Consider the following 70,569-nt stretch of genomic DNA (forward strand, 5'->3'; position numbering starts at 1 on the left):
GGGGGCTGGAAGGATTTGGGGATGGAGTCAACCACAACTAAGTGGGAGCAGGGGGATGTGTAGAGTCCCAGGGTGAATATGAGGTGATCCAGTGGGTGGATCCCACTGATGGGGGATTGGGCTCAGATGCCATAAAGGACCTGGCCAAGGCTTTGGAGATGCTGGACATGAGCCCAGGTGTGCCCATGCGGGCAAGAGGCCAGTGGGTCTAGCAGGACCAGGCCAGTGACAATCACTGGGCACTGTGAGGCCCCTCAGGTGCTCTGTCCAGTTCTGGCTCTCACGACAAGAAGGACATTGAGGGGCTGGAGCGTGTCCAGGGAAGGAAACGGAGATGGGGAAGGGGCTGGAGAACTAGGAGAGGCTGAGGGAGCTGGAAAGTGGCTCAGCCTAGAGAAAAGGAGGCTCAGGGGGGACCTTCTGGCTCTGCACAACTCCTGACAGGAGGGGACAGCTGGGGGTGGTCAGGCTCTGCTCACAGGGAACAAGGGCAGGATGACAAGTATTGTATTTGTGGGGTGCCCCGATGAAGGAAGGAATGATGAATCTCACTCCATGTTCTCAGAAGGCTAATTTATTATTTTATGATACTATATTAAAGAATACTATACTAAACTATACTAAAGAATACAGAAAGGATACTTACACAATGCTAAAAAGATAATAATGAAAACTCATGACTCTGGTTTCCAGAGCCCCGACAGTTTGGCCCTGATTGGTCAAAGAGTGAAAACAACTCACACCATAATCCAACAAAACAATCACCTGTGGATAAACAATCTCGAAACACATTCCAAAGGGGCAAAACAGAGGAGAAGCAAATGAGATAAAAATCGTTTTCCTTTTCTCTGAGGATTCTCAGCTTCCCAGGCGAAAAATCCTGGGTGAAGGGATTTTTCCAGACAATGAGAATGCCACAGGGAAGGAACGGCCTCAAGCTGTGCCAGGGCAGGTTCATATTGGGCATCATGGAAAGGGTGGCCACCACTGGAAGGGGCTGCTAAGGAGGTTTGGAGTCCGCATCCCTGGAGGTGTCCAAGGAAGGCCTGGACGTGGCACTCAGTGCTCTGGGCAGGGTGACACGGTGGGGACCGGTCACAGCTTGGACTCGACGGTCTTCGAAGTGTTTCGGACCTCAGTGATTTTGTCATTCCGTGACGGGCACTTCGCAGAGAGCGGGGATGCTGGGCATCCCTCCTCCCCTTCCTCCCGGCGCCGGGCGGGATGCGGGAAGAGGCGGGAAGAGCCGTGAGGGGGATCCCGCCCCTCCCGCCCGCGCTCAGGGGCCGCCCGCGGCGGCGGGAGCGGCGCGTGCGCGGGGCGGGGCCTGGCGGCGGCCGCGCCGTGCGAGGGTCCGGCGGGGCGGGGGGGTCCCGCCCGCTTCCCCCCGGCCCTGCGTCCGTCCCTCCGTCCCCGCGGAGCGATGGTGCCGCGGCACCGGGAGCCCGGCGGGGGGCGGCGGGGCCGGCCCCGTGAGGCGGCGGCGGCGGGGGAGGCGGGCGCGGGGCCGCGGCGGGGCCGGCGGGTGCGGGGCCCGCGCCGCCATCTCCTCCGCCTCCTGCCGCCGCCGCTGCTGCTCCTGCTGGTGCTGCCCGCCGGCGTGCAGGGCCAGCCCGGCCTCGGCCCGCATGCCCCGGACTGGCCCCCCAGCGGCCCCGGGCCCAGCCTCAGCATCTACCTGAGCGAGGAGGAGGTGCGGCAGCTGATCGGTGAGTGCGCCCCGGGGCCGGGGCCGGGGCGGGGGAGCCCGGCCGCTCAGGAGGGGCTCAGGGGAGTTCTGCGCGCCGGGGTGGAAGTTTGGGGGGGCTGGAAAAGGATGGGGAGCTGTGAGGCCGGACTGGGAATGATGGGCGTTAGCAGGACCGGAGGTGGCTGTGGGGTCCAGCAGGGAATTGGGGGTTTGTATGGGAATGCTGGGAGGGAAACAGATCTCGGATGCTGGGGACGGTGGAGAGGCTATGAGTGGGGATGAAGGATCTCCAGCTCATGAGAGGATGGGGGTCTGTGGGTCTGGGATGGGAATGGGTGAATCCAGAGATTGGTGTGGGTTCTGTGGGAGTGGCTGTGAGCGGGGATGAAGGAGCTGGGGCTCAGGCACTGGGGTGGGGATGGTGGGTGTCAGCACGACAGGGCTTTGCTGGGGGTTCAGGGCACGGGGGATGTCTGTGGGACAACGATTTGGGGGTGCCGAGGAGGATGGAAAGGGTTGTGAGTGTGGATGAAGGACTTGGAGCTCAGGAGGGGATGGAGAACTATGGGATGGGTGATCCCAGGGATCTGTGGGTTCTCTAGGACTGGGGTCATGGTGAGAATAGACGAGTCAAAGGGGTCTCTGTGCTGCTTTGTGCGTGTGTGGTTAGGGGAAGCAAAGGCTTCACCCTTATGGTGAGGGGCTCCCCAGATTGGAGAAACCAGGGATGGTGTCCTGTGGGAGCAGGGTAAGCCCTGGGAGAGGTGAGTTCAAGCCTATGATTTAATTAGCCAGGCAAGCGACATGCAGAGGGCAGAGAGGAGACCTGGCAATAATTGGGTGTGTGTGTGTGTGAAAGGAATCTTAATTTCTAGGCAGGCTGACAATTGCTGCGCAAGGACTTGGAGGCAGTTCCTGAAGTCCCCCATCTGGCCCGCTGTGGAAGGCTTTCACAGGAGTCCTGTGCTTGGAGAGGCTGACTTAAACAAAGATTTGTTTTCTGTAGGCTTTGCCTTCCATAGGCTCTTGTTTAGAGTTGGTGGCTGGAGTCTCAAAACAAATCTGTTGGTGTCCCCAGTGATTTGTTTTTCCCAAGTGCCCTGTATCTCTGCAAGCTGGAAAACAGGCAGTGCAAGACTTTATTTACGTCAAATGGACAAAATAGAAATATCTCCAGTTAATTTGCACTCTGTGAGCATGCAGCTGAGCCAAGTCAGGGGATCTGGGGACTGAAGGACACTGTAAACATTTTTCCCTCATGGTTTGCCCTGGTGATCAGTGTCCTGCTGTTGTCATTTGTGCGTGGCACGTGCTTGCTGCCGGATGCTCTGGTACAGATAGAGGGTGAAAATGTCTGGCTTGGTGCTGAGCTGAGATTCTGAATAAGTAGGTAATCTTGGAGTACTGAATGCTAAGGTTTGAGCTCTCCCCTGTCTAGTGTCTGAAATGTCTGTTACTTGGATTTGTTCAGGCTTCCGTGGCACACTGACATAATTATTCATCATGAAGTAGCAACTGAGGAGGCAAGATGTGCTGTTACTATTTTTTAAGCTAAATTTCTTCGTCTAGCCTCAGTTATGGGTGTCTGTTACTACATGGCTGAAATCACTTACTACTTTGTGACTGGTTTATATCACATTTAGTATCTGACATGAATGATCTGTTCTGCCTCTGTGACCCCAGAGACTTAGATAAATTGGAATCTAACGTGGAGGTAAACTGGGACTTCCTTCAGTCAGTGGGGTTCAAATCACTGGGAATCTGTTGCAAACTAAACTTCCACGATATAAATTGTGTTGTTGGCATGAGCAGATTTAATTTTAGGGGCATCTCTGCACGTGCTGTTGGCTGTAGGTGAGATGTAGTTTAAAGAGGCATTTAGACATAGGCAGAAGAAAATCCAGAGGGACAAACAGTTTCGTTCCAGGTGTTCACGATTCTGAAAACAAAGCCAGCTTTTCACACGTTCCATTTTGTAGAATCTGATTGGGATTTACATACAATCAAGTTCATGGTTTAAGGTCTCATACTGATGTGTGAAGTTGCAAAGGGCAGTGAGGGGGTTCAGCTTCTGGAACTTCCCTGAGAAAAGCTGAGGGTCAGCAGACGCTGGGACAGTCAGTCACGGGGGATAGGAAAATGAGGTTGCTTGTGAAGTGAAGTGTTAAGTTCAGTGAAGCTGCTAATAGAAGCTGGATTCTTTCACCTTTTGTCTCTAAACGATCTCGTGTCTGCTACTGTCTTGCTGTGGCTGAGCAGAAACTCTCAGATTTTCTGCTCATAAATGCAAATGTTACATGGAATTACTGCAGTTACTGCAGTCATCACCCCTGTACATCTTTAGGTGACAAATTTGATTAGGAATAAATGTAAGCAACATGTGGCTGCTGAATCATAGACAGTGATGCAGAGCTGGAGCATCCATCCCCATGGAGTTTCCATCCCAGGGTCTGGTGGAAACTCTGTGGGGCCATATCCCCATGTGGTCTCTCCCTCAGCCAGGCTGACATGGTTCAGTGCAGTGTCTGGTGCTGCTGCTTTCCCCAGACCCAGAGTTCAGTGTCTTGTAGAACCATGGGTTGTGTTTTCATCAGGCTGTGGCTCTTGGAAGTGAAATGGGAACTTGCTGCAGATTATTTGTGGCTGCTGTTCTTTGTGGCACGGAGGAAGGACAGAAATGGTGATTTACAGTGAAAACTGCCTGCTCCTTTCCTGTGTGCTCACGCCAGATTTCCACCGTCGGGCCATGTGTCTGCCTTAGGAGGAATTGTTTTGTCGTCTTCAGGACTTGATGTAGAAGAAAACTAGAGGAAACTGGCTCATCTTGTTGTGTGAGGTGGATTTTTATTTCGAAACGCTGTGGATTCTCAGGGTCTGAAAGCAGGACTTGCTATATGGCAGGCATATGGTGTGTCTGTCAGAAATATCTCTTGCCATTCCCATGGAAAATATCCCCAGCCATCCAGACTACAAGCCTTTGGGAAAAATAATCTGTGGTTTTCACATAGTTGAATGTGTCAGATTCCAGTTACACCAGGCAGGATTCAGCCCTGGAGGGGATGGAGCAGGAAGGAATTGGCTGAGGGGACTTGGCCGAGGTGACTGCAGCAATGGCAGCAGGAGGCAGAGGTGTCAGGGTGAGAGCAGCGATGAGCTACAGGGTGAGGGGGAGCTGGGGAGGAGGAAGGGAGGTGCTGCTTTTTGGGGAGAGACATCCAGAGCACCACCACCACTTTAGGGGTGTCTCTGAACTCTCTTAGCACCATCACCTGTAGCTTTTTAGAGAACCTTTTTGGGCCTGTGCTTAGACCTGAAGAAAGCTTTGTTAGTCCTGCATAGTGACTGAACAGGTGTGAGAGCACCACCTGATCCTATCCCTTTTTCCAGTGCCCACCCTGTGGTGCTGAACATGCAGGTGGTGTGGAGTTAGTGATGAGTTACTCAGTAGGAGGTCTCTGCTTGATTTAGTGACTTTCACTGCAGTTTTCCCATGAAGTCAGATTGTGGTGTTTGCCTCGTGTTGAAATGCTCCATTGTTCTGCTTGTGACAGGATCCTGGGATGTGAAGGCTGGTGTATCCCTGTTTTGCAGGTGCCAATCTAAGGTTTAGAGAATAAGGTAGAAAATACTCATTATTGTTAGATAGCTCACTTTAATAATTAAGGATTGGATCTAGTCTGTTTCAGAACACTGTTACTATTTGGCACTTTGTGCATTCCTGGTGTATCTCTTAGACCTTGATTGTGAGTTCCCAGCAGTTCAGCCTCACAGGTTGTACCCTCTGATTCTGAGGAGCAGAATCAATAGCTGCCTGTGAAAACTTGGCTTAAGCAGCTCTCCTGGCATTGCATGCTGTTCTTTTGCAGCATTCATGGCAGCAGTCAGGTGCTTAAGCAGTGAGGACAACCCTTTCTGTCCCTGCAGGGGTTTTTTTGGAGGCTACGTGCCTTTCAGCTGTGAAATTGGTCTGTGGACAGCCCTCCTGTCACATGGCTCTGGATCTTTTTAGGAGTCTGGTCTGGATGTTAACTGAGACTTTAGTCCCATGGGGGGAAACTACCAGCACATTATTGTGTAACTAAGGGCTATCAGAATGCATGTATATGGGGGGCTAAATTAGAATTGCAGGGGAATTTTCAAGTCAGAAGTCCTACAGTGTTTACATTGAGTTTCCAAATTTAGTGTTCTCTGGTCTAGTTTCTTCTGAGCAATCACTGAATGCTGTCTGTTGTTAGTTTTATATTTGCACTCGCTCAATTACAGAGTTAAATTAATTTCACTTATGTGACTTGTACTTACGTGTTCTAGAATTTCATTAAAAGCCATTGTGCAGTTTACTGAAATGAGTTGTCTGGCTGCAAGAAGCAACATCGGTGCAAAATCTCTTTCAGCAGAGGGTTGTTTGTTTGGTTTGTGAATTGAGGTGGTGACTCACAGGGCGGTTGAGGTTGGCAGGGACCTCTGGAGGTCATCTGGTCCCACCCCTGGCCCAGACTGGGCCACCCAGAGCTGCTTGTCCAGCACCACATCCAGGAGCTTTTGAATATCTTAGGGGATGGAGATTTCACCTCCTCTGTGGGCAGCCTGTGCCAGTGCTCAGTCACCCTCTCTGTATGAGTTTTTATTGCTGCTCAGGCTGACCCTCCTGTGTTTGTGCCTGATTTTTGGATCAGGTGGGAAGAACCTGCTTCCTTCTCTCTGCACACACCTTTGAATATTTATATACATTGATGAGATGCCCCTGAGCCAGCTCTCCACAGCTTTCTCAGTGTCTTCTCATGGTAGAGGTGTTGCAGTTCCTTTAATCCTCTTGGTGGTCCTTCACTGAATCCTCTCTTGTAGCTCTGTGGCTCTTTTCTTGGGAAGCTCCAGGTGTGCCTTCACCAGAGCTGAGCAGAATCCTGGGAAATTACAGGCCAAGTGCAATTTTGTATGTTAGAAATGGAGTCCAAGCATCATCTTATTGCAGCAGATGATGTTAATTGTCTTCATTTCATGCTGTGAAACATCTTTGTTGATGTCATTGTTTTGGGGAGTTGGCCACAGACAGGAGCTCCCATCAAAAGTGCTTTTTGGTACTTGCACAGCATCTATAGTGGCTGGAAATCCTCTTGTTCCTTTGTTGCTTGATTGTTATGAAAGGGAGCTGAAAGTGTGTATTCTTTGTGTTTCTTGAAAAGCTTCAGGGCCTTGTGAAAGTCCCACTCAGCCTGCTTGGGCAGAATCACAGCCTGGAGCACCACCAGCCAGTCAGTGCTGTGCTCTCAGTGAGGGTTGTTAGCAGCACCCAAGATCATTTTCCATGGGAGTTGGGGAACCCACAGGTACTGGAAAAATGCAGCAAAGTTTTTCCAGAACTCACAGGTACTGGAAAAAATGCAGCAAAGAGCCTCTGAGGTTGCAGGAGGATGAAGATGTCCCCCAAGGAGCAGATGTTTGGGTACCCCAAGGTACAGAAGCAGATGTGTGTGTGGTACAGGAGTTACAGTTCAGGGTCAGGTTCTCTTGATATGTGTTCTGAAATCTTCATTTCATAGCTTTTAAGTGCTTGGCTTTGAAGAAGAGAAGCTTTTTGCAGGCTGTACTTTTCCAGTGTTCCACATACCTGTCTTTGCAGGAGTACAAAATCCCAGTTCCTGGCACCAGTGGAAAGGGAAGATTTACATAGGTGCACACCTGGATGGAAAGTGCACTTCTAATCCTGGCAGACACCACACACTGAAACAAAACTGAACTGCTGAAAATGTTCTGATCTATCCAGTGAAGTGCAGGTGCTGATTTTAGGATAATCATTCTGTTACTTTGCTCTGTAAAGTCCTTTAGCCCACTGGCAGTTTTTGAGGGATGTGCAGCACGGTGGGTTTGGGATTGTGGGTGGGTTGTACCCAGCCTGAACTGGAGCTGTGGGGCTGGGGACAGGCAGATGTTCAGGGCTGTGCAGCAGCAGCAGGTTGGGACAAGTTCCCTGCAGCAGCTTGTGTTCTTCTGGAGCCTCCCATTGTGCCTGGGTGTCTGTCTGTCTGTCTGATTTACCTGTGTTCTTTCTGGAGCCTCCCATTGTGCCTGGGTGTCTGTCTGTCTGATTTCCCTGTGTTCCTTCTGGAGCCTCCCATTGTGTCTGTCTGATTTACCTGTGTTCCTTCTGGAGCCTCCCATGGTGCCTGGGTGTCTGTCTGTCTGTCTGATTTACCTGTGTTCTTTCTGGAGCCTCCCATTGTGTCTGTCTGTCTGTCTGTCTGATTTACCTGTGTTCTTCTGGAGCCTCCCATTGTGCCTGTGTGTCTGTCTGTCTGTCTGATTTACCTGTGTTCTTCTGGAGCCTCCCATGGTGCCTGTTGGTCGGATTGACCCAGTGCCATGGTTCACATCCATATTGAAGTTTTTGAGACGAGCTGCAGTTGGGGCTCCTCTGTCCCCTTCCATTCTGTTATCTCCCCTTTAGCTTGCACACTTCTGATAACAGTGCACCACCATTTCTTTGGGGATGTGTGAAATTGTATAATCCACTGCAATATTGGTAATATTTGCAAACTTGCAGAAAAAGAAGCTTCTAGAAGCTTGAAATAGCCCATGGAAGGAAGGCTTTCCTCCTAGTGGAGGCATCCTCTGGGCTGGGTTAGGATTGCTTTAAAACCATATTCTGTGATGCCACTAAGGCAGAAGTCTGAAATAAACTTCAGGCCTTGTGTGTGTTGATCTGCTCAGCATTGCTGAGATGGGTGGTTGATTTCTGAATGCTGCTTTACCACATCAGCTGTTTTGTTGGGATTTACAGCGCTGGGGGCTCTGTCTGAATCCTGCCTGGAGAAGGCTCTTTCCTTCTGGAAATCGGTGTTCAGGGGGGACTGCAGGGGTGGAGTGCAGCTGGGCTGCCTGGTGCAGCTCTGTCTGTGCTCAGGCCTGGGAGGAAACAGCCATTTCAGCTCCCCAGAGGCCAAGGTCTGTCTAGTGATAAATGTTTGTGGCTCTTGTAACGTTTGTGTGTCAGGGACTTGGAAGAAACCTGACCTCTGAAGGCTGTCCTGGTGGTGATGAGGGGAAAAATTCCCGAAGCTGCATTCCTCACTCCTGTGACTTTACACCTGCATTCTGTTTGGCAGCATCCTATTTATCACTGCTGATTGTTTGGTCTCTTTCTCCCTCCAGTGCACAGACAGAATGGAAACGAAAGAGAGGAAATGGAGGCACAGCTCCCTGCATGCAGGAGAAAAGCCAGCAAGAAAGGCTCAGGATACTGAGAGGAAGGCAGGGACCGAAACTGCTCCTAAACACCACCTGCGCAGAGGGAAATAAAGGAGATAGGGATCATGTTCACAGGCACACAAAATCCCAGGGGGGTGTTTTCCTGGGAGTGGGAGCTGTGCAGGCAGCTGTACTGTACACTCTGGGTATTTTAAACCATGAAGCCTCGTGTTTTTCTCCTCCCCTTCTGCTATTCACGGTTGTGTTTGGATACTGGAAAAGCTGAATTAATGAGACAAATTCCAAATGTGTTGATTCATGGTTGTGCTGAGCTCTAGTGAAATGACTTGATGACTAATTCCTACCTGAAACTCTCCAGACTGGAATATCGTGGAGGCTCCTACTTGGAGTCCGAGTTCCTCCTCTGTACTTTAGTGTGCAGGATTGAATCCTACTCGAGGTCTCAGCCATGAGAGCAGGGAGTACAGGCTGAAGTGCATTTAATGAGTTGTGCCTGTTGAATTGAGCTCTTTTCCCTTTTTCCCCGAGAATGGCAGCAGCACCAGCAGCTCCCATGTCGGGATGAATGCTAACACTCTCTGCAAATGCCTTGTGGTGGCACAAAGGGCTCGATGGCAGAGGCTTCAAAGGCATTATTGCTCTTCCATCGCTGCCTTTGTCCTTCTCTCAAGCGGATAACTCACATATTTGCACTGACTGCTCCAGAGAGCTGGGAGCAGAAGCAACAGCATGAAACTAATGTGATGCTTTAGAATTTCCCTGCCACTTACTGGGTGTTGAATGGCTGTAATTAAATTAACCAGTATATTGATTTCAGCACGCTGCTTGGGAAAGAGCAGAGCAGGAGCACAGGCATGGGAGCTGCAGCTTGGAATGCTAGAGCAGACTAATAAACTAATGATAGTTATCCTCTCCAATCTGGTTGGGCCTTCATGAAATAAGTTGATGGCCTTGCAGAGTAATTCCTAATAAAAGAAAAAAAAATACTAAGCTCTCTAGGTTTAGAGAGTGAGCAGACCTGGCTTGGTTTGTTTAGAGTTGGTTTTGTGTTAAGCAATCCGTGTCACTCTGATGAAAGTGCTCAAAGCATCTCAGAAGATGTGGACAGTCCATCATCCCTTCAGCAGTCCTGTCAAGCACAGAACCAGGAGTACAGACTTCAAAGCTGAGGGATCTGAAGTGGGGTTTTTTTTGGTGTTTGAAAAACTTTTATTTCATTTTCAGTCTCATATTAAAAATAAAACAATACAAATGTTACAATTCACACCATTACAATCAAAACCCAACTATTTCTTAATTACAATACACTATAAACATTTCTTAACCTATCAGCTGTTACACTATACTATAAATACCTTAAAATCAATTATCTAAAATTAGCTCTCATAAATCCTACTACAATATCTTTCATAGTTCTATTTCTCTAAAATACCTAATCTTTTTTACAAAACCACATTTTAAAACTTATTTCTAATTCTATTTCTCTCTCAACAATATTTATCCTATTCCACAACATTTCTAAATCAACATTTCTTATATCTAAATTTACATACAAATACACACGATATAAATCTTCTCTCAAACTTTAAATATTTTCTATAAATCCATTTCCCACATGAAGCACATGAAGGAAGGGGTCCATTCTTCCTAATTAATAATAAATTTATTTGTACTCTGTCAGGTACTTATTACTGGAATAGCCATGGCACTGGCCCATATGCTGTTCTGGAGGTGACTTTGGGTCTTGTCTGCAGGGATGACTAATCAACATGTGGGTGCATTGCCATAACTAAATGAAATAAAAAGAAAAAGGCACAATTTCTCTGGGTAGGTGACACTGAAACTCCACAAACACACGTTATTCACAAGCCCAAATGACCCCTGACATACCTCTGTGGTGGTGTTTTAGCTGGGAAGGTGACAGCAGCTCCCTTCCAAAGCTTTGGGGCACTACTGAGCATTTGATCAGAAGTTTTATTTTGAGGGCCATGCTCTTGGCAGCTGCAGTTCATGAGGTGTGAGGGAACCTTTTTTGTATTCTCAGTGTTCGCTTCAAACTTCATATTACAGTAATTATGAGATCTGCCATAGCTGCTAAGTTAAATTTTTATTTCATAAGTACACCTAAGAATAAAGTTCTTTTATATTGTTCCATAGTTAGATCTATTTTTTTTGTATTACTGAGTTTCCTTTCAGTTGCTTCCAACCCTGTATCTGTGCCATTCCTATTCCCACTTGTCTCATTTCCCCTTGCCCTGTGTGTAAATCCTTGCCACTAATATTCCTCTGCCTTCAAGTATCCATTTTGTGCATCTCTGCTGCATTTTTCCTTTGGGATTGGTGCTTCAGGTAACTCCTGTGCACCATCCTGCCCTATTAACAGCAACGTGGCTGCTGTTCTGGTGAGTTTTCTAGGTTTTCTTTTTTTTCTTGCAATGGCCAAATTTCATTTAGAAATGTGTTCTCAGGAGCAGAGTCCACTTGCATTTTGCTCTGAGGTGAGATATATGGTTTTGGTTTAGGTTTTTCCCATGTCCCCATTAAGAAGGGTCATTTAACTATTTCTACAGAGATCTTTATATCCTAACTGTTTCTACAGAGATTTGTATATCCTACCTAGCAGAAAAGTGGAGATTTTTCTTTTTTAGGTGAAGGTGAGAAGAACAAGCAGGTGGTTGAAATGTAGTTATTGCTGTTCAGAGACAAATAAAGGGTAAGCAGGTGGGTCCTAGGAACAATAAATATCTTCTGTTTAGTATGGATGGAGTTAAATATTGATTGTGCTTCAGCAGGTGGCATCTCCTAGGGGAGCTTCTTCCTGTGGAAGTGAAGTCCTCCCTCTGACTTTCCAAAAGACCTTTCAGTGGAAAAAATCCCATTTGCTTGAGGTGTTGAATTTGCAAATTGTATTTAACAGCATCAGTGAGGTGAATTGGGGGTGAACTGCCTGCGAAGATTCACAAGGACTTAATGAGAGCTCTCAGGGAAGAGTTTTTCTCCCATTTGCTGGATGTTGGGAAGCTTCCTGCTAAGATTTCCTGCTGGGGAGTCTTGGTTGGTTTTCAAGGGTGCATTAATCGCCTTGAAGTTATGTTGGGTGTTTCCTCGAATGCCTTGCACGTTGTATTCCCCCTGCAGCTCATGAGAAGTTAACTCTGCCCAGGTAACAAATAACCACAGCCCGTGTTCCCTCTGCTGCTGCTCCTTGGATGAGCTTGCAGAGGTGTGAGTATTGCTGGGTTTGTGCTGCAGCTTTGTCTTTTGGCTTGACCTGATCACCGTCCTTTGACAGTCCCTGGTGCCTGTGTTAGGAGACTGAAAAGCTGCTTCTTCATCATCTCCATGTTGCTGAAGCTTTAACTTGTTTTTGCCCTGTTTTATTTTTCATCAGTCATCTTTTCCACGGACTCCCAACGTGTAAGGTGTTTAAAAACAAGTATTTCAGCCCAAAATCCTGCCCAACAGCTCTAATGGACAGACTGTAGCTTTGTGGAAAGCTTAAGTAAAAATGCAGGTGGAAGGCTGTGGTCAGTTACTTGTTTTATTAAAACAAAATTCACTTTATTATTGTATACACTGGATATGCACAAATGCAGGTATTTTTTTGTGTGTTAATATTTTCAGAGGCTTAATATTGCATTCCCAGTAGTTTGCTGTTTTCTAAACTAAATCGATTCATGTGGATCAGTTTGCATTTTTTCCTTCTGTCTTTGAACTCCCAGCTGTAGTTTCAGCCCTGGGCAAAGCTGATTGTTGAATTAATTAAGTACATTCAAACTAATAAGGTTTGTTCTGGGAATGTGTTCTTTCTACCCTATTAAAAAAAAAAAGGAATTTTCAGTAGTCAAGAGCTGACTTTTAGTTCTGCAGTCACATTTCCTTGTGTTTGGGCTGTATTTTCCAGTGGACATTAGCAGAACCTGCTGCAACACCAGCAAAGTTTAGCATTTCAAGTCAGTGTTTCAGACTTAGGGTGCATTTTAAATTAAAGGAAAAGTGAAGTAAAAAGAAGCTGTGTTTTTCAGCAAGGTAGGTTATCCAGTGCTGGGAGAATGCAGTGTGTTTGTGGAATGGGATGAGCAGGCTTGGGAGGGAGGTGGAATCTTGGGGTTTGTACTCTCTCACATGAGTGTTCATCCTGGCATGGAAACTTCTGCTGTGGCCAGGGGACTGACCCAGAAGAGCAGCTCAGGAGCAGAGGCCTCATTCTCTGGAGTACATAATAGAACAAATAAAATATTTATATAGAGGTCATAACTCACTGAACTGGGTAAATCTTGCCTTTAATTGGTCTCAGTGGCTGTGAGTCAGGATCAGGAGTGGCTCTGCTCTGGGTGGGCTGTGGTGGTTTGATGTCACACTGCAGAGATTTCTCAGCTGCTGGTGAAGAAACTCTTTTAAATTACAGACTAAAACATTAAGAAAACAACCCCCAATTTCAGTCATTTCTCTGCTGAGGAGCCACTGGACAGAAAATTGTCAGCTATTGTTACCAGACTGCTTTTCACTGTTACCAGACAGTGAAATGCTGCTTTTTGCAAAGCAGCAAAAATAATAAGAAACTCTTGCATTGTACACTCAGGAAACTCTTGCATTGCACACTCATTTTGTATCTCCCCATTTAAGACAAATCTGCCAGAATTATTTTGGGGAGATTTCAAGTGATTTAGTAAGAAAGTGCAACCTCAGGTAAGAGATTCCTAAACACTGCTATCATCTTTAAGAACATGTAAGTACTGATGCATATTGCAGGATATATTTTCTTCATGAAAATAAAACCCAATTTTCCCATGATGGCAGAGGCAAGTTTCTTTTGTATATTGTGCTTAAAATGAAAAAAAAAAATAGTTGAAGCTAGACTGCATTTGCACAGGGGCATTTGAAAGGAAGTGTTTTGTTAGGCTGCTAGACTGACATGATTCAATTTTGTCATGAACACAAGGGGTGCCCAGCATCTTTGGCATCTAGGAATGAAAGTTGGCCTCTCCCCTTCCTTTCTGAGCTTCTTCAGATGCTTTGTTATGTTAAACAGTGCAAAGAATGACAGACTTTCTCTGTGCTGCTGCTTAAATTTACCTTTTTGTTTGCCTTCAACTTCAATTTATTCTTTCGAGTCTGTGCCCAAGGTACAAAGATGGGGAAGTTACTAATGAGATTTAGAGGTTGCCTGGGTGAAAGGTTGGTGGTTTTGCCTCGAAATCCAGCAGAGCATTGCTCTGAACTGATTTCATGTGTGTTGGTGTAGGTTAGTCAAGTCCAAGTAAGGAGAAACCAGATCCTTCTGTGCTGTGCCTTGTCTGCATATGGACTTGTTTAGGGAGCTTTGCCAAAGCAAAGCTGCAGCCCAGCTTTTAAACTGGTCAGAATTGATCACCAATATTCTGCTTAAGCCAACAGAAGCTGCTTTTCCTCCTCTGCGTTTTGTGATTTTTCTTTATGTTTTGCCACTTTGCCTAGAAAATTATTGAGGAGCTGCCAATTTCCTGTAGCTGTTTGTGTTGCATCTGTGTTTTCCTCCTAGAGCCACCTGTTTGCTCCTTTTATTATTCCGTTTAGGACACGAAACATTAAATCATCTTGGATTTGCCTTATATAGTGTAAGAATTGAGCACCTTCAGAGGAACCCAGCATCTTGCAGAATGACATTTTCTCATTTCTCATTTCCCTCCCCTCACCCATCAGTAAGGAGGGTTAGGTTTAGTAGTTTACTGAGCATTCTTGAAATCTGAAACAACTGAGAAACTAGAATTTGTTTCTCTTTTCCTCTGCAGCCTGCTACCTCAGCTGGTGCACCTTATGCTGCTGCTGAGTTTGGAAGAGATTTGCACTAAAAAACTGAAACATAGAGATTTCTGTTTGAGGCTGTGTATTGGCAGTGACCTGCTTCATTTGATGCCATTTTTCTAAGTTACCTAAGTCTAAAGTATGCTTTGGAAAAACCTTACAGCATCCGATGAAGTCACAGGACTGTTTCATTGTAAGCTCCATCTAAGTGCTGCTGCAGTCTCACCCTCAGTGTGGGGTGCTCCTGGGCATCCTCACTAATCCAAGGAGTTTTAACTCACTGAGGAGTGTTCCCCCCCTTGTTTTCTCTCCCTGCATAGTGTCAGCTTGACTCCTTGCACTTGGCTTGCTGAAGGCTTAAATAAGGAATGTTGCCAGGCTTGTGTAAGTTTGCAAGTCTGAAGGAAAAGGGGGAAATGCAGAATTAAAGCAGTTCTGGGTTCAGCTGTCACAGTGAGTCTCAGCTCCCACACCCTATCAGTGAACCAGGGCTCTGGCTCTCACCGCTGTTCTGTGCAGTGCCCTGTGTGATTCCTGACCTGGCTGTGCCTTCCCCTGGGGCTGGAATGTGCTGCAGCTCCCAGGATCAGCCCTGGGCTCCCCTGTGCCTGCAGAACACACTCGCCTGCCTGGCTGCCTGCCTGCAGCACAGGCTGGGGCTTTGTCTCACTGGCAGGTTCAGCTGCAAAGTTCTGTGTGTTTTACTGGCCTGATTGAGATAAATTATACAGACAGAGTGCTTGGGGAATTCAGGATTGAGGTGGGGAGGTAGTGAGGGGATGAAAAATTAGAAATGGAAGGATGATCTGGAAGCAGATCTGTCCTGATGTGGATTGGAGGTGGGGAGATGGGAGCTTGCTTGTCTGGGGAGGACCCTGGCTCTTAGCTGTGCATGGGAAAAGGAATTTTGTCTGATTTCACTGGTGGGAAAAGATGTGCTAGAGGGGAAATGTTTTAATCATTGATAAGCTTAAAAGGGGAAATTACTGTACTGTATTGAAACACTGACATTTCCCAAGGGTGTATCCATCTGTTTCCAGCTTGGAGAAAACATTGACCCAGATTCCTAGGAGAAAAGCTATCTAGTGAGAAGAGATTGGGAGATACTGCCAATCTCTTGAGTTTAATCACAGAATCATGGAAAGGTTTGGGTTGGAAGGGACCTTAAAGCACATCCAGTCCCACCCCCTGCCATGGGCAGAGACACCATTGCACTAACCCAGGGTGCTCCAAGCCTCATCCAGCCGGGCTTTGGACACTTCCAGGGATGGGACAGCCACAGCTTCTCTGGGCAACCTGTGCCAGGGCCTCACCTCCCTCTAAGGGAACAATTCCTTCCCCATATCCCATCTAACCCTGCCCTCTGGCAGTGGGGAGCCGTTCCCCCTCATCCTGGCACTCCAGACCCTTCTAAAAGGTCTCTCTCCAGCCTTTTTGAGGAACTTCCTGAAGTTTGTGACCACGAACACTGGAAGCACAGAGGATCTGCTGGTAAAGTGTCACTGTGTCCTTGGGTTTGAGTCCTTCCCTAGGCTGTTTCTGTAACTCCCTGATGGGGACAGGACTCTGAGCCAGACAATCTTCTGTCTTGTAGAAATCCAGAGCTATAGTACAAAACCTCTGGAAATATTTTTCTATGCCAGCCTTGAAGCATAATATTTTAAATACAACACAGCATTGATGCTCATGAAGCTCTTATATTTTGCTTGTGAAATTCATATAATTATTGTCTCCTGTTAGTGTGGAGCTTTTTCTGACATTACAGGCACAAAACATTGGTGTCCTATAAAATGAAATTACTCAGTGTTGTACCACTATTAAAGCTTAGAGGTTTAATTTTCTGTAGGGTAAATTGGTTTTGTATACCTTTGAATGATACTGCACATCAAGATGCTTCTGACAGCCTCAGTTAGGATTGCATTTTATATTACTCTTATGAAGCTGGGCTTTGCAATAGGCAATTTTATTGCTGTGCACCCATTTGATTACAGTGACCATGACCAGTTTCTCTACAAAGTTTCTATTAAACCAAGAATTATCACCCTGAAATTCTGAAATGCTTCTGGGAACCTCTGGTTGCTGGGACCATTTATCTACAGGAGAAGCTTTTCTTTATTCCAGAGGCAGCTTCCTTTTCCCAACTGCATTGTTTCACATTGTTTCCCTAATTTTAAAAATTATTTGTACTTAATGGCATTCATTTGAATGAAAATTCTACCTTTAAACCTTCCCATCTTGGTTGGATCTAATGCCAAATGTCTGATAGTTGTGGGCTCTTCTCCACACTCCTTCTGTGTTTACTTACTCTGAGTTGGGTTTCATGTGTAAACATGTAGACATGTAAGAATGATCCAGGCAGGGATTTTTGAAGTTTGCTGTTGCTTTTATGTGTTACCAAAATTCAGTTTTGTTTCTGGGGCTGTGTGGGCTTCCCCCTCCTCCCTCTTTTGCTGGTGGATACGTTTTTGCATTTCCCATTTATTTTTAAGTGGAAATATGGACTGTGTGTACAAGAACTGTCTCAGGCTGTTTACATTAAACACTTAGAGCAGCACCTGCATCTTTTTCTGCCCAACATCTCATGTGAGATCATTTCTCCCTGGGATTACTCCATTATCTTGATTCCTTTCTTGCATCCAGTCTTTGGGGTTCTCCCCCTCGCCACCCCCAGTACCTGTGATTAAACTGTGGGGGTTTGGTCAAGTTTTGGGACCCTGATGAGCCAGCAGGGAATAAAAGTGGTTGACAGCAACAAGAATGATAAGGAACATCTTGTCTACTTTTTTGTACTTGTGGAAACAAGGTGGATTAAATCAAATTATTAAATAAGAGAAAATGTTACTTTGTACTGATCTGTACCCAGTTTTTGCACTAAACAGGAAGAATTACTTCTTTTGAGCTGATGCTTCCTTTTATCAAATGCAGCTTATCTACACAGTTCAATGATTGGCTTGGATTTATTTTTCCCCAATTTCTTAAGAAATACCTTTCATGACTCTCTGGATTCTTGAAATGATTTCAAGATGCCTTAAATGCTGTCATCTTGAAGTCACAGCCTCTCCAATATTCTTGACTTTCTAGCCATAAAAATAATAATTAATGGAATCACAAAATGGTTTAGGTTGGAAAAAGCTCATCAGTTCCACCCCCTGCCATGGGCAGGGACACCTTCCACTATCCCAGGGTGCTCCAAGCCCTGTCCAACCTGGCCTGGAACACTTCCAGAGTTAGGACAGCCACAGCTTCTCTGGGCACCCTGTGCCAGGGCCTCACCACCCTCACAGGGAAGAATTTCTTCCTAATATCCCTCTAAACCTCTCCTCTCTTAGTTTAAAACCATTCCCTCTTATCCTGTCACTGTCTCACTTTGAAAATGTCTGTGTTTTTTAAAAGCCCCCTTTAGGTGCTGGCAGGCCATGAGGAGGCATCCCAGAATCTGCTATCTCCATCCATCCATCCATCCATCCATCCATCCATCCATCCATCCATCCATCCATCCATCCATCCATCCATCCATCCATCCATCCATCCATCCATCCCCATTTGTACTGTGACTGAGCTCTGTTCTCTCAGTGTGGAATATTCAATGTCTGATTTACCCCATTGTTCTCCTGGCATGTCCAAGAGCCTTGATAGCATTTAACTGGGAGCACTGGAGGATGAGACAAGGCCGAGTGGTGCTGGCTGCAAATCCACTGTGGTTTTGTCCTGAGGATGTGGAGCTGGGATTAATTTTACTCCTGCAGGGAAGCAGTGTTACCCTAGCACTAATTGCTATTGACACCCAGGGCAAGCTGCAGGCTCCTGCCCTGTGTTCAGTGTGACCTTGGGTCGTGTGCCACAAAAAGTAACAGCAGCTGCAGTGTTTGTAATATCACAGGCTGTGTCTTATAGAGGGAAATACACCTTAGTGCCCTGACATGAGTAGTTTGTGGGGCTTTCAGGTCTCTAGGTGAACTAAAATGTTCAGGGAGCAAAGGGTTGGTAGAAAATGTTGGTATTACTGGGTGTACAAATGCCACCTCTCACTCTGTATGAGGAGGACTCACCTTTTACACAAGCAGACAGTGATAGGACAAGGGGGAATAGTTTTAGACTATAAAAGATTTAGATTAGATATTAGGGAGAAAGTGTTCCCTGTGAGGGTGGTGAGGCCCTGGCACAGGGTGCCCAGAGAAGCTGTGGCTGCCCCTGGATCCCTGGAAGTGTCCAAGGCCAGGTTGGACAGGGCTTGGAGCAACCTGGGATAGTGGAAGGTGTCCCTGCCCATGGCAGGGGCTTTAAATCCAAACCATTCTGTGATTCTGTGACTTAATTTCCTTGAAGCTAATTCCACACTGCCTAGGTGTTGGGCTCAAGAAATGAGCTATTCCAGAAGGAATTACGTGTGATTAACCAATTGATAATCTGGAGCAGTTTGGTTTGAGTGAGCACAGTTGTAAATAAAACGAGCTGTGATTCCCAGAAGCAGAACAGGGGATGTTCAGGAGAGCCTGTAATGACTCTCCTGGATGTTTGTGTGGAAAGTTGAGTTTCCTTCCATTGCATTCCAGCTTTTACCTGTTCCTTAGGCTGTGGCACCTCTCTCAAGTGATTGCTCTGTAAGGCTTTGGAGCTCTGTGAGAGCTGCTGGCTGTGAGCCTTGGTCTCCAAACCTGCCTTGGAATTTATGGGCTGGAGGAGTGTTTGCTTAAACATGCAGGTCTAAGTGGAGCTGCTGGTCCTGAAAGTTGCTTGTTCCAATGTGTTTGGTCCTGTTCTTCCCTGTCTTACTCTTCTCCTTCTTCTTACAGGTCTGGATGCAGAGCTGTCTTACGTGAGGAATGATGTGGTTAATCACTATGCCTTGTCCTTCAATCTCCTGATACCCAGTGAGACCAACAATCTCCACTTCACCTGGCACGCCAAATCCAAGGTGAGCAGGCATGACTTCTGCTCTGGGTACTTGGGACATGAGCTGTTCTGCTTGGTGAATACCCACTGCTATCATTTAAGGGCTTTTTTCTCTGCAAAAATTACCATATGCAAGGTGCAAAATACTTATTTATATGACCACGGGCAATAAGTTAAGATGGCATACATCCAAGCTGCTCCTTATTTTAGAAAGTTGAAGCACTCATTTCAAAGTATTTTATACTTCTTGCTCCTGGCAAGGTCCATGATGCAAGTCACTGGCTGTGGAATCTCTTCCCTTGGTGCATTGGACACGCAGAAGTGCAGCCATGAACTGAAGCCTCTGGAAATCATATGTAGAGCAATTGTTGTAGAGATTTCTAGAAACATGTGCTTGGAGACAAGGAGAGTCTATAAAAGCAGCATCCAGTGTGTTATTACTGAGCCCTGATTAAATGGAAATGCTTTTTATGTCACTTAATCACTGTGCCTGGAGCATGCAGCAGCAGCTGTCAGAGAGATTGCGTATGCTCTTACATTCTGAAACATTTCCAGTTACTTAACAATTTATTTTCATATATGAAATGATCTGTTTAGTCTCTGCCAGATGTTCATTCTGTTCTTTTAAAGTTGACTGATGGTTCTTCTTCTGCCCTGAAGTAGGAAAGGCTGCAGCAGGAGCAGTAGTATTAAACTCCACCGGTGCAGGGCCTGAAGCTTCCTCCTGCCATTGTTCTTCCCTGTGAGGTGTAACTTGTTAAGAGGAGTGACTTTTGGCCTGCAGTGGATTTGGGTTGAGTGCCATCCAGCCCTGATCCCATATTGCACATGCACAGTGACAGTTCAGTCACTTTGTCATTTGAGAGGAGTTCCCTTGTCACAGCTCAGCCCAGGCTCCCTGCATTGCTGTCCCTGCCCTGTGTTTCCTTGGGCCTGGCTGGGAACTCTGAGGAGGAATTTTGGAGCTTCCCATTCCTGGGGTTCCATCCCGCAGCATCTTCCTCTCTAACTTGGTGTAGTGCAACTCGGAGGAGCAACTTGGTTGTGTCTCTTCCCTTGGCATCTTGACTCAAAAATAAATTGATATCAGAAATGAACCATATCATGTTTTAGAAAAGGGGAAGAACTGACTGTTGGCACAAAGTCAAATAATTCAGCTGAGAGTGGAGGGGTAGGATGAATTTCCAAGAGGAGCTTATGACTTAGAGTAGGTCCTGTACTGTTTTTGAATTAATATTTGCAGAATCAGCTTCTTAAATGGAAACAAAATCTTGGCTATAGTTGAATAAACTATTTCTAAGCAATTTTGTTTGTTAAACTGACTGTGGGAGGGGGAATTTTTTGAATTCTAGCAGCTTTCACAAACTGACTTTTGAACAAGTTTAGAAGTATAATCGAGTGAAATTTGTGGGGGAATTTTTTTTTAATACAAGCACTCTGATTTCTGCCCCAGATTTTAAGGAATTATTTCAAGAGTAGCTTCTGTTTTGCCTTTCTTCATTTGAACTGTCACAAAAGTCTTGATACTAAAATGTCACATAAGAAACTTGGAATATGGATGCCTAAAATGACCAACACTCCTTGAAAAAAAATGTATGGGTTTTTATTTTCAAGAAGAATTTTGAAAAGGGGTGTTGCATTTCTTTATACTCCAGAACAGATTTCTGATGTGTTTTCTCTCTCCCAACTGTTGTTACAGGTTGAGTATAAACTGGGATTTCAGGTCCATGATCCCATGGCTATGGCTCTGCCCCAGGCCAACATTTCTCTACAAGGAGAAGTTCCTCGCACCCTCTCAGGTAAATTCCCCACCCCTGTCCAACTGATGGATGAATCATGGTCATTTAGCCACAAATGCTGTTTTAGTGATCTGTGAGCACTTAATAAAACTGACAAAAATGAATTTAAAATCCATGTCCTTTAATGCTCTAAGAGCTGAAGTGATGAGGCGTGAAAACTAAAATAGCATTTCTTAGTATAGGGTTCTTTATAATGTGATAATTTATGATGCTTATAATGTACTTCATAAACATAATCTCAAAAGGCCTTTATTTAAATGTTATTTCAGAGTCTGAGAGTGTCCATTTCCCCTGTAACCCCTTGGTTGTGTTCACAGTGTTCCGTGTTGAACTCTCCTGCACCGGCAGACTCGACTCCGACGTCACAATACTGATGCAGCTCAACTTAACAATAAATTCCTCAAAAAACATCACAGTTTTAAATTTCAAACGAAGGAAAATGTGCTACAAAAGTAAGAGATTAAGTTTCAGATATTTTCAAGTTTTTTTACTGTTTAAGTGTGATAGGAAAAGGGAGTGGAATGGTGTATGATCCAGCACTGGAGTAACACAGTGAATTTTTGGGGAGGATTGGAAGAAACCAGGTAAAATCCTGCCTTTCAGAGAGGAATGAGGACTTTTGTTCATTCTTCAGCTTCTGCTTTAACCAACTTTCCCCAAGAGTTCCACTGCACTGACTGACCTTTTAATAGATATGTAGCAAAAAACATTTTCTCTCTGTTTGGAAAGAAGAAATCAGTTCCCTCAAAACTGCCACATTCTGAGAATTCAAATTGTCCTAAAAATTACCAAGAAAATCTACTTAGTTTATAAATTGTGATAAAATAGGCTGTTTAGTGAGTGTAGGAGGTGTTAGTCTGTTAGATGTGAAGTACAAAATGATCTTGGGAAATAATCCAGATTTTGGAAATCCTTAGTTGGCTCTACTGTGTTACCACTTGGCAATCTGCAACCATAATTTATTCTTGGATTGTTCCTGTTTACTGTTGCTGCTTCCTAGAATTTTCCTAGGATTTTCTAGTATTTTCATAGGCATCAGGAGAAGATTATTTTGAAGAATCCCAGGAGCTGTGCCCTCCTTAAAAATACCTGTGGTGTTCCACTCCTAGGCAATATTTGGGGATGGCCACCTCTCTCTTTGCATGCTCCTTCTGCCTCTTTCAGCTTACCTGGAGCCTTTGAGGACAGTAGCTGTCTTTCCAAAGAGGGGTTTATTACTTTTCTTGAGTATAAATACCAAAGGATGAGCTTGGGGAAGGTGTGGATGGAAGAGTCAACCATGCCTTGTAGCATATAACGTTGGGGTACTCATTGCATTAGGCTTCAGGAAGAGCATTCTTAATTCAAAGTATGTATCTCCTTCTAGTAAAATGGAGATCTGGCTGATAATGTTGATATTTTTACCTTTTTTCATGTTTTTCTGGGTATTTTTTCAAATACTCCCAAGTGGGGGAAGTCAGCCCTGCTGAGGCATTCCCAGCTTACTGAGCTGTGGATGTGTGATGGAGCTTTCCAGAAACACCACACTGGGGATGAGGCAGAGCCACTGCCTGAACCATGAGAAGTACTCCTTACAGAGATCTCCTGCTGGTTCATAAAACCAAAAAAATTGGCTTTGTTTGCTGTGTGTTGATGGGTGTAGAGCATATGGGGTTTCTGACTGAATTTAATGCATAAGTTAGGAATATGTAGGAACTTGCTAGTGGTTTTGCTCAGGGCATTCCTGATAGCTCCTCCTCAAGTTCAAAAAAGGGATAAAAAAAGAAAAACTCTTTGATTTTTCCCTCCCTTGGATTACTTTTTCCTAAGCTGCACTGGCTTAACAAGGAGTGGGAAGGGGCTGTGCTGTGTTGGACAGAACTGAGAGCAGGAAGGGGGATGTGCAAGTGGGACTGTGCCTATGCAGCTGCAGAAATCCATGGGATTCCCTCAGCTGCCTGCACATCCTGGGGAGGGTTCATCTGGAGGCATCTCCTGCATTCCCCAGGTTTGCACTGCTCCTCTTGGTACCCAGACTCTGAGTAAGCTCCATGAGGATTTACCCACTTTCTGAAGGACCAGATGTGTTGTTCTCCTGCCTTCACTTGCATATTTATGAGTATTTAAATGGCTATCACCTCTTCCATCCTTCTGTTTTAACTCTTTGACTCCTGACTGGCATCAGCTGAGAAGGCACAGTGCCTGTGGTTGCATCTCTGACCCTTCCTAGGGTGAGCCACATTAGACTGGAGCCAGGATTTCCTCCAAAAGATTCACTGAACATCCCAGCAATGATTTTCTCTCCTGTAGGAACTGATTCTGTGAGGTCTTTGTTTAGTGCCTTAGCAAACACATTCTCTGCACCTCTTCTTTCTTTCTGCTGCTTTGGATCTTGGACAAGCTGCAGGGTTTTACAAGGATTCAGTGGGTCCAAGCTTTGCCTCCCTGAACATGTGTTTCAGTGTGATTTTATTCCTACCTGGTTAGGTATTTAAATGGACATGTAGGGATTGGTGTAGTCCTTGAATCAGCTCTTCCCTTGGAAAGAGCAAATCTGTTTTTTCATACATGAGACAATGTGAAAGGCTGCAATAATAAATGTACTCCAAACTTAATGGTTTTCTCTCATCTCTTTAGAGCTTGAGCCAGAAGTCAAATCTCCAACAGCTGATAAAAACAGCAGCAAGGCTATCTGTAAGTAATCCAGAATGTACAAATTGGGGTTTAAAAACTGAAAAACTTTTTATGTGCTTTGCTTCCACTGCTTTCCCTATGAAAACAATCCCCAGGTAGTCTGTACTATACCCAGTATTGCAGTGGGGTTTTGGTAATTAATTGTTTTAACTGGTGAAGAGGAAAAAACCCTATTCCAAGTCTTGTAATAACTTTTGTATCACATCTTAGGGGCTCTGGTTTCTGTACATGGCTCTGATCTACTTTCTTGACCTTGGGACCTGTCTGGTTTGCTGTTTCAATTTATCTATTGAAGGGATAGAGTGAGGTAGTTTCCTTTCCTCCTTTTCTAGCTGGAAATATCATTGCCTGACTGTGGCTCCATAATACCCAAAATGAGAGTCTTTTTGCCAAAATGCTGTTGGAAAGCAGTGGGAAAGAGTGCTCAGTGCTCTCTTTACCTCCCACTGTCTCTTCCAGGGTAGTTGTTCACCAGATACCTTATAGAACATTTGGGATGGCTGAGGCTGCTCCCTTCTCTGCCTCCAGCCCCTCTGCTTGTGTGACCATAACAGACTAACAAATGTTGTTTCTTTGAGGTTTTTTGTTGGTTTTTCTCCTTTTTGAGAAGGGCTCAGTGCTCTCTTTACCTCTCACTGTCTCCTCCAAGGTAGTTGTTCTCCAGGATACCTTATAGGACATTTGGAATGGCTGAGGCTGCTGCCTCTCCCTGCCCCCAGCCTCTCTGCTTGTGTTGCCGTAACAAACTAACAAATGTTGGGTTTTTTGTTGGTTTTTCTCCTTTTTTGAGAGGGGTTCAGTAACTCTCCACATCTGTTGCAGTTGATCCTGTAAATGCAGCTCCCACCACTTCGACCCGGGTGTTCTATATCAGCGTGGGTGTGTGCTGTGCTGTGATATTCCTGGTGGCAATCATCCTGGCTGTCTTGCACCTCCACAGCATGAAAAGGATAGAGTTGGATGACAGGTATGTGTTCAAGCTCTCCCAGTGTGGTTTTGGGACATATTTACTCAGATGAGTGGGAGTTCAGTCTCCAAATGAGCACTCTGTGGTGGTTTGCAATTTGTGCTGTCAGGGCTGTGCTGCAGAGAGGCAGCAGTTGCAGGTGCTCTGCTGTATACGAGGAGGAAGGGTTGTTCAGGTTTTGCCAGAATATTTGTGTGGAGTGGGAAGATTCAGACAGAATCAGATCTGCAGGGATTGTCAGGGTTGAAGGAAAAATTGATTTGGGCTCGCTGGAGGCATGCTGAGGGTGTTGATACTGGAGAAGATTCCAGGGAGACCTTAGAGTCCCTTTCAGTGCCTAAAGGGGCTCCTGAATCAGGGCCTGGAATGCTAGGACAAGGGGAAATGGCTTTCCACTGCCAGAGAGTTTTTACCTTTATTTTACCTTAGGTAAAATAGAGATATTAGGAAGAAATAGGGGAAAATCCTAATATTGGGGATATTAGGGAATATCCCAATATTAGGGATATTGGGAAGAAATTCTTCCCTGTGAGGGTGGTGAGGCCCTGACACAAGGTGCCCAGAGAAGCTGTGGCTGCCCCTGTAACCCTGGAAATGTTCCAGGCTGGGTTGGACAGGACTTGGAGTAATCTGGGATAGTGGAAAGTGTCCTTACCCATGGCAGGGGTGGAACTGGATGGGTTTTAAGGTCCCTTCCCACTCAAACCATTCCACGCTTTTACAGGATTGGATGAAAACATTTGGGTTTTACTGACACCTGCAGGAGGCTGAATTTCAGTTTTCTCTACTTTGATTGATTTTCCAGTGTTCAGCTTAGCCTTAGGGTACAGTCTGAGCTTCACAACTGCTTGGTTATAAAACTGGCAGTGCTGGGCTCTCTCAAATATATTTCCAGTCAGGAAAAAACGTAGCACATGCATGGAAAATGGAGTTGTAACATGAGTCCAAGGGCACTGGAGTGGGGATTAAGCACTGAGGAGAAGGGAGGCTGGAAAAGCAGGTGGGCTGAGGCTGTGTGAACAGCCTGCCTCAGATGCAACTGTTCAGGAGCAGGCAGTGTGAAACTGGATCCCTTGGAAAACAGCCTGTGGGTGGTCACCCCTGTGAAAGGATATCTTGAACTAAAGGATGTCTTGAGCTGCTTCTGTGCTGCCTGCAGCCTCATGGAGTTGCTTTATCTTTTCATCCTCCTCCTTATCCATTCATGGGTTCCTTTCTGTTTTCTCCCTGCCCTAGTGTCCCCAGCCCTTGTGACTTTAACAGTGCCACTCCATTGAGCAGTTGTGGTTTCTGGATTGTAACCAAATGAACTTGTCAGCTTTCCTCAATTCCTTTGTGCCTGCTTGTCTGGTGGAGGGATTTTAATCAGCTGAAGGTGTTAAAGGATGGGCAGCTTGCTTTAATTCAGAAAGGAAGAACATTCCATTTATAGTGTGGGGTAGTGAGGCGTTGAGGTGTCCAGCCCAGCAGTGTGATCAGATGTCCTCCCCTCTACTCCATTGCACTGGATTTCTGTGGAGATACAAGGTCAAAATCCTAAAAAACCAACTGACTTTCTGTGGAGATAAAGCTAAAAATCCATCTGATGTTAGTCCTTTGTGGTTTGCAGGTGTTAATGATTTGCTCTGAATCACTGGATAAATTCTGATAAATTCTGATAAATTCAGGGCACTTTCCCTGTCTGTGGAAAGAGTTTGGAATGAGATGATCTCTGAGGTCTCTTCCAACCCAGACCATTGTGTGATTTTATGAAGTTTGTGCGGCTCCTGGGGTTTAGCTCTTGAAGCACCATGTGATGACTTATTTTTTGAGCCTGAAGATGCCTGGCCTGGATGTGCTACTCTGTAAAAGCTGTTGCTCAGGCAGTGCCAGAGCAGAGGTGTAACAGAAGCAAAACATGCCTGAAAATCAGGAGGTGTGGGGCTTGTTTTGAAGCAAGAATTTCTGACTTGATTGTGGATAATAATCTCAAACTGTTTCTGTGAAAGGTTCCTGAATGGAATATGACAATGTCATTAGGGTTAATGACCTCCCAGGAGCAACAGAGGCTGGAAGAACCCACTGGTGCTCTTAATTTCAACCCCCAGAACTAAATAAAACCGAGCAGGGTTGTTAACTGGAAGCTCAAGCTGAGTTTACAGGCTGCACATGGATTATTTAGGAATATTGTAGTGCAAGTCCACAGCAAATCTGCAAACCTCACAGCAAAGGCACTGGAAAAGTGCCAAGGAAACTGGCATGGCTTAACAGCAGGATAATGGGAGTCATTAAAGCAAGAAGGCATCGTTCAAATAGCTGACAGAATATCCAAGTGAGGAAGCTCAGGAAGTGAGTTAAACCTAAAAACCAGAATGAAGCCAACCCAAAAGGCAGTTTTTCAGTCTTGCAACAGGCATTAAAAGAATAATTCCTTCCTAACACTTGCCTCCAGCCAAAGGAATCTGCAGGGCTGGTGGGTGATCAGGTTACAAAAGGAGTTTCCAGCCAGAGCAAGAAGAGGAAATGCAAGTTGTGCCTTGGTGTTTGATGTGGTGGCCATGCCAAGACTCTCCTTCCTGGAGAATGGATCAAACTGAGGCAGCTCATGGATGCAATAGTGGGAACAGTTCAAATAAGCAGTAATAAGCTGCCAGCACCGAAGAATATTCATTCAAACACTCTGCAGGAAGTTAAAGGGGAGGAGCTAGACCAGCATCTGTGGTTTTTAGGCTCGTGCTACATGCTGTGCTGGAATCCTGCACCTGGAAGTGGGAATAACTGTAAAAAAAAAAGGTTCTAGAGGGAGATTGAGGCCAGCTATAAATGAGTAAGTTTGTATTGTGAGATTCAGTAGATTCTGTTCCAAACTAAAAATTCAGTGGTTTCATCCATGGTTGGGCTATAATGGGGAAGAGTGGACTTGGATTTCTGGTTTTTAAAGGAGGCCTAGCTTCAAAGGTAGCAGTGGGCCTGGAGGGGATCACCAGCCATGTCTGACAGTCCTACAGGGGTGGCTGGCCCTGCTTGGCCAGTGCTCAGCAGCAGCCCAAGAAACCTTAAGCGTTGATTATTTGGCAAAGCAGAGGTTGTATCCCAAACCAGTTTCCTCTTTGTCCTCCCAATGCAGTCAGCAGTAGAAAACCCACTTGAAGTTGGATCAAAGAGGGGGACATTTGTGTGTGTTTGGAGGGGGAGGACATCAAAGAAGCTTCTGGCCCTGCTATCTGACCTGCTAACAGGGTTTTGGTCCATAAAAAAAATAAGACAGAAGTGAGCCTGCTGTGATTTAGACTATGGTTTACCTGTTTCATGGATACTCTGTGGGCTCTTGAGTCCTTCTGCCCAAAGAAAGCATCTCAAAAAGCACATTTTAGGTGGTGCTGGAAGGGGCAACAGGTACCCTTAGGGAGGGGAGTGACAAAGTGGGGTAGGCTGTGAAATAGAGCCCTTGTTGGAGTGGGACACCAGTGCCATGGGAGAAATGTGTGCAAATCTTTCCTGGGATGTAATAGTTGTTCTTGGTATGACAAGGTGGTTCTAGCAAGGAATGTTATGTCACTTTGATTATTCCAAAGTGGGGAGAAGTACCAGAAGATAGAGCAAGTTCTGGAAAGCAAGTAGGAGGAAGCTGTTCATGCTTAATGCCAAGATTTTTGAGTCACCTGAAGTACATTCTCATGTGGGAGCAACTTTAAAAGAGCAGAGTTTTTCAAGTCTTGCCTGGAAACTCTCCTGTTTTTGACCTGGACAGGTTAATTTGGGATGTGTTGGAGTGGCAGGCAGTGATGTTGATGTGCATTTTTGTTTCCCCACAGCATCAGTGACAGCAGCAGCTCGCAGGGGCTGTCGCAGCCCTCCACGCAGACCACGCAGTACCTGCGGGCTGACACGCCCAACAACGCCACCCCAGTAACCAGTAAGTGTTAATCTAAGCACAGAGCCTCCTGCCACGCTGCTTTGGTGGCAAATGCAAGAGAAGAACATGAATAATTCTCTGGTTCTGTCACTTTGCTTCTTGAATTCACACAGAGTGTGTTTTACCCAGCCACGCCATAGTCAGGAGTGAGTTTGTGGGGATGTGAGTGGAGTGGCTGTGTTTGTGCCTTGGCTTGTTCTCCCTGCACCCAGAGCAGTCAGCCAGACTTCACCAGTAGCTGTGAAGTATCTGTTTTAACACTGGGAAGAGCCTGCCTTATGCAGTCCAAGCAGAGAAGAGAGCAGGATGTGTCCCCCCAGCCCTGGCATCAGTTCCTAAAGCAGGTGATGCCATGATGGTTGTTGTTCCTGTTATCTCCTGTTGCTTACAGCTTTGCTTGAAATGGTATAAAATAGCTGAAGAGAGCAGTGAGAGGAAAGGAAGGGTGGCAGCAGTTTGGATACTGAGCTGGTAACTGATACCACAGAATCACAGAATATCCCAGCTGGAAGGGACCCACAGGGATCATCCAGTCCAACCCCTGGCCCTGCACAGACACCCCAACAATCCCACCCTGTGCAACCATGGGAGTGTTTTCCCAGTGCTCCTGGAGCTCTGGCAGCCTTGGGGCAGTGCCCAGCACCCTCTGGGGAAAAAACCTTTCCCTGATCTCCAACCTAAACCTCCCTGACACAGCTCCAGCTGATCCCTGGGGTCCTCCTGTCCCTGGTCACAGAGAGAAGAGCTCAGAGCTGTCCCTTGGGAGGAGCTGCAGACTGGGACCAGCTCTTTCAGTCTCCTCCATGTTGAACAGACCAAGTGCTCTCAGCTGCGTCCGAGTTAATTCTGTTGTTAATGAACATATTTGTTACCTGTGGAATTTTTACTCCTCAAATTATTGTCTGGTTATCCCATTCAGCCCTGCTCCAGGGAAGGGACTGTTCCAGCTGGAGGGAAGGTGGCCAGCATAGGACACACATGGTTTTTTTTAAAACCAACTAATAAGACCCCAAGGTCTCTCCCATTGTTTTCTGATGGCACCTGGTGATAGTGACTGTCCCATCATGAGAAAGCACAGCAATAAAGTCATCTCAGCCCTCCTGTGCTCTCCTTTTTTCCTCCTCATGTGTAGAAGCAGGTTTTTACCTGAGGCTGAACTGCACCTCTAGAAGAGATTTGGCTCACTTCTAAGTTGTACTGTATCTCCCTAAAACAAAAAACAAACTTATTTGTGATCTGAGATCATCTTTTCCTTGCAAAGAGTTGCCTTTAAAATGTATTTGGTATAAACATTAATAAAGAACAGGCTTGTAAGAATTTAATATATGAAATGTTAAAAAAATTCCTTCTCACAGAGTTTGGAAGAGGCATTACCCTGCAAATTATTCTAGAGCTGGTTTCCCTCTTGTCACCTGAGTCTCTCCCCAGCACTTTTATTTTCTGTCTCTTAGAATCACAGAATCATTTAGGTTGGAAAAGCCCTCCCAGATCACCAAGTTCAGTTGTTCCCCCAGCATTGCCAAGGCCACCCATGTCCCCAGGTGCCACACAGCTTTTACCTCCCTCCAGGGGTGGGGTCTCCACCTCTGGGCAGCTGTGCCAGGGCTGGACAACGCTTTGGGCAGTGGAAGTTCCTTCATGCCCACTCTGAACCTCTTCTGGTGCAGGTTAAGGCTGTTTCCTCTCCTCCTGTCCCTGTTCCCTGGGAGCACAGCCCGACCACCCCCAGCTGTCCCCTCCTGTCAGGAGTTGTGCAAAGGCACAAGGTCCCCCCTGAGCCTCCTTTGCTCCAGGCTGAGCCCCTTTCCAGCTCCCTCAGCCTCTCCTGGTGCTCCATTCCCTTCCCTGGACACGCTCTAGCCCCTCCATGTCTCATCCCAGCTCAGGCTGAGCTGCTGATGTCCTGTCAACCTCAGGTTTTTGTTTGACTTTCCAAGTGACTCAGGTTAATGTGGCTGAATTCCAGTTGCTGGAATTTGGTCCCCAGAATCCTCTGGCCATGGGCAGGTGATCAAGCCCAGGGTGATGGCTCAACCCTTCTCACCCTGCCCAGTGTGGTGGCCACTGTGCCCAAGTGGCACCTGTCTGCTGGGGGCTGCCCAGTGTCTCTTACCTGCTTTGAGACACCCCAGTAGCACTGGAAATAGTGAAAATTAGGAGAAGAGAAAAGGTAGGATGTGTGAAAAAAGCATTCCACAGTTGCATCATTTTGCTTTCATTAACATTTAAATTTCTGAAAAAGCTATTATCAGAGTAATTCTCAAGATTTCTCTAATAATTCATACACATGTACAAAAATATTCCGGGTTTTCTGACTCTACTGGAGTATCCAAATGTCTGGAAGTGCCAGAAGAGGGCACTGGTAGTTTGTTAATGTTCTGCTGGGGTAAGGAATCTTCCCAGCTCTGAGTTTTCCAGCAATCTGTTTCCTCCTCCTGAGGGCAGTGCAGTGTTGATCACCTTCACTAAAGGAGTTTCCTTCACCCAGAGTTAATAATCAAAGTTGTTTGCATGACACTACAGAGAATTCCTGTGCAATTTCTTTCCCTGCAGATGATTAGTTTTGTGTTTTTTGTTGCTAAATACTTAATTATTTTAAAATTTATATATAATATCTTTAAGATGGTGCTGATCCCTGGTGTGTGGAGGTCAGAGGTGGAGCCCTATGCCTGTTCTCATTCCAAGGGTATTTATGTTGGATTGTTTGGCTCTGCTGGCTCCTCAGGTTATCCCACATTAAGGATAGAGAAGAATGATCTGAAAAGTGTCACTCTCATGGAGGCCAAAGCTAAAGTGAAGGACATAGCCATCTCCAGGGAGAGGATCACCCTCAAAGATGTGCTCCAAGAAGGTATTTACAGCTCTCAGACACTTCATTCCTACCACATGATGTCGATACATAAATACAAAGATACGGATATTTATTTACAGAAATCATTCATGGATGATGTTTCTGATCTTTGTTGCTTTGGTGGATGGGAGGAATGATGAGTTATGTTTGCATTTGGGGTGTGGGGATGGGGAAAGCAGCTTCCAGAGTTAATTAGGCTGGGGGAGTGACGAGGTGTGCTCAGTAAGTCATTGAGCTTGTCTGGCTTAATAACCTGCTCCCTGAAATGACGGGTGGCTGGGGTGAAAGGGAGTCACTCAGGGCTCAAGGTAACTCACTTTTGGGAATTCCTACAGGAGAGTTACTCTTAACAACATAAAAGTCAAAGCAAAGCCAGCCCAAAGCCCAGAAGAACTTCAGTTGTCCAAATTTGGTGTCTCAGTTTGATAACTTTGCTTTGGAAATCTAATTGGCAGATGCAACATTTACGAGCCTGAAATAAAAGATTCACAGACTACATGATTGTTTTCATGGAATATCCTGAGTTGGAAGGATCCACAAGGATCATCCAGTTCCTGAATTGTTCACTCTTTGTTTACTGTGCACTTTGAAAGTCTTCATGCACAACATGAATTGACTCTTGTTGATACTGAATTTGAAAAATAGGCTTAAATATTTCATTTTCTTTGTCATTCACCTTTACTGCTGCAGTTTCAAGTCTCTGTTCCCTGAGAAATCAAACTTCTCAAAGCTGGAGATTGGAGATAATCATCCTTTGGAGGCAGAATGCTTTGTGTTAGTCTGAGCAGCAGTGGAGGACGCTCCCATTCTTGTTCAATGTGTGCCTCTGAACCTCTGGGGTGGCAGCTCTGTGCTCACTCCCAGTGTGGGCTCTGCAAAAACCTTCCTTGGCATGTGGGATGTGCTTTGTGTTGCTCTGGGCTGCCTGGAGCTGGGATGTTGGGAGTCACCCATGACTAGAAGTGACTCAGTGCCCCTGCAGATGTTTGGTGGCAGAGCTGCCCTGCTCTGCCAGATGAGGCATAAGGAGCTGTGGAATGCAGTTTGGACCCACTTAATCCTGGGATCTCGTTTCTTAGCCTCCAGCTGTTACTTTGAGTCAGAGCCTTCACAAGTTAATCACAGTCACTGAGGTTAGAAAAGCCCTCTGAGGTCATCGAGTCCAAGCACTCCCCCAGAAATGCCGATTTCACCCCTGTCCCCAAGTGCCACATCCACATATCAGAGAAGACCTGACCAATTTCAGTTCAGGATCATAGGGTAATGAGTCTCTGCCATTGAAGAACAAAAGAGCTTCAGAGGGGAAGAAGGGGATAAAGAAAATGCCTGCAAAGAACTTCTCTACAGATCTTGGCCACAGATTCATTATAAACTTCACATAGCTTCTGTAGCTTCACCTGCTTTTACATTTTGGAAATATACATTTAGGCACTTTCTCAAAGTCTTCAAGAACCAAGACAGGTGGAATTTAGTTGCTGTTAGGTAATTAATGTGTTGTGGTTGCCTGAGAGTCTCTGCTGCTGCTTAGTGAGATTGTAGTTTGAAAACCCCTGTCATGCAGGGTTTCCTTGCCAGCCTCGGAGTAGGTGACAGAAATGTTGCACTGCCCCAGTTTAAGTTATTTAAAAACAAATAAGACCTGTATTTCATACTGTCAAAGATCTTTCAACCTAGTCAGGAAGGAGGAATCCTTGGGAAAGGGTGTTATGCTGGAATAGACTGTGGAGATGATGCACACCTTGGTGCAGGAAAGTGTTGCCAAGCTGAGTAGTAAAAGCCAGTTAAATTCTCTCTGTGTTACCAGCTGTTCTCAGCCCAGCTCCTCTTCCTGCAGTAGCATCAGTAACATCTTGTAAATGGAAAAATGCTGGAGAGTCTGAATGACCCCCAAACAACCCCAGCACCTTCCAGCTGAGGTGAAACTTGTGAATAATGTGATGCTGGCTGTTTCAAAGTGTTCCATGTGTGCTGGCTGGCCAGAATTGCTGTTTTCTTGTGAATGTTTCCCAAAAAACCTGGTCCTTGTGAGAAATGCCTTGGCTTAGAATTCTAGGCTGGATAGGTGAGAAACAGGAGCTGGAGTTCTTAGTACAGGGAGTTGACTAAGTGCCACAAATAAACCATCATCATATTAATATTAAATTTCTCTGAGTGGTATCACTAGTTCACTCTCATGCTTTTCCCCTTATTTATGTAAAACTTCAGCATTTGCTGCCTGTAGTTATGAATCCCCCTTGTGCTGGTGTTGAGTTCTCTCTTGGTGACTATAGATTTTGTAGACACTTTAACTGCAGGCATTTCTCACTTTCTGCTGTGAAAGGTACTGTTTGCTTAAGATACTCCTAATGTTATCAGTGTTTCTTTACTTTACTGATTGGATGTTCTGTTCCCAGGCACGTTTGGGCGCATTTTCCATGGAATTCTAATAGAAGAAAAAGACCCCAGTAAAGAGAAACAAGTTTTTGTCAAAACTGTTAAAGGTATGTTTGCATGAAGGTGTGGGTTTGTGTGCAGGTGTTTGAATTGTGCTGCAGGCTGAGGGTGCCAAACCTGGCTTTACAATAATCCCCTTCTCCCCAGAATATGCAAATGATGAAAAGCAAAAGCAGTTTGGATGCTTCTGTCAGCCACAGAGAACAGCAATCTTATATGGAAGAAAAATGCATGTGTTGTCCACCAGTGCCTTCAGTCATCACCCTTGAATACTTTTGTTTATTAATCTAAGTAAAAAATTATATTGTTTTTTTTTTTTTTCCTCAGTGTGTCATTGTCTTCCCAGTCACAGCCTTGTCCCCTGCAAATTGCTGAAAAACACCTGAAATGTATCTTAAAAATCTTTTACAAATGCATGGCTGTGCAAAAGACTGGGCATAGTTTCTGCTTTGCTTTGCAACTCAAGTGTGAGAATTGGCATTTAGAACTGAATTTATCAAATACAGCTCCTGTGTTCAGGAAATACCTTGAAATGGGGATAGGTAGACTTAGAGAACAAGGTGGGTATAGATGAAAGTATTGCAAATGTCCACATGTCTGTCACATGTATCCCATGTTTATCTTACAAGTATCCTGCATGTATCCCTGTGTTACATGTATCCTACATCTGTCCCTTCCTCTGCAATCATCATTTTTGCCAAATTCCCAGTACAGTGGTTGTTTTACCACTTATTTTTGTCATTTCAGTTGGGTGTCTTATTGCCTTTATTTTTTTGGTTTTGTTTTTTTGACAATTTCTATAATTCTGTGGGTTGTTTTTTTTTTTTTTTTTTTTTTTTTGGCCTGGCTATTCATTTTGAAGATACTGATTGGGAAATGGTGAAGCTGCTGAATTTTATTGTTGAATCTTTCTGCCACCCATTTATTCTCTGTTACCTTTAGGGAAAATATGTTGCTTAAAGGAAGGAGCCACCTTGGTCTGTTCCTGACACAATCAGATGTTTCTGGTGCTATTCTCTCTCACATGGCATAGAATAATGGAATGGTTTGGGTTGGAAGGGACCTTGAGGATTGTCCAGTCCCACCCCTGACCGAGGCAGGGACCCCTTCCCCTATCCCAGGCTGCTCCAAGCCCTGTCCAGCCTGGCCTTGGACACTTCCAGGGATCCAGGAACAGCCACAGCTGCTCTGGGCACCCTGTGCCAGGGCCTCAGCACCCTCACAGGGAAGGATTTCTTCCCAATATCTCATCTAATCCTTCTGTCTAGCAGCTTAAATCATGTCCTGTCCCTCCATCCCTTGTCCCAAGTCCCTCTCCAGCTCTCCTGGAGCCCTTTTGGGACCTCAAAGTTCTCCCTGGATCCTTCTCTTCTCCAGGTGAACACCCCCAGCTCTCCCAGCCTGACTTCTCTTATTTAAAAACCAAAAAAATTGCTTCTTTCTAGTATTTTGGGAACATTTTCTGATGTTTCAGTCCCATTCTGCCTTCTTCTGTTCCCTTTCACTGCCAAACAGTTCTGTCTTTTTTATTTCTTGGCTCTTATTTAATAATAGTTTCTCAAACACTTGGCCCTTGGCACGCGAGCTACTTTTTATAGCACTGGATTAAACAACATAACATTTGTCAAAAGTGATCTTAATTTAGCTGCCTCCCATGACCTCTTATTGAATTGCTTTCCCAAAATGGGACTTCCAATGCACTCCTAAATCCATAATTCTCCCTTAGAGTGGCTTGTGTCTGTGACACGTTCATGTCCTATAGGAAAAAAGCTCTTCCTTTGCAGGGAAGGATTCAGCATTCATCACTGTAGAGAATTTCCCAGCATTAAAAAGGATTTGTGTGTGAGAAATGTAGAGTAGGTTTTGTTGATATTTGGGCCTGGGCAGCAGAATTTTGCAAGGAATAAAACCTGTACCATCCCCTCTCCTCACAGCAGTGCTGGTATTACACAGCTTCATTTTCACACCCTGGCTGTTATTGCTGTGTGTGTGGCTGGGACATGTAATAAGTTGGGAATTTGATCTGGTTGGAAGCAAAAAACCTGCAAAAATTCTCTTGTAACCAGAGTTTTTCCTTGATCTCAGTCATTCTGTGGCCACACACACACTGCTGTTCTGGCACAAGCAGAAGCAGGGCAGGACCATAAAAGCTTGATGGATATGAGAACCATTAAGCTGACTTAAGTATCTCTTTGCTGAAGGCAATAAAGCCTGAGGGTCATGGAAAATAGACAAGGAATAAAGACTTTGTCTGTGGAGTAAAATTATCCCTTCCCAAAGGTATGAGCTGCTCCAGAACTGCCTTGTTTAACCCAGCAGTGCATTCTGAAAGTGATAAAATGAAGCCCAGTGGTGCCCCAAATGTCAGGAAACAATGGGGAGTGGGGGTGGAGTATCCCAGATCTTTGGAAAATGTGAACTGAGGTTCTTTAAGTAGATACTGTGAGGAAGAATAACCTTGAGAGAAAAAACACCTTTTTTTTTTTTCTCACCAGGATCAGAGCTTGAGAAACTGAAGATGCTGTTCTGACATTAGGGGAGTTGTTATGGCTTTAAACCTGGAATTTCAGGAGAATCCTAGAATGATCTGGGTTGGAAGGGACCTTAAAGCCCATCCACTCCCACACCTGCCATGGGCAAGGACACCTTCCTCTAGCTCAAGTTGCTCCAAGCCCCATCCAACCAGGCCTGGGACACTTCCAAGGATGAGGCAGCCACAGCTTCCCTGGGCAACCTGTGCCAGTGTCTGACCTCACAAGGAAGAATAAATAATTAATTTTTAAAAAATTATCTTCCTTATGTCAAATGTAAATCTACCCATTTCCTGTTTAAAACATTGCACTTTGTCCTGTCCCTGCAAGCTGTGATCAAAAGTCTGTTTCAATATTTCTTACAATCCACAAGCCACAGAAAAGTGTCCTTGGAAAATTTTCTTCTCCAGGCTGAACCTCCTCAGCTCAACAAGTATTACAGGTGGGCCTAGAGTTTGGGTTTGTTGGCTGTTAGAAGAGCTCTGTGCCACTTAGGTGGGTGTCAGGGTTGTGCTGTTCAGGGAGTGGTTTCTGAGTGAAAATCCATGAAGAAAAATCATGCCCTAAGTGCCTGGATCTCTTTTGATGTGTCTCCTTCAGCTGTCAGTGTATTACAGCATCCATTCTCTTTGAAGAGGGGTTATTTCCAATAGTGTGGGCAGAGGGAGTGTGCTGTCAGTTTTCCCATTTCCTGTGCTGGGGAAGGTGAATGTTGTGGCTGTTGTGCTCATCAGGCAATAGTTCTATCTGTGGGTATTTCCTGCTCTGGAGGGAGAGTGATGGCAGCCTTGTCAGTTTGTCTCTTCCCTGTATTCTTTCCCCTTGGTTAATTGTTGTCCCCAAAGGATCAACAGCAGAGGTGATTGACTGCAGTAACTGCAGCAGCACTTCCCACTTTCCTTCCCTGATGTTTCCCAGAGCTCCAGTGAGATGCAGAGCATTGCTATAAACCAGGAGAGTGAAAAAAGTGAGAACAGGATCCCTGATTTCTCTGAACTTTGTGTTTGTTCCCCTTCTGAAGTGATCTGCTCTTAAAGGAGTCAGGAATACATGAAAATGAGAGAGCCTGGACCTGCCTGAGAGGTGGAAGAGCCCATCCAGAGTGTCCTGGAATATTCTGTATTCCCTGTTGTCTCAAGCTGGGGTAGAACTTTTAGGTCAGACTCTCAAAGAGCAAGTTTAAGCCTGATTAAGCAATATCAATGCAGGGGGTGAATAGGTTTGAGTGTGCTTGTTCAGCATTATCTGACTGCATTTTCATCTGTCACAGAACTTGGGGTCTTTCATTTGAACACTTCATGAAGTTATTGAAATACTTTTGAAGTGATTCAGTGATTATTTGTTCTGTAGCTCTTAAATTCATGGGGTGTAAAAGTTGGAGATGCTTCTCTTGAAATCTCAACACCACATCTCTTATAAAGACTGGCTGAAGAAGGATTCATCCCTGGGTTTTACTCCAGATCCTTAAAAGAGTTTTTTCTTTCATGGAGCTTTAGTTCACTCTAGGGAGAAAGTTGTAACATGCCCGTGGCAGTGACAAAGTTTCTACATGCAGGTTCATGAAATAGATGAGTTTATAAGGTTTTTTTAATGCTGTATCATCTGTGTCTGGGTGCCTGAGCCTTCTGATATGTGCAGTGCCTTGTGCCAAGGAGAGCTTCAAAGGAAAATGGATCTCTCTTGGCTTTCTGGAAGCTCTAATAACTTCAGACTGCAAAGATCCCAAGCTCTGGGGGAAAAGTGTGACTTGTTCAGACTGTCCTACATCCTTCATGTTAGCCATACAGCTGTTGTGTTGTCTTTGCACTTTACACTTCCACTGTGTTCATTTGCTAGGCAAGGTGCTCAAAGTCTTAATTACTTTCACGCTTAGACATTTCAGAGGAAAATTCACCTTCATTCTGTCTTCAAACAGACACTGATGAAGATTGAGGATGTGTGTCACTGCCAGCAAGAACAAGGATATGTTATCTAGAATATTTGGGATTTTGGAATCTTTGGAACAACAGAACCTGAATGAGTTCTTTGTTAGAAAGATGAGAGACTTAGCTGGCCTTTGCTTTCTTCGTTGTGTTTTTTTGTTTTACAGAAAAATTGGGTTATGAAGGTGGAATGCTTCACTTTCCAATCAGGGGTTTCCAGTCCCTCTCAGTCTTGGGAAGTGTCTCTGATGGCATGTTTCTCCAAGCTGGCATTGCATGTCTTGCCAGGGTTTAACAGATCCCTGCAGCCTTTCTGGGGAATCTTTTAAATCATCTGATGTCAGAGGAGGAAGAAAACACACAAGTTTCACCTTTGATTTAAAGAACACATTGTTTAATGGTGCTTTTCCTGTGAAGGAGAAAATTCTTAGCAAAACAAATGGAATTGTGTTATTCCAGGAACATATGAAGTGAGGGTGAGCTGTGCAGAGCCCTGACTCATTTAGGATGTTCTGGCCAAGGTACACTTTTGGTAAAAACAACACAGTGTGCTGTTCAAGATAACCCAGCTGCTCCCATTTTCGTGTTCTAACCACTTAACATTTTTCTGATGTACAAGGAAGGAGTGTTTGGAAACAGACCATCCATGGAAAGCACTGGAAACAAAGTGTTGACAAAGGTCAGCTCTTTAAACTTTATTGTTCTACCAACTTTTAACAAACCTTTTGAGTTCTGTCATCCTAGGTCACTAAAAGACTTTCAGCATTCTTGGCTATCTCTGACATTTTACTATTTAGAGTTTTTTAATATATAGCTAGTCTAGTTAAGAGGAGATGCCCCATTCCTGGCAGTGCTCAGGCCAGGGTGGACAGGGCTTGCAGCATTGTGATCTAGTGGAAGGTGTCCCTGCCCATGGCAGGAGGTGGAGCTGGATGAGCTTTGAGGTCCCTTCCAACCCAAACCATTCCATGGTTGCAACATTGGTGACTCTTTAGGATTTCATGCATTTGGGAAGGGTAGGGATGGAAATCCTGAGAATTCAGGCTGTGCCAAGCAGGAGAAAGCAATTTAGGGGATTTAAGTGAGGACAAGCAGCTCTGTGTTAACCAAGGTGAAGCCTTCTTGTTCACACTCAACAGGTACCAGAACTTGGAGCACCATCCACAGTTGTTCTCATGGGGTCGTGTTTCAATTGATGGAATTTGCTCTTCTGGGCAGTTCATTCTTAAGAAGCGCAGCCTTGTGAAAATAGTTCTGAGTTTAAATTTGTACCTTAAACACACAGCATTTGAATTAATTGTTCTAAAGTATTTAATCTTCCAAAATCAGAGTGCAGGATCCTGTTTCTGAAGAGTATAGTTTATGCCAGAAAAATAAATCAAGAGTTACTGCTCATCTGAGCTAAATTCTTGAGTGTCTTTATAAAGGAAGATATTTGAATTTAAAGAATTTGGGATAAGTAGCAAATTTCTGAATATCAGCCTAAAAATGCACTTGATTTGTCAGTTAATCCTAGTAGTAGGATTAGAAGCAGTACAGTATGCTTCAGAAAATACTGAGGGGATGATTTCCAAAGTATTGTACTATATAATTTAAAGATTTGTTATTCCATATGCTAAAAGATACCTGCAGGGCAATTTAATTTACATTCAGTTAAAATCTCTACTTGTACATCAGTTTTATTATGTGCTGCCCCTTTACCTTTGGACCAGGACATCAATCATGTCTCTCTTTCCCACTTTCACTTTCAACTTACTTAACACTTTCAGGTTCACTTTGAGTTAAATGGATTATTGAACAAAGAGCCTTTTACTTTCTCCTCTTTGCTGCTGCTTCCTGGATTCTGGTGTTACTGTTACACAGGGAACTAAGACTATCCCCAAATCCTGCTTTTCTCTGCCCTTTCTGTGGTTTAAAACTGCATGTGCATTTGTAATGTAGGAAAACCAGAATAGCATTCCCTATTTTAGCAGTGACATGTTGACTCAATCCAAAGATTTATTAAAATTAGGCTTGGATTTGTCAGTGTGAGCTGCTTTGCTTTGCAAAATAAACTCATGTGGTTGATGCTTGATGCCTGGATACCAGGATTGGAAGAGAAATCCTGTCCTGTGGAAATTTTATCAGGACTAAGTGCAGTGTCCTGTGCTGTAACCTCTTCTTGCTGTGGTTTGGAGTGCATGTCTTACCTTTACAGGAGACTGGAGTTCTGTAGGATGCTTCTGTGGGAAGCTGGGGGATGTTGATTTGTGGAAGTGATGACCTGAACACCTCCTGCAGCTCCAAGCTGCAAACAGGAGCACAGTGTGCAGGAGGAAGCATCAGATGCTCCACTTGGCTCTGGCTCACTCCTGGGGCCTTGAAATTTGAAAGCTGAAATATATTTTATATCTACTTTCCTTTCTGCCTGAGATAAGGCAGGTTGGATCATGACTTCTTGCATTTCCTTCTGGTGAAGGAAAGTTGTGAAGGTTACCTGATAGGGGCATTAAAAATGTCCTGTGCAACAGATGTGAGCACAGGCATTGAATCACTTCCAAGACTTGTGTGGAGGGGTTAAAGCAATACTCAGGCATGCATTCTCTTTGAACTGGGGTGGAATTCTGCCTTGGGAGCAGTTTTACCTAATTAATTGCCATGCAGAAGCAGCAGTAATTAACAAGGATGTGTTGATACTGGGAGCATTTATCACCTGGAGCTGCTCTAGTCCTGCACTCTAAATTCCTGTGACCACTGTGCCTGCCTTTGTGGCTGTCACCCTTCAATAACTGGAGCTTGTGCACTTTGTCATGGGATATTTGGCAAAGCCCACAAGGCTGAAAAGTAATAAGGGTAATAGAAGCTTGTGGAAACAGGCAGGGGTGTAGAAAATGGGCTGTGTAAGTGGTGTGGTGTGAGGGAGTATTACCTTGCTGTATGAAACAGGAGGAAGTTCACAGGAGAACATGCCATTACAAATGGTCCAAAGGTGAGAAAAGCTGCAGGTAAAACATCATCTGAAATATTGCAGTTGGAAACATTCATCAGAAGCCTTGGAGCTCCTGGCTGTAGCATTTGCAGAGCTGCTTCTGACAGCAGTCTTGAAAGAATCAGCTATTAGTGCCTGTAGTAGGCTGTGAGAGAGTTCAAATGGGACTCAGTTTTGAACCCTGTGGTTACATGGGTTTTCAGGTTCTGCTTTGTCTTCTGAAGAAACAGATTTCAGTGACCATTCTACAATCACAAGTCCTTTAAATTGTAGTGCTGCCTGAGAGGAGGTTGTGAGGTGGGTGTCACCCTGTTCTCCTAGGGAACAAGGAACAGGACAAGAAGAAAATTGCCTCAAGTTGCCCCCTGAGAAGTTTAGGTTGGATGCTAGGGAAAATTTCTTCCCTGAAAGGGCTGTCCATCCCTGCCACAGCTGCCCAGGGCAGTGGTGGAGTCCCCATTCCTGAAGGGATTTAACAGAGGTGTGGATGTGGCACTTGGGGACATGGGTTAGGAGTGGCTTTGGCAGCACTGGAGGAATGAGTGGACTTGATCTTGGAGGGCTTTTCCAACCTAAAGGATTCTGTGATCCTACTTAAGCTGTGCTTTGCAATTTTGAGGCCCTGGGAGGTCTGACTTCCAAAGTGACTCATGAAAGCACCCAGCTCCTCAGTTCCCCACTGCAATATCCAGGTAATTACTGGTTTTCATCTCTGCTCAGTCCTTTGGGGTGTGGAGTGACTTTTCCTGCTGAAGCAAAGCCTGGTGCCCTGCAGCTGATGAGTGCCTGGTCTCAGAGCAGGCAATTCCCTTCAATTTAGTGTCATCACAGAACTTCCCCAAGATCTTTTCACCTGATGATTCATGTGACTGATGAATGGTAATGAACAAAGATTTTAAAATGAATTTTTGCAGCTGGATTTTAAGAAGTTGGTAAAAATGGAATAGGTGTTTTTCCTCCCCATGAACCAGGCAGGGCCCCAGCACATCCCAGCACAGAGGGATGTAAAACCAGCAGTGCCAAGAGCCCCATTGTGCCTGGCTGCACACAAATCCTGTGATATCAGGAGATAAACCTGCAGCTCCATCAGAGCTTGGAATCCTGCCTTGTTCTTGCCCTGGGCCTCAGGGCAGGCTTTCACAGCCAGGATTTTGGGTAAAAGCAGGGCTTGGAGAGCATCTTCCTCTCTGGAATGCATTTACATCTATCTCAGTCTTGGTTTTAAGCACCTTTTTGGTCCTAACTGAGTATCTGGAATATTTCTGGGTGTTAAATTTTCCTCTGAACTCACCTGAATTTGCTGCTCTTTGGTTTCTCAGCTGTTGCTGCATGATCACCTTGTGGAAATCTGGCTGCTCCACATGAGTATCCAACTGCAACTCCATTTGTGGCTGAGCACTGACATGTTCTTAATCACAAATAATGGTAATATCTCAGTTCAGCTTTTTTCAGGGCTTTAAGGAAGTTTTGCAATGAACCCTTGCCCTGGAGCACTCAACTTAAATTCGAGGCTGTTCCTGGTGCCCAGATTTAATAAAGAGGAGACTGTGACCTCCTCAGTTGTATCTCCAAGTAGCTATTGTAATTTCAGAGGTTTCTGGCTCTGTGGGAGGCTTTTCCCCCTCTCCCCTCTGTAGCTGTGTGTGTGGCTGTGCTTGCATCTGACACCTTCATGGATTTGGGGCAGACAAAAGGAGCCACAACAGCCCATGGGCTTTTTATTTCTACATCCCATGGTGTGACAGGATCCTTCCCCTTTTCTGTCTGAGTGGCTGCACAAACAGTTCTGAGAAGAAAACAAAGTGTGTGTGCTTACATCACTCAGGGATTGACACAGGGAATTTGGGGAATTTGGGGTTATACATCGGCCCAGGCAGGAAGATGGAATCTGTAGGGTTCATCTCACTATGTCCTTGGAAAAAGGTCTCAGCAAGCTGGGATTGCTGTGGCACTGGGGCTCTGTTTCTCCTATCAAAACTAGAAATTGTGGGTTTGCTGCATTGGTTTTAAGGATTTTTAGTAAAGGATGCTCAGATTCACCAAGCCTCCACAACAAAATAATATTGCCAAAATCCCCTTCGTCCTGGTATGTGAAGATGTGTGTGTTGGTTGCTCAAAAGTGGTCATAGTCTACTAATTGTGACAGAGGTTGTTTAACTGAACTTTTTCCTTTGTCACTGATGAAAATGCCTTAAAAGGAAGCCTGATTGCAGTGGGGACTGTTGCAGTAGCAGTATTTTGGTGTTCTTTTCCCCCTTTTGACAAGAATCACTCCAAGAAGTGGTGATTAATATTGTGTTTTGAATTATATCTAGTACAAACCCACAATAATCAAATTGTGTGGTGGTTCTAAATTGGCACTGGTTTCAACTGGGGGAGAATTAGCCTTGAACACTATTGTTTGTTCTGAGTCTGTTGAATTTGTTGGTGTTAGGTAAGTTTTTTCTATGCAGAAAACAAGGAAATAATATTGATAAGCAAACACAATATGGATGGTGGGACTGTTTCACAAGATAAGATTTCAGTTTCCGTATACACTTGCCTGGGAGTCAATCATCCCTTTGGGTGCCCAGCCACTATAACCTGGAGAGAAAACAACACTGACCTGCTGGAAACTTCCCTGAGTGCTGGAAAGGGAAAGGCTTTGGCAGAAGAGTCACCATGAGGAGATGAATGGGTGCATTGTCCAAACCAGCCTGACTCGTTCTGTAGATCTTAAACCCACTCTTAAACTGTCTCTGATTTAAAGCTTCAAATTATTGCTTGGTGGCTCTTATAATTAAAAGCAAACCAGTTCAGCAAGCACAGGGCCAGAGAGTGTGTGAGGAGTTAATCTGCTTAAATTCACACCCAGGAATCTCTTTCCTGCCTTCCTCGTGTGCTGGGTGAAGAGGTTGAGGTCTTTGGGCCCTGTAGTTACTGCTGAAGCTCTGTACAGGTAACCTGCTCCTCTGACTTCTCAGAATCTGCTTTTCCACCTCCATTTTTAATGCTGGCTTTTAGAACTGCCTGATTCAGTCATTCAGGGCTGTGTAACTTTGTTTTAATGTAGGATCTTAGTTTTTCTTTCCTCTTTCCAAGCCTTTTGCATCTGTCTTGTACATAACTGAATCCATCAAGTGTCCAGCCCATAGGGCTTCTGTTGTAGTGCAGACCAGAGACTTCAGCTGGCCATGGCTTCAGTGTGTCCTGCACTGTAGGAACCTGTTTGTACCATCCCCACATACAGAGTTGTTATCCAATAGAAGGGAATCACAGATTTGTTTGTGTTGGAAAGAACTTCTAAGACCATCGAGTCCAGTCATCCTCCCAGCACTGCCAAGGCCACCGCTGACCCATGTCCTCAAGTGCCACATCCACACAGATTTAAACCCCTCCAGACTCAAATCCTCAACCAGTGCCCCAGGCAGCCTGTTCCAATATCTGACCATCCTTTCTGTCAGTAAATATTCCCCAATATCCAGTTTGAACCTTCCCTGGTGCAGCTCAAAGCTGTTTCCCCTTGTCCTGTCCTATTCCCTGGGAGCAGAGCCTGACCACCCCCAGCTGTCCCCTCCTGTCAGGAGTTGTGCAGAGCCACAAGGTCCCCCCTGAGCCTCCTTTTCTCCAGGCTGAGCCCCTTTCCAGCTCTCAGCCTCTCCTGGTGCTCCATTCCCTTCCCCAGCTCCGTTTCCTTCCCTGGAGAAGCTCCAGCCTCTCAAAGTCCCTGTAGTGAAGGGCCCAAAAGCACTGGCTGATACATCCCATAATATACCACAATTGTCACTAATTTAGTGGCACCTCTGAGCTTCTGCAGAATGCTCCCATCACTCTTCACTCAGCCAGAGTCCTGTTTCCTTTTGCAGGGCTGAGGCTCAGTTAGGAAAGGGTGTCAGGGCTGTACAGGGGGCAGGATCAGACCTTGGAGGAGGGAAAAGAGCAGAGGATTTCTTGCCTATTCTTCCTCCCAGGGCAGCAAAGCCTTGGCTTGACTCATCCAGGACATGTAAATTCCTCCTGGTGCAGCAAGGAGAGTTCCTTGGGCTGTGCTGGGCTCTCCTGTGCCAGCTCCCTGCCAGAACTAGTCCCAGCATGAGGGAAACACCAAAAATGCTCCCAGGTGTGAGGGGGGTGGGATTGGGAGAGCTCCTGTTGACGTCTCCTTGTGTTTCCCTGGAGGTTCTTGCCACCAAGGGGGGAAAAATACCCCAAATACACAAAGAGTGGTGGGAAAGGGGTTCCAGGCACCACCTGTGCTTCTGCTTTGGGTTATTTGATTTATCACAGGTGCCTGAATTTTTTGGCTGGCAGCAGTGGTTTTATTTATTTATTCATTTGAAAAGGTGGGGGAGAGAGCAGCAAACAGTTCTAAGGTTACCAAGAGTCAAGTGTGTCAAGCAAGAGAGCAAGGAAATAAGTGAATGTAGACATAAACAGCCTCCAGCCATGTGGCAGTAAACACAACTGTACCTGGAGTGGTAACTCAGCAGCAAAGCATCCCTTGGAGCACATTTGTGCTTGGGAACATTTGGCACATCCCATTTCTTCCATGGGCACTGGTCCTGTGCAGGATGAGACCCCACTGCCCAGTGCAGCTGCCTTGTGCCTGCCCAGGAGCTGTCAGGAAGTGCAGAACCAGAGCCTGTCAGCCCCTGGAATGTGCTTGGTTTCCTTTCTGGGCTTGACCCCACTCCTTAAAGCAGAAATGAGCCTCAGAACTTGGCCTTGAACTTTTCTTTCTCTAAGTGCTTTTTCTAAGTGCCATTTTAAGAAAGGAGGCAAACAAGTTCTGTTCGTGCTCAAGTGACCTTAAGTGACTTTCAGATCTGGACTGAATTTTAATTAATGTGTTGATTTGTTTCCAAGGTTTGTCTGTGCTTCCTTTTTCCCTCAGATCAAGCCTCGGAGGTGCAGGTGACAATGATGCTGACAGAAAGCTGTAAACTCAGAGGGCTTCACCACAGGTAGGGTGACAAATCCATGTCACTGTGAGGTGGGAGTACCTGGGTAAAGCTCCCTGGGGAGAAGGAGCTGTTTGCTGAGAATTCAGCAGCACTTCTGTAGAATTATGAAATGCCAGGGTGGCTTGGATGGGACCTTAAAGCCCATCCATAGGCAGGGACACTTTCCACTATCCCAGGTTGCTCCAAGCCCTGTCCAGCTTAGCCTTGGACACTTCCAGGGATCCAGGAGCAGCCACAGCTGCTCTGGGCACCCTGTGCCAAGGCTTTGCCACCCTCACAGGGAAGAATTTCTTCCCAACATCCCATCCATCCCTATCTGGCAACAGGAAGCCATTTCCCCTTGTGCTGTCCCTCCATTCCTCATTCCAAGTTCCTCTCCAGCTCTCCTGGAACCCCTTTAGGCACTGGAAAGGACTCTGAGGTCTCCCTGATCCTTCTCCAGGCTGGACATTCCCAGCCTTATATAATAAAGGCCTTGCCTAAAATACAGGAGTAGCAGGTTTTTGGTGAAACATACCTAAAATGGAAACAAAATGAACTTGCCCTGCTCTCATCATTCCAAATGAGCTGTTGTCCTTCCTTTTATAAGTTAAGCTTTCTAAAAAAGTCCAAAAAGCTTTTCTTCCCTACACTGCCTATAAAGCTGGGACCCTCATGGGTCTCCAGAGCTGATGGATGTGACACCTGTGTGTGAGAAATTTTCAGGAAGGAGTGAGAAAATTCAAAATTAAAAAAAGTGGTTAGTTGTTGGTGACTTTTACTAGTGGTATTCAATGGAAAAATACAGGTGTTTTAAAAAGTGATTAATGGAAAATGAAACTGTGTCCAATTTGGTTTGAGTTTCTATGAATTTGCATGTATTATGTATTATATTATATTATATATATTATATATATTATGTACTATATTTCTTCTAAGGAAGTTGTGCAGAGACACTGCAGCATGGGGATTACCTGAGCCACAAAAATCTTGGAAAGGCCCTTAAAGTGGCTGATCCAGAACTAAAACTTTCTGTTCTGTTACTTTGCAGTGGATCAAACATGATGTTCTGACTTTTTTTTTTGTTTAAATGCTGTAGGGCAAGTATGTGTTTTATATCTGTAATAGATTTAGAATGCTGCACCTCCCAGTTTAAGGATATAGCACTTCTGTGTATTCTCCTGTATTCACAACAATTTATGTCAGCCTTCTCGGACCAAGTGAAAACATTTGGAGGGTTCTTCATAATGGGAAAGAAGTCAAATATTTCATTTATTAAAAGTACTGTCTAGGGCTTCAGTTAATTGGACACATTGTGCTCTGCAGATCCTAATACAAGATTAAATGCTTTTTTTTTCATGTTGAATTAATTTTATTGCTGTGTTTAGGAATCAAAATTATTTTAATCAAATTTCAGTTCGGTAACATCAGGAATTTCTGTGTCTTCCAGGAATCTGCTGCCTATCACTCATGTCTGTATAGAGGAGGGAGAGAAACCAATGGTGCTGCTGCCCTACATGAACTGGGGGAACCTTAAACTCTTCCTGAGACAGTGCAAATTGGTGGAGGCCAACAATCCTCAGGTACCCTTGGGCATGTGGGACTTCGTGCCCATTAAACCTCCATTTGCTCTGAGTTTGTGCCACCAGAGGAATGGTTGTGGCACTCTCCTGTTCAGGAGAGCTGCAGAGGTGGCTCCCCAGCAAGTGTTTGCCTTGTTTCCCACCAGGAAAAGTTTATCCTGGGTGTTCAGAGGGCAGGAAGCTGTCACCTCTCATTAGGGTAGGAGCTCAATCAATGCATCCTAAAATTATAGCAACAGATAGAGAAAATTGTGGATTAAATTAATGGAAGTGGTGTATGGAGAAATTGCAGATTTATTGATACTACTTTTGGTATCCCAAGCTATAAATACAGGCAAGATTTTAATTATGATGGGACTGTGAAGTTGCAAAAGGAGCTGAAGCCTTTGATGCTGGTTTTGGAGAGCAACAAGAATTTTGACTGTGCTGCTCCCTGGAATTAGCTGGTTTCCAGAGAAACAAAGTGAAAAAGGTGTGGGAAGGGGTAAAATGGACCATTTTTACCTATGTCCCCTTCCAATCAAAGGAAAAGTAGGTACAAAGAGTGAGGCACTTGCAAGATGGAAGTATTTTCCCTTGGCATGTCAAAAAAAGAAGTTAAAATTTCGAGTAAGGCACCGTCATGAGTGCCCATTAGTGGTTGTGTCTGTGGGGAGTGGAAGGGGAGGGGGCACTGGGACACAGCAAACCCAATAACCCTGCAGGTGCTGGGCTGGAGGGGCTGATGGCTGCTGCTCTGGGCTCTTGCAGGCGATTTCCCAGCAGGATCTGGTACACATGGCCATCCAGATTGCCTGTGGGATGAGCTACCTGGCCAGGAGGGAGGTCATCCACAAAGACCTGGCTGCAAGGAACTGTGTGTAAGTACTGTCCCCTCTGCAGCTCCCTGCACTCAGTCTCAGCTCCCCTTCAAAATGCAGGGGTGGGGTCTCTGGTGTAGTCAGTGAAGTTGTTTTTCCCCAAAGCAAGGGGAACCAGGAGTTGTGGTTCTAAAGGATGCAGAACATCCTCTCTGTAAATGCCTCAGCTGCGTTTGACTATCACTTTTTCAAAGGCTTGAAAAGAGTTAAAGTTTCCTTTCAACTTTAATAAAAACTTAGAATATCTTTGACAGTTTATCAATGGATAGATTTTTGTTTTAGGCTGGTTTTCTTCATTTTTTCTCCTCAAAAACTGAGTTAAAGACTTAGTTTGTTGGTAGATTTCTTAGTTTCCAAATGATGGATAGATACAAATGTTCTCTGGAATGGCAGGAATGCCAAAGAGGGGTTTGAGACCAACTTCAGGCTGGAATACACTCCAAAATGTAGAAATAGAGATGTTTGGTGGCCTTCTAGGAACCTCATCACTTAGTCACCACCATCTCTGCTCTTGTGCCCTGTAAGGGTGCTCAGTGTGATGACAGATCCTGTTCCTAATTCCTATTGCTGTTCCTCACTGCTGAGCACACTGAGGAGGAAGTGGGGCCACAGGAGACAGAGATCACAAACATCAGGGAATCACAAACATCAGGGACATCCTTTGGAGCTTCATGTTTGGAAAGATAAAGAGGTGCCAGTAGCCAAGGTCCCCTGAAGGACTTTGTTCCACCAGCCCCTCTTTGTTCCCCAGGTTTGCTCTGGGTGCTGAAAGGCTGGGAAGTGCATCAGACCCATCTCCTGATTTTGGGAAGGGAGCCAAGATTCCAGTGATCTTGGCAGGTTTAAGGGAGGAAATGCTTGTGGTCTCATGTGCCCATGGCACAGCCAGGTCCAATTACAGTGGACATGAGGGTTGCACAAATCAGGGCTGTCTAATTGCTGGGGAATTGCCCTTTGCATTGCATTTGCTTTCCACAGGTCTTCTAGGAAATTCTCTGAACTCTTAAAAATTACTAGATAGGTAATTTCCTGTTGTGTAAATTTTGAGGATAATGAACTGGCCTGAAAGTGCATAGGGGGAAAAAAAAAAGATATCTGGGATAGTAAAGAGAGAAACACACAGAAAGACCATTTATATTTCATTTTTCTCATCAAAATAAATAATTGCCAAGATGAGAAGACAACAAAAACCAGTTTGTTACAATACCCCCACCCCAATGTTCCTTCTGTATATTTGTCATACAATGTTGAAGCCAACATCTTTGCCATATTCTGAAGTCAGCTGTTTATGAGAACACTGAACTTTATTGCACACAGTTTTAAGTTCAAAGAGTTTGAATCACACCCCAGAGGGGGCAAATTCTCTCTGCTATTTTGAGTCATCTTTTCTTGATTAAAGTAAGTTTCCCTTTGTACCCGATTTCTGACAAGCATCAATATCTGTTGTGGAGGGAATAAAGAGTTTTTCAGCAGATGGCTTGATTGGAGACATGCTTTTGGACCACAAAGGGTACTGGTTGGTTACAGATATTAAATTTCTGGCTCTTTCTTTGCTTAGGTCTTTGCCTCATTATTGCCACAGAGGTACTAGAGCTACGAAGTGTTTAATTGCCCTGATAGGGGATCTCCAAAAGAGCAGGAGTAACTTGAGGCAGTTACTTGTTTGCTTTAACAGTATTTTCTTGCACTTGTAAGTGTTTGGTTTTATTTAATCAGGCCTGCTGATTTTTCTAGTGCTTATCAGTTGGCACAGAATAAACTGGTGCTGTGATAATGTTTGCTAATCACAAAGTGTGTCTTGATGCAGGAGAGTGCCAGTGCTCGAGCTGTGGATTAGCAGTCCCCAGTGAGTGCTGAGTGTGGTCCTTGGGGCTGGGCAGAGCTGTGGGGTTGCTGACCTATTGGAATATTACCAATATAGCCAGAAGGGATGTGCTTGAGCTTGTCTGGCCCTTGCTGCTGAAGCAAATAGGGGCACTGTGGTGTTTCACCCTAGTGACACTTTTGGCTAGCTGGATGCTGCAGCTGGGTGTTTGGAGGCAAGTCCAGGCTTGCAGGAGCTCAGGTTTCCCTCTGATGGAGAAGATTTAAGGTGATGGTGAAGGAAAGGAGTTGGGATTTGCTAGAGGGTTTCAATGCAGAGCTTTATTCTGGCCCACAGGCCTCTGAATCCAGCAACAGCTCCAACAGAACTCCCTGAACCGTGTGGTTGCTGTTCCTTTTAACCTTGAGGAGAGGGGGAGGGAAGGTGTAAGGAGCCACCAAGCAGGTACAGGAGAGGAGGTCTCAAGGGACAAAGGACACCTGGATGGCCCAATGCCCCCACAGGGGTAGGGAGCATCCTTTGAATCTGCCCAATCACCCAACGCCCTTCTGGAATGCCAGGATTGACAGACAGTGCTCGGCAGGGGTCAGGGTGGGAAAGGAGAGGTGACTGCCACACCTGGGAGGGATCAGCAGGGGAGGAACCTGGGGTATCTGAGGCAAATCCTGAAATCACAACCCTGACGTGCTGTTCTCTGTGCCCAGCATCGACGATGGCCTGCAGGTGAAGATCACGGACAACGCGCTGTCGCGGGACCTGTTCCCCATGGACTATCACTGCCTGGGGGACAACGAGAACAGGCCCGTGCGCTGGATGGCCCTGGAGAGCCTGGTCAACAATGAATTCTCCAGTGCCAGTGATGTGGTGAGGCTTTTTTTCCTGGAAATGTGTTTTGATGACATTTTGCTCTTTTTTCAGTTGCTGGAGAATCACAGAATCCCAGAATGGTTGGGATTGAAAGAGACCTTTAAAGCCCATTTAATTCACCCCTTGCCATGGGCAGGGACACCTTCCACTGTCCCAGGTTGCTCCAAGACCTGTCCAGCCTGGCCTTGGAACAATTCCAGGGAGAATCCCAGAATGGTTGGGATTGAAAGGGACCTTTAAAGCCCATTTAATTCCACCCCTGCCATGAACAGGGACACCTTCCACTGTCCCAGGTTGCTCTAAGACCTGTCCAACCTGGCCTGGAACTCTTCCAGGGATGAGGCAGCCACAGCTGCTCTGGGCACCCTGTGCACAGCAGAGGTGCCCCTTGCTCCCTGTTCCTTTGGAAGTGCAAGCAAGGAACACACTCAAATTCAGGGAGCTGCACTGGGACTGCTTTTCGTAAAGTATCTCAAGTTGGAAGGGACCCACAGGGATATCCAGTCCAGCTCCTGGCCCTGCACAGACACCCCAGCAATCCCAAATGCTGCTGGAGCTCTGGCAGCCTTGGGGCTATGCCCATTCCCTGGGGATCCTGGTCTGTGCCCCAGCACCCTCTGGAAGTCAAGGTGGGCACCCATTCCTTAGCCATTCCTCACCGTGTGCTCTGTCTGGTCAGCACAAATCTGCTCAGGCACAGCTTTCCTTGATAAATCCACGCTGGCTGTTCCCAGATATCCCTGATAATGAGCTCCCTGACATGAGCAGGAGCTGGTGTTTGACTCTGTGGCCCACAGTCCCCCAAATCCCAGCTCTTCCAGAGAATTCCTTCATTCCAGTGGCCAGGAACCTCTCCCAGCTGAGGTGACCTTTCAGAGATAAGAGCAGTGTTGCAGTGACCTCAGCCTGTTCCCTATGATGCATCCCATCCAGGATAGTGGTCTGATGCCAGTTTGAGAAATTTTAGAGAAGTTCTGGTGGTTTTTTCCCTCCATGGTCTCTGTACTAGTGCTGGAGCCATGTAAACAAGGAAAAGAAGGAAGGAAGGGAAGGTGCCAGTTGTGCTGCACATGTGTATTCATTGGAAAACACATGGGGGCTTGTGTTAGATCCAACCTAAAGACAGAAGAGGAAATGGAAGTTGCCTGTAAAAGCATGTTTTTAGAGAGCTAAATGAACTCAATCAAATGGTGGAGTTTTTTTGTTTTTACGTTTTTTTTAAAATCTGGGACATGAAAGCAATTACTGTTTGTGAGAACTGGGAAATCAAAGCTTATGTAACAGCAGCAGTGAGATGTAGAATTTTATTAGGATGAGTAAATCACATTATTGTAACCATTTTTGAAAACTCCAATGCAATTCAGCATTTTTTCCAGTCCATTTTAACCAGAAGTACTTTTTTCATTGCTTAGGGATAAATGCCACCCACCTTTTAACACCCAATTCTAACTGCAGACACGTGGCCATCTGAGTTGTGTAGAGTTCAAAAGTGAACTGGGTGTAGTTTTTCTGGGTGTAGAAAACACCATGTGCCCTAAATATCAGCTTTGCATCTACCTGGACTCCTTTCACAAAAAGCTGATGTCAGATGTTTTTGTGGGTTTGGTAGGAACAAACCCAGTGATCCATTGCATGTAACAGGGAATGGGTGATGAAGTCTGGTACAAACAGTGTCCGTGTCTGCAGGGATGCCAGGGGATGTGTTCCAGGCTTGCTTTTTGGATGACTTTCTTTCAAATGTGTTTGCTGGCTTGAAACTTTCCCAATAAAGTGTTGCTCCCCTGCCAACAGCTCTATCAGTCAGCCAGAGTGTAGGAAAACAAACCACCATTCCTGCTGAATCTTAATTCCCTGTTTTTCCTGCTGTGGCACATGAAACTCTGCATCTCTTCATGCCATCTCTATGCAGCTTCCTATGTAATTAGAACAGCTGTATTCCCAGAGTGGTTTTGCTTGAATCACTCTCTATTTTATCTTCATGATCACCCCTTGTCCCTCAGCAGTCTTCTCCACTGCAGCTAAAAGGGGCTTTATTTCCTTTGGTGGCTGTTTGAGCACATCTGTGCTCTGCCCTTCCCACCTGAAAATATCCCTTCCCTAAGGCTTGGGTCAAGGCAGTGAGTGGGATTTCTCTTGATTAAAACAAGAATTGTGTGAGCCATGCATGCTTGTGCCCCTTTTTAATGAATGATGATGTGGAGCTTGAGTAGTGAGTCACGAGCGTGCCGTATCAGCCCCATCTCTGTTTGGTCTCGTGGCTCTCTGGATACCAGATAATAAATCATTTTCCTTGTACTCTGCTTGTATGTGGATTCATAGATGGATTTTTCATCACTTCAAGCTCCTTCTGGCAAGGGTTGCCAGATGAATGTGTTGAATGCTGATTGTCAGATTTACTGAGGTGAAATCTCTTTTTTTTTTTTCCGAGTCCTATTCCTGAACATACTCTCCAAATATACAGATGATTTGGAATAAAAAAATTATAATTTCATTTCTGATCCTTTGAATTTTGCAGACTTTTTTGAGGATTTTCGAGGCATTTTGAAGAAGTAAAGTATAACAAAAAATAATCATTAAATTATTATCTCCTATATATTTGTTTTTTTACACTTTACTTCTTTTTAAAGAAGTAAAGTGTAAACCAACAAATATATAGGAGACAATCATTTAATGTTCACTAATTTACATGTAGGTGTTCTGTAATTTCATGTTAAAGAAATGCATGATTTTTAGCGCTGATATCTTCGTGCAGTAAGATTTTAAGTTTGTAGAATCACAGGTTGGTTTGGGATGGGAGGAACCTTAAGACCATCTGGATCCCACTCCCTGCCATGGGGCAGGGACACCTTCCACTATGCCAGGTTGCTCCAAGCCCCATGCAGCCTGACCATGGGGCAGGGATGGGGCAGCCACAGCTTTTCTGTGCAATTTATCACCAATTCTGTGATTTTTCATTAACCCAGTTCAAGACATGTTGAACTTGGTTATATATAGAGCATTCATGCAAAGCTTTCTTACTGTGTGTAATTGTCTTGGGCAGCAATCCTCCTCAGAGCTAGCTTTGTGGCCTGGCTGGAGGAGCTCTGGGGGTTCAGCACGTTGTGTTAATGCTCCTTTGCACTGTTCCTTTGCAGTGGGCCTTTGGGGTGACCCTGTGGGAGCTGATGACCCTGGGCCAGACCCCGTACGTGGACATCGACCCCTTCGAGATGGCAGCTTATTTAAAGGATGGCTATCGGATAGCTCAGCCCATCAACTGCCCCGATGAACTGTGAGTGCCTCTGTGGGGGAGGACAAACGTGCTGCTTTCTGCTTGGGGTGCTGAGCCAGGGCTGCCTTTTCTTGCCTGATTGTTCTGCCTGGCAGACAAAGCCTGGGGTGAACATTGCTGGTGGAACTCTGGCTCTGGGGTGCCCAGCAGCAGAAGGAAGGGGAGCTGATGGAGCCAGTCCAGAGGAGACCATGGAGATACTCTGATGGCTGGAGCCCCCTCTGCTCTGGGAATGTTCAGCCTGGACCAGACAAGTGTTCAGCCTAGACCTGGGAGAACTTAGAGGCCCTTCCAGTGCCTAAAGGGGCTCCAGGAGAGCTGGAGAGGGACTTGGGACAAAGGGTAGAGTGACAGGACACAGGGAATGGCTTCCCACTGCAGAGGGCAGGGTTAGATGGGATATTGGGAAGGAATTCTTCCCTGTGAGGGTGGTGAGGCCCTGGCACAGGGTGCCCAGAGAAGCTGTGGCTGCCCCTGGATCCCTGGAAGTGTTCCAGGACAGCTTGGACAGGGCTTGGAGCAGCCTGGGATAGTGGGAGGAGTCCCTGCCCCTGGCAGGGGTGGGACTGGGTAATCTTCAAGGTCCCTTCCAACCCAAACCATTCCATGCTTTTATAGCAGTTGAGCGATTTCCAGTGAATTCTCTACTGCTCCTTCCTGGATTGCCATGGGTTAAATCCTAAGTCAAGCCAGGACTTCTGGTGACAGCCCCTTTGCTCATCATTCCAGATGTCCATCCTTGGAAGGAGCTGTTCAGCATTATGAGCCATAAGATCCAGCGCTCCTTGTCTCTCTCTGGCTGCTCAGCCAGCTTCCCCTTCCCAGTGCCAGATGCTGCTTTGCCTTCCAGGCTGGGGCTGTGGCTGCCTGGCTGACTGCATGTGCCTCTGTGTTGCAGGTTTGCTGTGATGGCCTGCTGTTGGGCCCTAGATCCTGAGGAGAGACCCAAGTTTCAGCAGCTGGTGCAATGTCTCACTGAATTCCACGCAGCGTTGGGAGCCTACGTCTGAAACAGCAGCAGAAGATGGAATTCCCTGCCTGGGAGAAGCCATGGCATCCACCTGCAGCTCCTTGCATCCCTTGGACTCACACACATGATGTGTATAAAGCAACACTACAGGGAGAAAGCACTTCTTCCAAAACACTGTGCCTTAGAATGCCTTAGTAGTCTCAAGTTTTTTTTGTAAGACCTCTTGGTGTTGAATATTTTCTAGATATCACTTTTGCTAAGTTAAATTGAGACCTTTTGGTTTGCCATCAGGATTTGTAAAGTGTAGAGATAGTGAACTGAAACATGAGATTTGGATGGACTTTGCACTCTGACAGCAGACACATGATTTTTTCAGAAGGGTTTATGGAACTGGTAGAAAAGTGAGGAGAGGGGAAATGAAAAAAAACACACTGCAGAAAATTTTCCCTGCTTTTAAAAAAAATGTTGAAACTGAATCTTTCTGACCAGCTCTAGTGTTTGTACTTGTATGTATCTGGAATAGCTTTTTAGTATCAACTTCTTCTATTTTGAGACAACAGCACATTATGGTTGGATCCACACATCTTTCTTACCTTTTTAACCCATTCACAAATGTTCTTTGGAAAAGCTGGTCTTCAGGATACAACATCTCCTTTCTAAAGTGATGATGTAAAAGTGATCCCAGTTTACCTCATACAGAGAGTGGTGAAAGGGGGGTAAGAATGGTGCCCCTCCTTTCACATCCAAGGATTTTTGAGATGGTTTTATGTGCTAACTAAAGGCCTTCAGAGAAGAGCCAGAGCAGCCCCTGTGTGGGAGTCTGTCACCTCAGGCTTCTGCCCTGCAGTTTCTCTTGTTCAAAAAGGTACTGGTTGTTTTTTATGGGCTTTTATGGCCTGAAATGGGCTTAAATATATAAATATATATTTGTAAAGACACTTGCAGAGTAAAGAATGTTTTTCTATTACACCTAACGTGAAAGCTTGGTCCCTCACCTTGCCCTGTGTGTGGATTGTGCAGGTTGGTGGTGGTTAGGTTGGGATTGGCAGGAAGAGAAGGTGGATTACCTGCCTCCCAGTGGAACTGATAGCTGAGACTTCAGGAATTATCCTGCTGCCTTCCTTAACCCAGAGATCCAGTCCACCCCAGGTTGTTTTGAACATTGCTTAAGAGGACTGAACATGTTTTTTCAGCAAAATGTGTGATAGATTCAAGCTTTTTATATATGTAACAAAGTTGCTTGCAGGATAGCTCCTGGTTCTCCTGGTGAGCTGCAGACTGCATCCTCTGCCTGGTGGCCCCATGAGGAGGGCTGTGCTTCAGCACAGTGTGGGACATGAAAAGTTGCCTTTTGTCTCTCACCATCTGCAGCTGAGCACCCGCTGCCTTGAGTGTTTGTGCAAGTGCAGGGGTGGGACATTGCCCTGACAGGCTCTGGAGCCACTGCAGTGTTTTAGGAGACTGCTGTGCAAGTATGAGCAGCTGGATTTGGCTGGCTCATGCAGATGTGCAGCTTCTGTTCCTTCCAGAGTTGTCAGCCTTGCTGAAGACAATTAATCATCTCAGAGGATTAATGAGGCAAAGCTTTGTGTGTGGTCCATGTCCCTCAAAACACCAGAGCTTTCCTGTCTGTACTCCAGGGTTTGTTACCTGTGGCCAGTGACCCAAGCCTTGCTTTATCCTGGAAGGAAATTTTCCTGCTGGCTCAAGTTTGGGCACGCTGTGATGGGCTGTGCTTGCCTGACAGAATTGGAACTGGTTTTGTTTGGCTGAGTTTGGAGTGGCTGAGTCTGGGGACAGCAGCAGGGCCTTGGGTGTGTGGTCTCTCCATTCTGACCTGGGGAACTGGTACCAGTGGCAGGACTTGACAGTGACGTGGGTGTTGAAGTCAGCAGTGGCAGTTCCTGACACCCAGGTCGGTGTTCAAACAGGATCTGTGGAGATCACAGCTCTGAAAGTGAGGTTGGAGAAGAGCCCAGGGTGAAAATGATCTACCTCTCCTCTGTGCCCAGAGTCACATGCACACAGGATGTGCATTGTGCAAGTTCTGCTCACACCCCAGGGCTGTCACAGGTGACATCTGACCACGGTGTGCTGGACGTGGCTCAGGGATGTGCTGCACCTGAACCTGCTCGACTCGGAGCTGTGGGAGCAGGAAATGTGTCAGCTCTCCCTTCCCTGGGCTGCTTTTCCCTGCCTTCATCCACTGGGAGAGATGGGAGACTGGGAAGTGGTTCAGCACAGCTTAGGGTACAGATACAACTCTTCATTTTGGAAATTTGCTTTCGTTTAATCGGGGTTCATCTACAGGATGAGGGTGCTGGGCCACCTGCTCCACCCAGGGCAATGGTGGAGTCCCCATCCCTGGAAGTGTTCAGAAAGCAGGTGTATGTGGCACTTGATGGTACAGTTTGTTGTGTAGGGGGACACACTGTGGGTAAATGAAGGTGGTATAGAATGTAATCTTATCCCTGAAAGAGTTGCAGCTGAGCCAATTACTAAAGATCAGGAGCAGGCCTGACTTTAACAGGTCACACCTGTAGCCAATAAGAAGAAGAGTGTTATAAGAGTGGATTGGGGGGAACTGGAGTCAGATGGCTGCTGCAAGGACCAGAACAGTCAGTGCTTAGAGGAGCTGCCTGTGAGAAACTTCGAGGAGGTACAAAACTCTGGCAATATGGAACCCTTGCACTATAATGGTAATAGAACTCTTGATATATAAGACAAGATTGTTGGGCACGTTGGGCTCTGGCCAAAGGTTGGACTCAGTGATCTTGGAGGTCTTGTAATGACCAAGGAGGTCTTGCAGGTCCCGATGATTCAATGCTTTGAGCACAGGCATTCTGCTGATAGGCAGAGCTACCTCGAGTAGATTCCTTGCAGGAATTTGTTGTACCTAAGACTGCAGGGATTTTGCTGCCTGTGCGGTACCTTAGCTCCATGGGCTTTTGGGGAAACTCTCAAGGAGCAGATAACTTGGGTCAAAGGTTGGAAAGACAGACTTCCTGGAAGGAGAACATTGTTGGTAACTTGTAGTCTTAAAGTATGTGGAGAAGTCTCAGTGTGACTCTGGGAAGAGCTGGATGGAGCATGGCTCAGAGGTGAGGCAAGGAGATGAAGAGCAGAAAGCTGTGGTTACACAAAAGAAGAAGTTAGGAAGATTGTGGCAAGAAGGAGTAAAAGGCAAAAGGTGTGGAGCATTAACTTGGTGGCTTTGGTGGAAAGCCAGCTGAAGGACAGGGTGGGATGGATTTCCCTTTGAGGACAGAGTTCTTGGGTGGACTCAGGTGGAGGCGTGATCCCTCTGGAGTGAAGAGAAGGATCAAACCGTGGGGAGAGGAGAAGGCTGAGAGCAGACAGGGCTTCCTAAGTGATGGGTTGAGAGCTGTGGGGCTGTTCAGGGAGAGGAAGGGCACCTGGGAAACAACACTCAGACAATAGCTGCTTTGTGGTTTTTCCATGTGTCTCAAGACACCTTGGAGGATCAAAACACTTTCCTTGTTCAGCCTCAAGTCCTTTGTTTCTTTTGTTTTGTAGCTGTGTCCAGATTGGCAGCAAAGGGTGAGACTGAAATGGCAAAAGAAGGTGGGAATTAAGAGGTGACCTTGTTTTATTTAATTTATTTTCTTCCTTGGAGTTTGACACTTGCAATCAGCACCCCAGAGTGTTCAACAGCCTTTGTGCTGGGATCTGAGAAGGCTTCCAGCTCTTCTGTTTGCAAAGACTCCTGTGCTGTGTGCTCTAAACTACAGCATGGAAAGGTCAGCTGGTGCTTGTCAGAGGTAAGTGGAAATACTGCCAAAATGGTGGAATTCCTCTCAGGGCATTGAGTTTAAACATTTTTTGTGATAGCTGATGGATGGGAATCATTTAGAAGAAAAGGAAGATTTAAAACAATAAGGAGAAAAAGTCACCAGTCCAAGTGTCAGTGTTAAAACTCTCACCTGGCACATGAAGGGTGTCCATGCAATCCCGTTGGGAAGCAGCCCACTTGGAGTGTTTTGTGCCCTCACATCAGGTATTTTTTCAGCACAGCACATGTGCAAAATGACCCATGGATTTTGAGTTCTTGAGGCTGTGGTAATTCAGTTTGAGGAATCCCTGTCAGCTGAATTACAGCTGGTGGATCATCACAGGATGCTGTTTGATCTCAGCAAAGGACTTTCAGTGAGGAGCCATTGGAAGAAATGAATGTGTTTAAAATAAGCAAAAGAGTTCTGAGAAACTGGTGTGAAGGATCCAAGTAGTTCCACTGGCACCACAGAATGCCTGATAAGGAGTCAGCCTGGCAGCTGGAATCTGTGGAGCTGCTGGGGGAGTGAAGCACTTCATGCCCTGGCACATCCAGGTTCTTCCAACCTGATAAGGACACCCATGGGCTCCACACAGTGATGCTCCTGGTAACTGCTGCTGCCTCTTGGGTGAGGATGTGGAAAACCTGCCTTTGCTCTGGGAGTGCCTTGCAAATATCAGATGGAAGTGGCATTGCTGAGAGGGAGTGTTTTGGGGTGGAGGGAATGTGCTTTATTCCCGATGGCTCACCCCATTCCTGCAGGGACCGTGCTGTGCCTGTCCTGGCCTTTAGGCTGGGTCCTGCTTGGAGCAACACCTGAGTGCTGCTGAGAAGGGGCTTGTGTTGCTGTGCAGGAGTTCTGAGCAGGAGGCAAGGCTTGGCTGGAAGATTTGGGGATGTTTTGGGTCAGTTTTTGGCCTGATTTGGCACTGATTGTTGGACTCAGCAGAGCTTTTGGCGTGTTCTCACATGGCTGAGCTTGATGTCCTGCTGCCAGACATGGTGGCTTTGCAGAAGCTTCCAATGAAAACATTCTTCCACTAAGAAATCCAAGAATTAGACAGAGTTGAACAAAATAACAGTCCCAAGTGTGTTTTTGACTCATATGCCAGCTTCCGTGCATTCCTAGGGTGGGAGAGGCTGGGTCATCATCCTGTCTCCTCCTCTCCCTCCTCTCTGCCCCCAGCCCCTCCTGCAGCACCATAATCTCAGCTTCCACCTGGGTTTCTTAAACAGGATGTTTAAAAAGCATCCCAGAGCATTGGACCTGGTGAGGTGGGTTAATGTTTGGGAGAAACCCTCTGGGATCCAGGAGCTCCTGCCTTGCCTTGCGTCCAAAACACAGAGCAAGCAACCAGAAACCCTGGCACTGGCCGGGCTGCAAGGAGTCCCCCAGCCCAAGGGGTCTGGCTCATGGGATCAGACTGGAGCCAGCTGGTGAGAGAAGGGTCTGTGTGGTTCTGCTCACATCACACTGGAGATGGCAAGATGTCTGGGACCTGTCCTGATGTGGGAGGGATGCACAGCAGAGGCTGGCACTTGAGGCTTGCTCTTGGAGCTGTCCAACACCTTCAAAAAAGGCATTTTCACTATTTGGATGGGTTTGAAATCCCAGTTCTGGCCCTGGAAAAGCCAGTTGTTCTAAGGGTGGAAGTTAGGGGAGGTGGCCTCAATGTATTTGTGATGTTTCACCCTATGGAAAGGCTTGGAGAAGGCTGGAAGCTGAAGCTGTGAGTGCTGTGTGCATTTCTGCTGCAAAACTTGGATGAAATCCAATTGGAATCTCCTCTGGATGTGCCTGAGATGTGATAGATGTGCAGGATGCAAATCAAGGGCTGCAGCCAACACATAAAAGCTGTTTTCCAGCTTACCTGGTCCTGAGACTGCTCAACCCAGGCCCTGTGTGTCCCACCTCATTCCAGGCAGCCTTGGGTCAACACTTGCTGTGAGCACATCTTGGTTCATGGAGCCCCTTGCCTGCAGAGACTCCAACCTTTCCTTTCCTAATGCAGCAGAGCTGGTGGAAATTGTAAGAAGGAATTCCTCCCTGTGAGGGAGATGAGGCCCTGGCACAGGGTGCCCAGAGCAGCTGTGGCTGCCCCTGCATCCCTGGAAGTGTTCCAGGACAGCTTGGACAGGGCTTGGAGCAGCCTGGGATGGCGAAATGTTTCCCTGCCCATTTCAGAAGCTGGAATGGGATGAGCTTTAAGGTCCCATCCAACTCTTGACATTCTGGGATTCCATGCAGGAGAAGTGCCGTGCTGGGGGTGATTCACGCTCTACAAGGAAAAATAAATGCACTGTCTGTCTGTGGTGATGCAAATGGGACAGAGGTCAGGAACAGATTTCTAGGAAATGCTGAAGGACAGTGAGAATAGCATTTGAGGAAAAAGGCTGGAAGGAATAGGGAAGTGGAGCTACTAAACTTGTCTTTGCAGTCATGTTGAAGTCTTTGGAGATGGGGACACAGGAAGCTCCTGTGGAAAGAGGATATTGATACCACGGGCATGATGAAAGGATGAGCCAAGCAGGGAGATGGTCAAATACCAGAGAAGAACAGCTGTGGTAACCTAACAGGAGGCTTCAGGCTCTGTGTTGGGCAAATGTCATGTTTGGAGCATCTCTTTTCATGTATAAACAGTGTTTCATGGAGCATCTGGACAGGACACCCCTCAGGAAGAGCCCAGGTTTTGTTCTGGCTGATGCACAGGACCAGGTGTGGAATTAGTGGAGAGCTGCTCTGTACCAGTGACCAAACTGGGGTTGGATCTGCAGCCCTGCTGAACTGGGAAAGAAAAAGGGGGTGAAAAACAGGAGGGAAAAACCAACGAAAAACAAATAACACACAAAAAAATCCCACAAATAAATTTGTATTTAATCTTGAAAGACATGGTGGCTGAGGGTGCCTTGCTGAAGGGTTTCTAGGAGCATCAGGAAGTGGTGGGGAACCAAGGCCAGGGCAGGTTTAGACTGGATATTAGGGGAAATTTCTTTGCCAAAAGGGTGGTGAGACCCTGAAACAGGCTACCCAGGGTAGTGGAATTCCTGTCCTTGGAGGGATTTAAAAGCTGTGTGGATGTGGCACTTGGAGGCAATGCTGTTCGAGGTGGCCTTGGCAGTGTTTGGGTGGGGTTGGACTCAGTGATCCTGGAGGGCTTTTCCATCCTGTTAGTTGTCAGTTAACTGGAAATAGCACAGGGGAAATTACACATGGGAAGAGGGAGTTGCTGGCAGCTTCTCTGGGAGTCATGGGAATGGGAAACCTGTGTTGCCTCTCCAAGGGGCCCTTCCATAGGGTACCATTGTAGATTAACTACAAAATTTTACTTCTGAAGCACAGGAGTGGTTTAGTGGGGGCTGAGGAGACCATTGGCCTTGAGCTCTTACAAAACCATGAAGGGATGGTGAAAACCCACTGAAAAGTTTTCTGTTTGAGCCTTTCTCCAGCAGGATGGTGCTGGCAGCTGAGTTGTGGGCTCAGCTGGTCAACAAATGCCCTTTGTATCCCGGGTGATGCCAACAACTCGTGTGGGACTCAGGGCTATCTCCATAAAAAGGTGTTTTCGGTGCCAGCATCCAGCAGAAATCCCAGTTGTTGCTCTTGGAAGACAAGTGAAGCTTCAGGTGATGTCATGTCAGCCCTTCCATCTCCCACGTCATGTTACCCCAGGATATCTTGGTCCTACCTGCAGAGGCCATTCCCAGCTTTGTTTTGGCACCGCTGGGACATAACAAAGAGCGTGGATTCTGGGAAGAGCCGTGAGTTCCAGCTCAGCTCAGCTTTTGGGAAAACAGGATCGCGCGTCAGAGCTGGGTTTGGGTGTCTGCAGGGAGCTGTTGTGCCCTGGGGGATCCGGGCTGGATGCTTGGTGCCCTGGCATGGTGTTGGCTGCTCCCCAATGCCGCCGTCAGAGTCTGGGAGTTTGGAATGCGTCCTCCAAAGACTCCCAGCCAGAAAGCTCTACCTGGGAGCAACAGGAATGCTGCTTCCAAGAGCCAGGAGGTCTTCTTGGAGCAGAACCAACCACCCTTGTGTTGCTGCTGCTGGTCATCCAGGCTGGGGCCACCTCTGGAGTGCAGCAGGAGGCAGATGAAGAGTGGCTGGGGGGCTCATTCTGGTGAAAAGAAGGATCAGGGGGGACCTTCTCACTCTGTCCAACACCCTGACAGGAGGGGAGGCTCAGGGAGTTTGGTCTCTGCTCCCAGGGAACAAGTGGAAATGGCCTCAGGTTGCACTGAGGGATGTTTAGGTTGGATATTAGGAAGACATTTATTCACAGAAAAGGCCAGGAGACAATAAACACCCAAACAATTCCTGGTGTGGGTGAACTCTGGATTTACCTATTGCTGCTGTGAAATTTGTCCTCTTTTCCCCCTCTCTGATCCATTTCACACAGCATCTCACATTCAGTTCCTTGCTGAGGAGCCAGTGACGTTCTCATGGAGCACTGGAATTACAGTAAGTCTTTAGGGATAAATTAAAATTAATGCAGCTCCTGACCCAGGTGTTGATTTGTCCTTTTCCCTTGTGTAACACTGGTGTAATGAGCAGTGCCCAACACTGTGGACAATTATCCGTGCTGGAAAGCTTCAGGATGACTCCCAAACAAGGAAAAAAACACTTTAATAATGAAAAACTTAATGCCCTAAGTTGTACACACAGGGTTTTGCTGCAAGAAGGGACTTGTGGATATTGTTTCTGAGTCTACAGAAACACATAATTCTCTTAAAGCTCCTTTGTTCCTTTGGGTAGCCTGAGCCATGCTGGGTGTGTGTCTCTAATCTTGAAATCTATGAGCTTTAAGGAAAAAATTAAGTTAATTAAAACAGTTTTTACATGTATTGTCAGGTGGCGCTTCTGAGTGTGGGACCAGACAGCCCGGATCCACGCTCACTGAAACACAGGAATCTCTCGCCATTATCCCCTCCCAAAATCTGCCTAATTTGGACCAGAGCCGTTTGAAGCTCTGGTGTTTGGGGAATTAAAATCCTATTTCTCAACATGTCTGCTCAATAGATGTCAGATCCCAGGGGGGAAATTGGGAGCCATAGGAAGGAGAGGAGGGTGGGAGAGCACATTAAGCAGCCGCCACTCCCACGAATATATTTCCTCCTGGCGAGGCGTTGATGAGATGCTCTGGGTTCGCAGGAAGCTTGAGTGCTGCTTGAGTTCTTTTTATCTCCTTCCTGTGTCCTGGCAGAGTTCATCTGACAGCAATTGGTGACAGGTTTGTGTTTTCCTCCAGTTCCCTGGAGCAGAAACTCTCCCTTCCCTTGGCTGCTGGTGGTGAAGTTGTGAGTTCCAAGGCCCTTGGTGGTCAGACCCCTGTGTGGAGCTTGTTGGCCTCCCCATGTACATTCCTCAGCCAGGAGCAACATCTTGCACCACTTCCAAAGTTCATTTGGGCTTCTTTCACCTGACTTTGGTGCTGGGCAGGTCCTTGGGGTTCCTCAACCTGAGGGTTTCCTGGTTTTCCTGTCCCAGGTGGCTGCAGGGCCAGAGCCCAGGTTTGGTGAACTGATGTTGCAGCCTGTGGCAGCCACCAGAGGTTGGATGTCAGAGCAACAGAAAACAGCATAAAACTGCCAAATGGGGCTTTTTTTAGCATTGCTTTAATTTGCTCCCTCAAAAATGTCAGGGTCTGGACTCCTGTCCTTTTATGAACACCTCATCAAGATGCTGTAGCAAGTTCCTAGCCCTGAAGAACCAAAACTTGGAAAACAAATGGGCTTTAATAGGGAAAATGTCTTCATTAATGTTATTCTATAAAAAAGATTTAATTAGTTTTGGGTTTTTTTCCATGTTGGAGGAAAACTGTTTTCCTTCACTCATGGCGCAGATGCCGGTAACGCGTCAATCCTCGAGCATCGCCCAGAGTTTGGGCACCCCAGCACAGGAAAGAAGGAAATTGTTTGTGTTTGACTGCAAAAATACAGTAATCTGGGAGGCCATATGGTGGAGGAAGCGGCTCTAAGTGTCAATTAATTGCTCAGGATTTGTTTTTAATTTCCCAATCTAAAGTTTTCATTCTTTCCCTGCACAGCCCAGCAACGCCCCAGTGCTGGGCTGATCCCAGGGTGGGCAGCAGGAAAGGGGTTGGGATTGTGCCCCTCTGCCCTGCTCAGGTGAGACCCCACCTGCAGAGCTGCCCCAGCCCTGGGGCCCAGCACAGGAAGGAGCTGGAGCTGCTGGAGAGAGCCCAGAGGAGGCACCAGGGTGAGCAGAGGGATGGGGCAGCTCTGCTGGGAGGAAAGGCTGGCACAGCTGGGAGTGTTCAGCCTGGAGGAGAGAAGGTGACTGTGGTCTTTCAGTATGTGAAAGCCAGAGAAGGACTTTAGATAAGGGGTAGAGTGTCAGGGCAAGGGGGAATGGCTTCAAACTGAAAGAGAGTGGGTTTGGATTAAATGTTAGAAAGCAATTCTTCCCTGTGAGGGTGCTGAGGCCCTGGCACAGGGTGCCCAGAGAAGCTGTGGCTGCCCCTGGATCCCTGGAATGTACAAAGCCAGGCTGTACAGAGCTTGGAGCAACCTGGGATAGTGGAAGCTGTCCCTGCCCATGGCAGGGTTGGGACAGGATGAGCTTTAAGGTCCCATCCAACCCAAACCATTCCATGACTGCATGAAGTCAAGTCACTCAATTGCTCAGCTGCTGTGTCTTTGCAGGCCTCCACAACCTTCACAGGAGCTGCAAAGGGAACTCAGAAATCACAGGAGAAGCTTCCCCAAGTCTGTTTGCTTGGAGCAGATGGTGCTTGTAAGGATAAGGGGAATGTCCTGGGAGGGGCTGGTTGTCCTGGGACTCTCCCTTCGAGTGAGTTCTGCTCTCAGGACATATCTGGGGCTACTATGAGTTCCTTCTTTGGGAATTCCATCCCTAGGGTGCTTCAGGCTTGTTCTGCCTCTGCCAGCAGTGAGGTGAGCCCATGTTATGGCAAAGGGATGCTTTGGAGAGTAAAACCCACATGCCCTGGGACTGCCGGCAGGGGCTGCTCCAGGTGGTCCTTAAAGGTAAATGAGGGTGCAAAGGCTGGCAGAGAACCCCTTTCTCCTGGCACAGGAGGTCCTGGAATGTGCAGCCCCCATGGGTTAATCCTGGTGGGATGTGGTGCAGAGCAGCCTCTGTTCTCCCTGCCCCGTGAATCCTCTGGAAAACGTGGCTATGGCCATCCCACCCACCCCAGGATTTCCTTCACCAGGGATCTTTAGGGTAAATTCCTCTGTAGCTGAGTCAAGCAAAGCTGTCAAATGAGCTGTAAACCCAATTTGTGAGTGTGGATCCCCCTGCTCCAAAGAGATCCAAAATTCCTCAAGCCCTTTGGCACTTTGGGGTGGGAATGCTCAAATCCTTGTGTAGTTTTGCCCTGCTGGGCCGCACCCTGGTCCCATTGCAGACAGTCTGATGCCACCAAGGCCTCATGAACTTGTTCAAAATGTGCTTCCCCATTGCAGCTTTGTGCCAGGCTGTCCCTGTGGGTGGCAGCCCTGAGAGCCTCATTCCTTGGCTTGTCCAAACAAAGGCAGGTGGCTGATGTGCTGGGAGAGGGAGGCAGGAGTGATGCTCTGAGCTTGGGCTGAAGGAAACAAACAGGTGGGAGCTGTACCCTTTGTGGGGAGGCTCCAGAAACAACAAAGTTGTTGGGCAGGGCCCAGAGAGAGGTGGGAGCAGCCAGCACAGCTCCAACCACCGTGGCAGCTCCTCCACGTGCCCTGGGCAAACAAAGCAGCATCTGCACAGCAGCACCTGAGCCAGCACTGGCAGGAGGCAGCACGGGGTCAGGAGGGCTGGCAGGTTTGTAATGCACCTTTTCTAAGCTCTCAGGAATGTCAGAACCCAGAGCAAAACACGTCTGCATTACCCTCTGACCCCAGCAAGGTGTGGAACGCCCAGGAACCAGCTGGCTTTGCTTCCTGATTGCCCCCCAGGATTCCAGCACAGCACTGGGTCACCTGTTCCTGCTGCTGTGTCCATAAGGAGATAGAGGACTGGATACTATGCAAAATTTCTTCCTGCCCCGTGAAATGGTGGAGTCACCATCCCTGGAAGTGTTCCCGAAACGTGTGGATGTGGCACTTGAGGCCATGGGTTAGTGTTGAACTCTCTGGTGCTGGTTGATGTTTGGGCTTGGTGATCTCAAAGCACTTTCCCAACCCTGAGGATTCCATGGGCGGTAAGGATGCTCTCTCATCACACAGAGGCCACCAGCTTGCCTCTGGCAGAGGCATCCTCCAGCCCAGCAGCACAGAGGACACACCTGGGCTGGGAGAGCAGGCAGGTGCCACCTGCACAGCCCGGGGACGTCCCCGGTGCCGCGGAGCCTCGGGAGGCCGTGGCCTGCTGGCATCCCTGGCTCCAGGCTGGGAGGTGCAGCGGGGTGGCTCTGTGTGCTCAGGGATGAGGCTGAGCTGTGGGACATGCTCCCCATGGGGTGGCTCTGTGGTTTGTTTGCTCAGGGAGATAAAGGCTGGCGTGGGCTCGGCCGCACGTGGGGCACCGGCTCTTGCGCAACGCCGTGAGAATGAAAACAAACCCCAAGTCCTTCCTCTTCCCTTCACCCCTGGCATTTAGTGGAAATGCTGATGGGCTTGGTTGGTGTTTTTATGTCTGCTTGTTGCTTTCTTCCTGGCCAAAGTCCATGTTGCCAGAGATTTTCGGTTAAGCTTTTTCCTGGAAAGCTTTGCTGTGGAAGAGGAGTGCCTGGAGAAGACCTGGGGCTCTGTGCGGGTGGTGGTGGTGGGATGCACTGACCAGGGCTGAAACAGGGCCATCTCCTGGGGCCAGCAGGAAAACTGCAGCCTTGGAAGATAGAGGAAAACATTTGAACATTTTGAAGGTCACAAACCCAGGGGGAACACATGAGGGAATCATGGAATGGTTTGGGTTGTAAGGGACCTTGAATGGTCATCCAGACCAATCTTCCTGGTGTGAGCGGGGAGAAATTCAGATACCATTGAGGATATGCAGTGAGAGCTGAGGAGCAGCAAAGCTCAGAGCTGGGTGACACAGTGCCAGGGTAGGGTGGCTGCCTGTCAGCTGTGCCCACCACACCCTGGGATGGAGCCAGGTGTTTGCTCAGCCGCTGTGTCAGGATGGGTCACCACGTACTTCCAGTGTGGGATCTGCATCCAGGGAGCCATGGGGGCAGGAGAAGGGCCTCAGCAGCAGAGGAGGTGCTGGGAAAGGTGCTGTGAGGATCTTGCAGTGACCCAGAGCCCAGGCAGAAGGGCAGAGCTGGGTGTCACACCGTGGCTCTGTAGCACAGGCGGTGTTACTTGCAGGGTGCCTTGGTAGGATGCAGTGTTCAGTGCAGCTTTTTATGAAAAATCTCACCCTGGGCTTTTTGTACAATCACAGAATGGTTTGCTTTGAAAGGGACCTTAAAACCCATCTCATTCTACCCTCTGCCAGGGGTAGGAACACGTTCCACTATCCCAGGTTACTCCAAGCCCTGTCCAGCCTGGCCTGGGGCACTTCCAGGGATCCTGAGGCAGCCACAGCTGCTCTGGGCACCCTGTGCCAGGGCCTCAGCACCCTCACAGGGAGCAATTTTTCCCCACTATACAATCCAAATCTCCCCTCTTTTAGTTTAAAACCCCTTTCCCTTATACTATTGCTATTTTCTTGTGTAAAAAATTTTTCTCTCTCTTTTATAAGCCCCTATAAGAACCAAAAGGCTGCAATAAGCCAAAATTTTTCTCCTCCAGGTGAACACTCCTGTCTCTCTCAGCCTGCTGGTGGCAGCTGCTGCTCTTCCCAGTGCTCTGTTCCTCTGCTCTTGTCCCCTCCAGGCATTGGTGTCCAGCTGTCCTGGAGATGTTCCTGCAGAGAGGAGATGGCCTGGCTCAGGCTGAGTCATGGCATTTTTCATCCATCTTGCCATCCCAGTTCCTGGAGGGAACCTTTGTGGGGGTGATGTAAAGTGCTTAAAGTGTCTTGTGAGCCCTGGGCAGGTGCTCCAGGAGGATTGATATGATGTGGATGTGGTTGTCTGGACTTTGTGTTAGATGTTTCCCCTGGCCTGTGGCCCTGAGTGGCCTTCTGGCTCATTGTGCAGGATGGCTCCCAGACCCAAACTGGCATCAGTGCCAACCCAGGCTGGTTTGACAGTGCCAAGTGGCTCCTGCAACCTGGCATCAGGCACCTGGAATGGTAAGTTTTGTTTGCCAGGGAAAAAGGCTGGGGTGTGTGTTCAGGGGCCTGTGGGTCAGAGTGGCTGGCTGGCTCCTGAAATTCCACATGGCACAGTTTTTGGTCCCCTTGGGATGCTTTCTGCAGCTGCAGTGTGCCTGGAGCTCTGGGCTTTGTAGGTTTTGGATCCCAAACCCTAGGCCTAACCCTACCCCTAGGCCGAGCTGTGCAAGCAGCCTTGGGCTAAGGCTGTTTCCAAGGAAAAAGCTGTGGAGGAAGCCATTGTGGCAGTTCTGTTTTTCCTTTGAGAGTATCCAAAGGGTTTTCCTTTGAGAGTATTCTGTGGGAGAACACATGGGAAGGACTCAAACAGACAATGTGCTCCCCTCCCATCAGGGCACACTGGGCCCATGATAAGGCTGGGTGAAAGGGGAGGTGTTACAGACATGTTTTATGAAAAATGTTTTCTTTAAGATTTTTTTCTCTTGAGAAGCCGAGAGGCTTCAAAACCAAAATGTAAAAAATAATTATCTGCTGCTGTGGGATGCAACAGGTGGATCTGTGATTGATCTCATGTGATTGTTTCTAATTGATGGCCAATCACAGCCCAGCTGTCCGGACTGTCTCAGTCAGTCACAAGCCTTTGTTATCATTCTTTTTCTATTCTTAGCTGGCCTTCCAATAAAATTCTTTCTTCTATTCTTTTAGTATAGTTTTAATATAATATAGATCATAAAATAATA

General features: G+C 46.5%; 1 protein-coding gene across 1 annotated transcript; it reads left to right on the forward strand.

The window, feature by feature from the left end:
- The first annotated feature begins 1,423 nt into the window (after positions 1 to 1,423).
- Positions 1,424 to 56,843, forward strand: RYK (receptor like tyrosine kinase). Its single transcript, XM_058031047.1, has 15 exons — positions 1,424 to 1,709; positions 19,471 to 19,592; positions 21,270 to 21,369; positions 21,687 to 21,821; positions 23,986 to 24,042; positions 24,865 to 25,009; positions 28,804 to 28,904; positions 31,621 to 31,755; positions 34,149 to 34,235; positions 46,483 to 46,552; positions 47,982 to 48,114; positions 48,865 to 48,974; positions 51,504 to 51,663; positions 54,801 to 54,937; positions 55,836 to 56,843. Exons 1-15 carry the CDS (start codon positions 1,424 to 1,426, stop codon positions 55,945 to 55,947), a joined length of 1,890 nt encoding a protein of 629 aa, XP_057887030.1. The 3' UTR covers positions 55,948 to 56,843.
- The last annotated feature ends 13,726 nt before the right edge of the window (positions 56,844 to 70,569 follow it).

The sequence above is a fragment of the Melospiza georgiana genome, chromosome 10 (genome assembly GCF_028018845.1).
Source record: "Melospiza georgiana isolate bMelGeo1 chromosome 10, bMelGeo1.pri, whole genome shotgun sequence".
NCBI lineage: Eukaryota > Metazoa > Chordata > Aves > Passeriformes > Passerellidae > Melospiza > Melospiza georgiana.

What these genes read in the sequence shown, in the direction of transcription:
- RYK (XM_058031047.1), top strand. Translation starts at nt 1,424, where the DNA reads ATGGTGCCGCGGCACCGGGAGCCCGGCGGGGGGCGGCGGGGCCGGCCC. An exon ending in AAGGAAAATGTGCTACAAAA is followed by an intron (nt 21,822 to 23,985) that starts GTAAGAGATTAA and finishes TCATCTCTTTAG; the next exon opens with AGCTTGAGCCAGAAGTCAAA. An exon ending in AGGATAGAGTTGGATGACAG is followed by an intron (nt 25,010 to 28,803) that starts GTATGTGTTCAA and finishes GTTTCCCCACAG; the next exon opens with CATCAGTGACAGCAGCAGCT.